Genomic DNA, 72,089 nt, shown 5'->3' with positions numbered 1-72,089 from the left:
TGATTGAATATTTGAAACAAGGCTTTTGGGACTTAGTATTTCCTTTATGGATATTTTGGGTTCTCTTGACTCTTTCATTAAATTACATTTAAAGATTTTTAATTTGAGCTTTGCAAACTGTGTTTTTCTGGTTAAGGGGATTTCCTGTTTTGTGAATTCTATATAGAGTTTTGGTTATTTAGTCTCACTTGTTTTTGTAAGTTTTTTTTTTTTGCTTATTTCCCTGCTCTGTTCTACTTTGTTTGAAATGTTTCAAATTTTTCAGTCTTTTCCTTACAAAGCATTTAATTATGAAATCTTCTTGTTTACTATAATTTTGTGTTTGTTGATCTTAATGTTGATGTTTATTTTTCTATCATTTATTATTCCTTTAACTGAAATTTTTGATAACCTCTTTAAATTAATTAGATTATTATAGTAATTTCTTGTTTAACAATTAAGACATGGCTACATCTGCTGAGCTTTATATCAATACTAGGGGGGCCAAACCCCCTGGCACCTTTGGCGCCCAACCCCCTGTTGCAGCCAGAATATTAGTAAAATCTGTACTAATTATTTATTGGAGTCAAAAATCACAAAATTCTATAAATATGTAAAATAAAAATTAATAAAAATCATGAAATGAGAATAAAATAGTTAGTCTCTTACTGATTGGAGTATTCCCATTAAACTGAGGTCCATTATGCTCGATGAGTATTTATAAGAGACTAAATAAATGATCCATTTGTTTTAACTGACATTCTTACAGTTTTACTCTTGTGGATCGCCAAGGAAAGAGAGGCGGCGGACTAGCAAACATTTACTTAAGCCGGTTAAAATGTAAATATGTCAATTTTGGTAAATTCAAATCCTTTGAGTATCTCGCCATTATTATTCATGGAGATTCTCACGTTCTAGTATTATCCGTGTATAGACCTTCTAAATTTAACGCATCTTTCTTTGAGGAATTCTCTGACTTAATGTCAATTTTAATTACGAACTATGACACACTCTTAATAGTTGTCAACTTTAATTTTCATATAGATAATCAGTGTGACCAAAAAGTAAAAGAATTCATGAACTTACTGGATTCTTTTGATTTAATCAGCCTACACATAAAGCAGGTCATACGTTAGACTTAGTAATTACTAAAGGACTAAAAGTTGATATAAAGCAGGTCATTGATATTGGTCTATCAGACCATTTTCTTCTACTTTTTAATATAGAAATAAAGATAGAAAACACTCATGAGAAGCATATTGTTAAAAAACGTTTCTTTGACTCATCAGCAGCTTTAAAACTTACAAACATTCTAAGCAATCAGTTTGTTTATAGAGCCAACTATAATAGCGAGGATAATGTAAATAGTAAGGTGGAAAGATTTAATACTAAAGTGAGAGCTGCTGTTGACAGAGTTGCACCTGAAAAGACAGTGAAAAAATCTTCTAGCATTGTTATTCCATGGAAGACCCAAAGAGTGTCTGATTTAAAGAGAACATGCCGTAGAGCTGAGCGTAAATGGAGGAAGACTAAGCTAACTATCCATCCATCCATTTTTCAACCTTCTGAATCCAAACACAGGGTCACGGGGGTCTGCTGGAGCCAACCCCAGCCAACACAGGGCGCAAGGCAGGAACCAATCCCGGGCAGGGCGCCAACCCACCCCAGGACACACACAAACCCACCCACACACTAGTGCCAATTTAGATTTGTCAATCCACCTAACCTGCATGTCTTTGGACTGTGGGAGGAAACCGGAGCGCCCGTAGGAAACCCACGCAGACACGGGGAGAACATGCAAACTCCATGCAGGGAGGACCCGGGAAGCAAATCTGGGTCTCCTAACTGCAGGGCAGCAGCGCTACCACTGCGCCACCCCTAAACTAACTATCCACTATGAAATATTAAAAGTTAAAATAACAGAATACAATAACACTGTCCATCTTGAGAGGCGCTGCTATTTCTCTAATATTATAAATAACAATTCTAGTAATCCCAGAGTCTTATTCTCTACAATTGATCGTCTGCTAAACCCAGGTAACTCAAAGGAATGCCTCCTAAGTACTTCCAGTAAAACCTGTGAGGCTATTGCTGTATTTTTCAATCAAAAAATTAATGATATTAGAAATAACATAGTATATCTCCCCAACACTAAGGATCCTCCTAAACCCCAGTACTCCGTTATAAAGAAATTAAACTCTTTCACCAGGATAGATTTACCTGATTTACATAAAATAATTTCTCAACTGAAACCCTCCACCTGTGTCCTTGATCCAATACCAACAAGGTTTTCAAAAGAAGTATCAGGCGTGCTAATTGATAATGTTCTGGACATAGTTAATTCGTCATTAGATACGGGGGTCTTCCCAGACTGTCTTAAGACTGCTGTAGTTTAACCACTTCTTAAGAAACATTATCTTGATCCCTCGGCTCTTGAAAATTTTAGACCCATCTCTAACCTGCCTTTCTTAAGTAAAGTTCTGGAGAAGGCAGCCATTATGCAGTTAAATGACCACCTCAATAAACATGCTATTCTTGATAAATTTCAGTCGGTTTTAGAACAAATCACAGCACAGAAACTGCACTCGTTAAAGTAGTAAATGACTTGCGGGTAAATGCAGACAGAGGCCATTTATCTGTTCTCATCCTCTTAGATCTGAGTGCCACATTTGACACCATTGATCATAATATTCTTAGAAATCGCCTTAGTCAATGGGTGGGCCTCGCTGGCATTTTCTTAAATTGATTTGAATCCTACCTGCCAGGGAGAAAATTTTTTGTTAGTTGTGGTAATTACAACTCAAAGACACATGATATCCGATATGGTGTTCCACAAGGCTCTATCCTGGGTCCGCTGTTATTCTCAATCTACATGCTTCCGTTAGGTCACATTATCTCAGGGCACAACGTGAGCTACCACAGCTATGCTGATGACACACAGTTTTATTTAACAATAGCACCTGATGACCCCGATTCTCTTGATTCACTAACACAATGTCTTACTTGTATTTGTGAATGGATGAATAGTAACTTTCTCAAGCTAAATAAAGAGAAAACTGAAATCTTAGTGATTGGCAATAACGGATACAATGAGGCTATTAGAAATAAACTGGATACATTAGGATTAAAAGTCAAGACAGAGGTAAAAACCTTAGGGGTAATTGTTGACTGTAATCTGAATTTTAAATCGCATATTAATCAGATCACTAGGACAGCATTTTTTCACTTAAGAAACATAGCAAAAGTTAGACCTCTTATATCACTGAAAGATGCTGAGAAATTTGTTCACGTGTTTGTTTTCAGTCGACTAGATTACTGTAATGCACTCCTCTCAGGAATACCCAAAAAAGACATAAATTGTTTGCAACTAGTGCAGAATGCAGCTGCTAGAATCCTAACCAGGAAAAGAAAATCCGAGCACATTTTTCCAGTTTTGATGTCACTACACTGGTTACCTTTGTCATTCAGGTTTGACTTTAAAATTCTGCTTATGGTTTATAAAGCCTTAAATAATCTCGCTTCTTCTTATATATCGGATTGTCTGACATCTTAAATTCCAAATTGTAACCTCAGATCCTCAAATTAGTGTCTCCTTAGAATTCCAGGAGCAAAACTTAAAAGAAGTGGTGAAGCGGCCTTCTGCTGTTATGCACCTAAAATCTGGAATAGCCTGCCAATAGGAATTTGCCAGGCTAATACAGTGGAGCACTTCAGAAAACTGCTGAAAACATTTTATTTTAACATGGCCTTCTCATAACTTCACTGTAATTTAATCCTGATACTCTATATATCCAATTCATTATAATAACTATTCATGGTGGCTCTAAAATCTGTACTAACTCCTACTCTCTCTTCTGTTTCTTTTTCGGTGTCATTTTGGTGGTGGCGCATCTACTCAAAGCACTGTGTTGTTCCAACAGTGATGGATTAAAAGCCAGAAGTCTGCATGACCATCATCATCAAGTCCATCCGTGAGAACCTTAAATACAAAAAATACTATTTCATTTATGTTAGGTAGAATGCCCAGAGGGGACTGGGTGGTCTCGTGGCCCCTGCAGATTTTATTTTTTTCTCCAGTCATCTGGAGTTTTTTTTGTTTTTTCTGTCCTCCCTGGCCATCGGACCTTACATTTTTTCTATGTTAACTAATGTTGTCTTATTTTAATTTCTTATTTTGTCTTTTTTTTTTCTTCATTATGTAAAGCACTTTGAGCTACTTTTTTGTATGAAAATGTGCTATATAAATAAATGTTGTTGTTATTCTTATAGATAAAAAAAAAACTTTTTTTAAAAAATGACTCATTTAAATAACGGGAAAAATCACGTGAAAACTAAAGTGGTATGCAATGGGTTATCATAACTCGACCTTCAGCTAACTAAATCACCTAAATACAAACATTATTGTTATGAATAAATCATTTTTTTTAATAGTTTGTTCCTGTGAAAGAAAGTTTACTCGATCAAAAATGAAAAACACGACTTTCTTGATATTAAAAACCACGACTTTCTTGATATTTTAGTTTATAATTTAAAAACAGAATAAGAATCTGAAAGTCTAACAACATCAGATTAAAGTTTGATAAACTCTGAAAAGAATGATACCAAACATATATATGTGACATAAAAAGTTTAATCTTTGCACAAAACCGTTGCACTTTTAGGCTTAGGATTTTATATATATAGAGTAGATATATGGGGAGGGCTGACTTTGAGTCATTACTCTATGTAAAGCTTTCAGCTTCAAGCCCTTTCATTTGGACAAAGAAAAGTTGCTCAAGGAAGAAACAGAGACCCAAAATGGGTGTCAGAGTATGAGAGTTATGTTCCTAGCACTCTTTTTTTTGGAGTGAGATACAGTGAAAATGACCAAAACAGAAACAACACTAAGAAGAAAGACAATATGATATATTAAACGATGTAAAGTACTATGCATGTAAACAATGCTCACTTTTTGTGTAAATAGCCTAAATTGTACGGTGTGTTTTTGCTTCCTTAGTATCTAATATATAAACATTATAAATGTCTATGCTTAGTCAAGAAACAATGTTATCATACTAAAGGACCTCTAAGGATGGCAAGTGGCATCCCAGTGTCTTCCACATCCCAATGACATGTTCAGGGAGGTGTTGGTGAGTGTGTGCTACAGTGAACTGATGTCCCATCCTGAGATGGTTCCACTCTTCTGTCTGCCCATGACCCTGTAAGGGGAAAGTGAAGGGTGAATGAATTATTGCATTTTCTTGTGATGTAATGGTGCTTAGGCTCTTCCAAACTTCCTATGTACTTGTTATAAATTGAAAATTACTAGAGGAGCCAATTCTTAAGTGAGTTTAAAAAGCACAAGTGGCTCCTAGGCTTTCATTGCAGCCAATGCACCTGCACAATGTTAGCCGATTAAATTAGTCAGGTATCAGTAGAAGGAGGACAACCAGTGAAGACGTCTCTTGTTTCTGTCTGGTTGGTTTTATAGTGCATCAGTGACCATGAACAATTTAGACAATTAATAGGCTTGTTGATGATTGTATCATGGTCCACCACTGAACTCTACCACTGGAATTAAAGCTTTCTGTTGCACAGCTGGAAACCTTCTATGTCTGTATGGTTGGGTTTGCAGGACAGAATTAGAGTTAAGGTTTAGGGACTGAAAGCTTTTAAAAAGGTAAGGCAGAGCAAATAGAGATTGGAGAGTTTCTTGGCTAACTAATGCACTCATTTGGGATTCTATTGCACCAAAGTCTGTTTTGAAATCTTTTCATCCATCATAACTTACCATTTATTCGAGTCTGCGGAAGTTCTTATTTCTTTTTGAGAAAACAACCTTCAGATACTAAAGTGATCATTACAACATCCTGTAGAGGACACCATTTGATGGCTTGCAATAGCATTTATTTCTAGTATATACATGGGATATTCAAAAACTTTCAGCAGCTTTATATTTTCATTGGAAACGGTGAAGGCAGGAAGAGTAGTAATTGGGCATTAAAAAGTTGCTTTGATGCTGGGAAAATTGCATTGCAAATGAAGGTGACTATGTAGAAAAGTGATTTGTTTTTGAAATTCTTAATAAATAGAGTTAAAAAAAGTGCAGAAACTTTTTGAATGTCACTTGTATTTAGTGTTCTTCCATTCATTCTTCACTTTGCAGAAGGAATGATCTTACCTAGTACTGGCTTGTATTTTGACTTTATAGGAAAGTTTTTTTTTTTTAAATCAACAGTAAATTATTTTTAAATACTATTTTGTAACAGTATATATTTATTACTTATAAACGCAATTTGTAGACTTATGCTGTGTAACTAAAAAATGGGCACAAACTTTTCCTGAGAGCCTTGCTGCCAGATTTTCTTCACATTACAAAACAGGTTTGCATTACAGGACAAGGCATCCAGCATATTTCTCTCATCAAGTTCACTTGAGGTTCACTGGACTACATGGACACGAACAAACATTGAAAAACATTTTGTTTTCAGTGGTCTATTCACTATTGAATTTAGCTAACAAAAACTAGCAATCTGAGAATAGGGTATTCCATCACACAAGCTGGCTAGCAGAAACAAAGAGGGATGTTGAATTTTTGGCAGTGTTCTCAGGTCTTCTGTTTCTTGACCAAGAGTAAAAACTGAACTCTCTAAAGAGTTTCAGATTCCTTTTTCAAAATGTGCTTTTTTGCTACTTTGATAATACTAAGTAGGAAAGAGAGAATTTTAAAGTGTTAGAAAACACAAATGATAATACATTAGCTTCATAATTACTTGCTTTCCTAATTTTCAACAACACATCTATATAGAAATGAAATTATTAGTAACCAAGACAAGTGTCAGCAAGTCAGTACTAACATGAAATATAAAGAGTGTTGTCCATCCATCCATCCATCCATTTTCTAACCCGCTGAATCCGAATACAGGCTCACGGGGGTCTGCTGGAGCCAATCCCAGCCAACACAGGGCACAAGGCAGGAACCAATCCTGGGCAGGGTGCCAACCCACCGCAGGACACACACAAACACACCCACACACCAAGCACACACTAGGGCCAATTTAGAATCGCCAATTCACCTAACCTGCCATGTCTTTGGACTGTGGGAGGAAACCCACGCAGACACGGGAGAACATGCAAACTCCACGCAGGGAGGACCCGGGAAGCAAACCCGGGTCTCCTAACTGCAAGGCAGCAGCGCTACCACTGCGCCACCGTGCCGCCCTAAGAGTGTTGTCAGTTGATTTAAAAAGACTTTCATTAGGTAACGCAGGAAAAGTTAATTATCAGAATACAAGAGGCAGGGGTCAAATTTGCAGTGAGATATTGGGTGTAGTGTTTCTTAAAACAGAGAAAAAGGGGCTGCTTATGGTTGAGTTGCTGTTCTTTTGAATTAATTTAAGCTAGCAACAAACTAGGAGGATTAGCATGTACTATAGAGCTGAGTGAACAGCCCTGGTTCTTGAAGAGCACATTGGTGAATGGAGCCCTTTTAAACCTACACAATAGAAAAAGGTACAAGAATTAACATATCTAATAAAATGGAATGGTAAATGAGCCAGAAAAATATTTACTATTTAAGAAATCAAATGCTAAAGCCACTCTAGTTTTCCGGGAGCAGGACTGTCCCCCCTAGCTGTAGAGTTAACAGAATCTCTACAGGTGGAAATTCAAATTTAGCACATTTATGGCAAATTATGTTTCATAAAATAACATTGGAAGGAATACCATAAAAAATCAATAAACATGTTACCTACTACTATATTTGAAAAACACTTTGGACAAGTGGGGACTGATGTTCTCTGATAGGATGAAGAACCTGTTCCTCTTAGTTTCAAAAGTCTAAAGAGAGAAAATACTTTGGTTATTTCACGGGTTAATATAGGATTGGCATTGTACAGTATATTCAAAGCTGATGGTGTTGGCATGTGTTAGATTAATTTAGCAGCAAAGTTTTTATAGAAAATTCCTTATTTTGCATGGAGACATTTGTGAAGTTTGGCAGCTGTAGGCATTTTCCAATTTGTTTTGATTTAGTTATTTATTGTTTACTCCTAGTGCTGCCAATGTTGGCCAGCTGAAGTCCATATTTACTGTTGCAGCAACATAACGGTTATCAGGTTTGTGCCTCATGTCAGACTTGCACATGCACGCTTACAGCACACATAAACAGGTGCTTCGTTATTTTCAACACGTGTCTTTGTAAAAATCAAGAGTTTAAAATCAGCAGATTTGTGGCAGGAGAGTTATCTGCATGTTATTTTCCTTTCTAGAATCAGCCAGTCACCATCTTTTTGATGTACCTTGCTAAGCTTTGCTGGTGGCTAATGTTTTGATTTGTTTCGCCTTCGTGAATTGTATTTATGGCTTACCTGACAGTTTATTTCTCTTACATCCTTTGTTTTTTTTATTTGTATGTGGTCTGCAACGTTCTTGGAGCCAATATACAACGGGCTTCACAGAGCTGAGTGAATGAGGAGGAACCTCATTTTAACCTTTAGCTTTACCCTGGTGAGGTTTACAGTCAGGTCTTTTCAGAGTAAAACCACAGGCTGTTTGACTGCCCAAAGGGGCAGCAGCATAACTTTATTTTTTAAACCAGCTTATTCCAGACAACCATGTTTTACAGATTTACTGTAATCAGTGAATTTGGTTCAAGTCAAGCCTTTATAGATAGCATTTTTAAAACCTGTAGGACTATCAAAGGATTATCAACAATCACATGAAGTATTGCTCATGCAATCATTTTCTAACCAATTTATCCAGTTTACGTTTGTGAAGATGTGATACCTTCATCAGCTGTATTGAGTGTAAGACAGGATCCAGCCCTGCCCTTTGCAGGACAAACTCCACATTGGGTCATATCAAGCCAGTTTAAAGTCACTCAATAACTTAACATGCAAAATCTCTGAAGTAGGGAATGTGACAGTGTGGGTCGGCTCCACGTTACCTGTCCCTTCCAGGAGCCTCTTGAACCTGCCACCGTCGGTATTGTCATTGAGATGAGCCAGGCAGATGAGGACACAAACATACAGCAAGGGTAGGTGAAAAGTGCAACAGTGCTTTTATTAGAATATTCCAAAAACAATGTTCAAAAGTGCAGTGCTTCATCCCTAATAAGTAATCCTAAGAAAAAGTGAAGTGATTGTGGAGGTTAAAGTTCATCAAATAAATATTCCATTAAAAATGAGATTAAAAATTGTAGAGACAGTTAATTTCCTCCAACACACGACTCCCACAATGCTGACTTCTACATGCCAATGTATCTTCAGCTTACCCTGTGTGGGATCCAGCAACCAAGGATACGCCCAAGCAACAGGTGCAGTCATTTGTCAGTACTAAGCTCAACTCCCCATTGCCAGTCCGTTGGCATCCCTGGGGCTCAATGCTGAGCCACATATGTCTCCTACCACCAGTCCCTAGGTGTCTGTGAAGACATCACAAATCGGGTGCTCCTGCTCTCTGGAACAATGCTCAGCTGAAACGTTCCTTCTTCAGCCTCGGGCTTCTGTACCTCTGAGGCTCACTGTCGACCACCTGCCTCCATTCCGTTCAGCACAGCCCCCTCATTGTCTCTCTCTCATTGTTTCTTCTATCCTCTTGTTAACCTCCATACCATATTTTGCTCTTTTCTTTTCTCTACTGGTGATTATCCTTTCACCTCCAGTGCAGGCACCTTATGAACCCTGTAGGGTAGTTGGGCAAGGGTGCGATAAGCCACTTCCTCCACAGCAGCAGGGGGGTGCCAGACTCATCCACACACCTCTGCAACAGTATGTGGCACGGTCAGTCAGCACCTCAATTAACTATGAAACAGAGTGAAATGCACTCACGCACACCTACGCCCAATAGGAGTCTGAACGTTCCTGGGGCATGATTATTTATTTAAAATTAACCAGCAATTTTTAAGTTGCGGACCTGCTATACCACAGGAAAATCAGGAAGAAATACATCCCACACAGATTGAGTTTGTGCTAGCATTCAAATACATATAAGAAGCAACAAAAGCATAAAAAAATACCTCAGATAGAGTATTAGGTCAAACTGTGAAGTAACAGTACATTTGTATTGTAATGAAGTGTTGTCTCCTGTTGGGACATAAGACTCAAAACTGAGTCTCTGTAATAGAAAGGCTAAGGCAAGGTATGTGCAAAATAAAAAAAAAACATGAACAGGGTATTCCCAACCTAAAAAAACTAGAAAATAAGATTAAATACAGCACATTTCAGCTGCACGAGTGCTACAGCTGAAACACTATGTCTCTAAACTTCCCCTCTGTATTTTTAGTGTGGACATATCTTATATTTATTTCTATGTTGACCAACTGCAAGTCTGGATTGAATAACTTGAAAGGATTCAACCTTTATCAAAATGTTTCTGCTGTCTTAAGCTGTGTGTTCAATCCCACAAAAAAGTAGACTCATACACTGTCAAAGGCAGTGGCCTAGTGGAAAAGGGATGAACTATAAATCACAGTTCAGTGCATACAACTAACTCACTGTGCCACCCTGAGTAAGTCCTGATATTTGTTAATAATGTAGATAACAAATTGTTTTTGATGGTGGTGGGTACGAGGCATTTAATTAAGAGTATAAGGCCTCTGTGCTGTGATTAGGCCACATGTAACAAGCATTTAGGGTCAATATATGTAAGTTTATAAGTATTCAGTAACCTCCCTTAAAATAAAAGTGATTAAACCACACAGAAACTCGCTCTGGTTTAATGAGAGCACCCATGCCCTTAAAATAGAATGCTGACAGCTTGATTGAAGGTGGAGAGCAATACAGCTGCAGGTCTTCCAAACCGCATGAACAGAGAGTGTTAAAATGTATTAGAAAACTCTTTTTATCGTCCATACTGGCTATGTTTCTCAGTTACTAGATGACAACCTGCCTTCTATATACAGTAATAAAGTACTTGTATTTTCCTTGGAAATCTGGACTCACCTTTTTGTCTCTCATGCAACTTTGTGACCCAAGCTTGACAATACCTTTATAAAAACAAAAAAGCAGTGCTTCTTAAACTGCAAAAAATATTTTATTTGAAAATGAGACAGTAGTGTCTGCGGTGGGCTGGCGCACTGTGTGGGGTTTGTTTCCTGCTTTGCACCCTGTGTTGGTTGGGATTGGCTCTAGCAGACCCCCGTGACCCTGTATTTGGGATATAGCAAGTTGGATAATGGATGGATGGATGGACATTAGTGTGAACTGATGCCATTTCTCACTTTTTTTTTGTTCATCACAAAGAAAAACTTTGAAAAGCACTATGAAACTTGAACAGTTCAGTGTCCGCACAAGACACAACTACTCATGCAGATACTGACTCAGAATTCAGCAATGAATCACTGAGACTGCCTGAGACCGGACATTTTCCAAAAGACTTTGACTTTCTTTTGGCCTTACAAGAAAATGACAGTCTGTTGCAGGATTCCTGAGACTCGTGTAGGTAAGGAAATTTTTGGGCCCATCCGGGGACATTGGGGTGGGGTTATGTGCTAGACTACAGTCTCTAAACACCACAGAGTACAAAGCGAAAACTTATCACGTGATTTCTCACCAAAGTTGCAGGATGCGGTAAAGCATAACCTCCGTCGAAACACCGCGCACGTGCGTCGAGTTCAAATTATCGTGGTGATGAGATACATTCAAAAAAGTGAACCAGCTGAAACCGGGGACAAAATCTTAAACCGGGGACAAAACAGGGACGTGTTTCTGAGTGGGGACAGTTGTCCGAAAATGGGGACTGTCCCCGGAAAAAATGGGGACGAATGGTCACCTTAGTGTAGGCATGGCATTAAGTATTTTTGGCATTGCATTATTATCTTTAGTGGCCATTTTTAGCTGAATAACATTAGTTATACTGAAATTTACATTTCTTTAAAACAAAATCCGTTAAACATGATGCTGTATGAATATTTGTCCTAGGCAGCAAAAAGTATTCATTATTCTGAAAATTGTGTTACTTTGGTATTTTGTTACTTCTCTACGGTATAATTGGATTATGACTTGTATTACATTGTCAAACCCTGTCACTCCTTGCACACACCACTTTAGTAATTTTCTGTTGGTAAAAGAACAGTCATAACTTTACTCTGCTACCTGCCCCAACAAAAGTAGTGAAAAGCTCAATGGCTGTTCTGGTAGCACTCACTCTTAGCATTATCAATGATTAGTTACTGGCACAGTTCCCAATGTACTAAAAGTGTCAGTTACTAGAATGTTACCAAAAATGACTGAGGCAGGCCCAAATACATTTAACAATTATAGACCTATGTCATATTTACCTTTTCTTTCTAAAATAGTCAACTCGCAGCTCTCACAATTAGTTTGACACAAGACAATTTGTTTGAGAAATTTCAGTCTGGGTTTCACCCTGATCACCGCATGGAAATTGTACTAACTCATACTGTAAATGCTATTCTAATATCTTTTGATGAAAGAATTAAACTGTAAATGTGTTGTTAGATTTCAGAACAGCTGACCACTCTTTTCTATTGTAAAGGCTAGAAAATTACGTTGGGCTCAGAGACACTGTATCCTTGCACGATTTAGTTCATATTTATCAAATTGATTTTAGTATGTACATAAATGTGTTGACAGGACTTTCTCTTTATATTCAGAAATAATTATGATGTCCCACAGGGATCAGTACTCAGACCATAACTGTCTTTACATGCTTCTATTGAGAACTGTCATTAAAAACATAATGTTTATTTTCACTAATATGCAGACTTGTATGAAGTTATATGTTTCATTTAGATCAAATGATGTTTCTACGGTGGTGTCCTTTATTAATTGTGGCAGTGAATAAAAAAGTGGGTGGCACATGACAGTATTTCTGGGCACTGGGCAGGAAGTAGCTTTTAACAGAAGATCTGTATTTTTTTCTTCATTTTTTCTTGGGACAAATAAAGTACTATTTATCTATCGACACATTTCCTATTAGGACAAAGTACTATATATCTATGTATGACACTACAAGTGCCAGGAAACCAGAATGGTCTGAATTTGTTAAAATAATTTATATGATAACATAATACAAATAATTTTTTTGTCAGAATTTTCAACTTGATATTTGTGACTCCATTCATTACGAAACCTGTTTAATCAAATTAAGGGTTACACAGAGCCTATTTGGGCAACATTGCCTTTCTTGGTTCAAGTACCACAGGGCACATTCAAGTAATTTATACTTACCACTTAACCTTTATTCAGGCTTTTTTGCATTTAGGTATAAACAATAGTACTTGGTCAAAAAGTTTGTGCTTTGACATTATCATGCTATTTTTCTAACATTAAAATTTTCCCTTTATAAAAACATATTAGTATTTCTTTTTTAAATATACAATTCAGTAATTTTTTACTATAATATTTAAAACAAATGAGATGAAAAAGAGTGCAAGGGATTTTACACAAAAAAGCATTAAGTGGAAAAACAGACAAGTCATTTTATTCTATGTGGGTGATTCACAAAAAGTCCATACTTTGCATTTCTGCTCATTTTAAAGAAAATCCAAGGAAACTGACAAGTTTAGACAAGAGAACAAGTAGCTCCCATTCTTATATAATAAGTGCCAACAGCATTGCCAGAAGAAGTGATGCTTTTGAAAAATCTCATTTTCAGCAGAGTCTCACCTCTACAATTGGTGTTAATCCCCAGAGATTGTAATTTAACCCCTTCTCCAAATTTCAAATCACTTTCAAAAGCAAAACCTGTATTTTCACATATGATAGAAGCATATGCTGCAACAAAAGTTAGATTTCCATTGACTTACATTACTCTTAAAACAAGAGGTTGTGTCCAAAGGAGGAGATTTAAAGATAATACCCTGCAAATTCAAGGTTATGGCTGTTATTGCAATGTTTGAATCACAACTGCTGAAATGATCTGCTGTTCACATTTCTCAAGATGACAAATTATGAGAAAACATTTTGCAATGCTCTTATGATCGGGGGTACTAAATAGTGCCCAGTCACTATGCTGTTTATACACAAAATATGAATTGTAAATTGTGCAATTATCAAACACCCAGCATGTTTTAACCTGTAACAGTATGAAGAAGGGTACCATTAAGAATGACACCGCTGCAATACTCACGCCTGGTCAGGCTGCACCTGCCTGAATGTGTACTTGCAGGGGCATGCTGAGAAGTGTCTGGCTTAGAAGGGAAAAGAAAAAAAAAACTTTTTTTGCAACATCCACAGTAAATGGAATGAAAAATGCTGGGCGTGATGTATGCTGATTCAGAGAATTAAAGGGGTAGGGTATATATGCTTTGTCATCTGCTTATTAAATTTAGAGTTTTTGATGGTAACTGCAAAGACACGTGGCCTTCTATTTGGGTGGCTTCTCAACACAGTACTCATGTACCATTTTGGACAGGGGTGCGTGTGAGAGAAGATGAAAAAGATGCAGGAAAGGGGCATTTACAGCAGCGGGAGGCTCCTGAAATTATAGTGTAGCTATATAACTTTGTATAATACATAATTCTGCCTTAACAGCAATATCCATTCTTTGTATTTGACATTTAAAAAAAAATCTGTAATGAAAGGTTACATTAGTTACAGTATGTTTAATTTTTCACATATTGTACATGCAAATGCATACAGTATATGCATACATACAGTATATTCTTAAACCTTCTGTACTGGGCACAAGAAAAAAAAATGTAGGAGATACTGCTACGCACACACATGCACAACCCCACAAAGCCAATTGTTCGTCTTCAGGTAAACTAGCACGTTTGTTTAGAGATGTAAGAGGAAAGCCAAAGTACCCATAGAAAAACCCATGCAGACGCAGAGAGAATGTTCAGACTCCACACAGGCAGCAACAGGGTAAGGAATTTAAACCCCTAATGCTTTACGAGTGAAATGCAATGGCATCCTTATTTATAGCAATTTTTGTTTAATTTCTTTGTGGTCATGTATTGAAGACTAAAAGTGCTCAGAAATTAAAAGAAAATTGTGTTAAGTGAATTTGTTTTCTGAAATATTGTTTTGTTAATGTCCTTTTGCTGTTGTGTCACTGTGTTGCTGTATTTGTAACATCTAGCATGTTGTGATAATCTGCGGTGGGTTGGTGCCCTGCCCGGGGTTTGTTTCCTGCCTTGTGCCCTGTATTGGCTGGGATTGCCTTCAGCAGACCCCCGTGACCCTGTAGTTAGGATATAGCGGGTTGGATAATGGATGGATGGATATTGTGATAATTGCCTATAGAATGTCTGTAAAAGGGGGATTTTGAACTGGTTGAATATAAGAAAGAAGCAGCCTTCTCACAATAAACATGCCGTATGTGAAACTGTGAAAAGAGTGGTAGGCTTTGTAAGTCCAGAGTATCTCGGAACGAGCATTTGATAAGACCTGCCCTTATATTTTATGGATTTACAGGCGCACCTCACTATAACCTCCCTTCACAGGAGATTTCAATCGCTGCTCAGGTTATGACATTTGTAACTGGGGGTTGAAGACTGGTGATCTGCTTACAGCTGACTGAAAAGCTTCGCTATGACCTTAAATTCTGCATGCAAAGCTGCCAATTCAAATGTGGTTTATAGCCAATGATGTTAAATGCAAATTTGCCACTTCTGATCTGGTTTAGAAGCAACATTTTTGAGTATGATACTCTCTCTGTGATGTCAGAAGTATGGGTTTAGCTACATGAACTCCCTTTACATACAATAAAAATGGAGATGTTGTGATCTCCTGTCCCAAGGAAAAAGCCTTAAGGAAGGGATAGCTAAGATTTTTGAGTCACAGAGAAGAGAAGGGATTGTTTTTGTGGAGAAAAACATAAGGAAAAATTCTTTATAAAATCAGACAATAAGCTAGGAGCTAACCAGAAAGCTAACCAGAAAAAAGGTAGACTTCAGGTAACTACAAGATAAAGTACCGCCTGAGAGACTGAATATCTGAAACTCTCTGGTTATATGGTTTGGATAGCCACATTTTTATTTTGCTTTTGTTTATGGCACTAGCTAATTAATGATAATATTTAAAGAGTAAGCACCTGCTCACTACTTATATGTTTTATTCTGTTTTACAGCTGGGGGTTGGGAAAATTAGTTGTTTGCTCTGCTAGGTTAACCAAGGGTGAAGAAAGAGTCTACAGTCATAACAGTCATACTGGCTGAAATCTTAAGGTAGTTTATTATAATATACTATAGTCCTGGGTGCATTGCAAGTGCAAAATGTATGTTTCTGAAGGTTGGTAAGAGTAAGAAAAGGAAAACTGAAGTGGCAACAGAGGTGTAACATATAACTATGCATTTGATAAAAGAGTAATTCAATATTAAAGGAAAGCCTTTTCCATGGTAAAACAATTGGCACAGCCGTAGAATGAGCAGAATCCTTTGATTTTATAGAGGGAAAAAATAGACCCGTTGGATATTACACTTTCTCATTTGTCATTTGTTTACTCCTTTCTTATATTTTATGTTATCATTTATTTTGTAGCTACTTTATCCTGCCTTCTGCCAAAGAATATTTGAATGCATTAGAATTCAATTACAGGTTTTACTTTGGTTCATTCATTTTCTTCATTGAGAACTTACCCACCATTTTGGGGTCTCAACCTTTAGCAAGCAAGAAGGTAAACCATTATTCCTGGGGAAAAAACAACAGAGAAACTGAGAAAGTGGTAATTACATGTCCAATCGCGATTCAAACTCAGTTTGCTGGAGCTGTGACACAGCAGTGCCTACCTACACATCACGGTGCCACTGATTTTTCTTTCTGGTTGTAATATTAAATTATTCATGACATAATGGGACTTTTGCAAAGTAATGTTTGCAATACACTTAAGTAATTCTTAGAAAAATGGCAATACTGTTTTTATAGACTTTAAAAATTCTCTAGTATGTTTGGAGGACATATGACCTACCTCAAGTTCCAAAGGAAATGTTTATTTTTTTATAGTGGAATTTAAACTGTCCTGAAGGCACTGCATTGTAAGATTGAGTTTACACACTGCAACATGCACTTGTTACCTAAAGAATGTCAAGAATTGAATATTTTCTTATCTTTATATATATAATAGCAGAATACCCGCGCTTCGCAGTGGAGAAGTAGTGTGTTAAAGAAGTTATGAAAAAGAAAAGGAAAAATTAAAAAAATAACGTAACATGATTGTTAATGTAATTGATATGAGTGTTGTTCTCATATCTATCTATCTATCTATATCTATATATATATATATATATATATATATATATATATATACAGTATATATAGCAAAATACCCGCGCTTGGCAGCGGAGAAGTAAAAAGAAAAGGAAACATTTTAATAACGTAACATGATTGACAATGTAATTGTTTTGTCATTGTCATGAGTGTTGCTGGCATATATATATATATATATATATATATATACACACATACATGTGTACATATATACACACACACACATATACTATGGGGTGCCAAAGAGGCAAATAAATAGATTTTGTGAATATATAAAATCGACGTCAGAATATATAAAGTCAAAACTTGAATATATAAAGTCATTCCCGAATATATAAAGTCAAAACTTGAATATATAAAGTCAGCGTCAAAATACATAAAGTCAAAACTTTTTTCTGAATATATAAAGTCAAAACTTTAATATATAAAGTCATCGCTGGAATATATAAAGTGAAAACTTGAATGTATAAAGTCAGCGTCGGTATATGTAAAGTCAAAAGTTGAATATATAAAGTCATCGCTGGAATATATAAAGTCAAAACCTGAATATATAAAATCAGCGTTGGAATTTATAAAGTCATTCCTGATTATATAAAGTCAACATCGGAGTATATAAACTCATTCCTGAATATATAACGTCAAAGTCAAAATCTATTGATTGAAACGACTCTGAACTGAACTAAGTGAACAAAAACGTATTCAGAAAAATAAATTTTAAAAACACTGTTCGGTTAACGTTTTGAAAATGATGCATGTTCCCTGCCCAGGATTGGTTCCTGCCTTGCGCCCAGTGTTGGCTGGGATTGGCACCAGCAGACCCCCGTGACCCTGTGGTCGGATTCAACGGGTTGGGAAATGGATGGATATTCCAGCGCTTACTTTATATATTCCGACGCTGACTTTATATATTGAAGTTTTGTCTTTATATATTGCAGCGCTTACTTTATATATTCCGACGCTGACTTTATATATTCAAGATTTGACTTTATATATTCCAGCGCTGACTTTATATATTCCAACGCTGACTTTATATATTTAAGTTTTGACATTATATACAGTAATCCCTCCTCGATCGCGGGGGTTGCGTTTCAGAAACCCCCGCGATAGATGAAAATCCGCGAAGTAGAAACTATATGTTTGTATGATTATTTTTATATATTTTAAGCCCTTATAAACTCTCCCACACTGTTATTATTAGAGCCCTCTAGACATGAAATAACACCCTTTAGTCAAAAGTTTAAACTGTGCTCCATGAGATGACAGTTCTTTCTCACAATTAAAAGAATGCAAATATATCTTTTCTTCAAAGGAGTGTCTGCATCAGGAGAAGAGAATTTAAGAGAGAGCGCAAGCGCTCGCAAAGAAAAGCAAACAATCAAAAAATCAATACGTGTCCTTTTAAGTTTGCCGAAGCAGTGCAATAAAGCCGCATTTTTCAGAGGAGCGTCAGTATCTTCTAAGCATACAGCCTCTGTGCAAACAGCACCTCTGCTCACACCCCCTCCGTCAGGCGCAGAGAATGTCAGAGAGGGTGAGAGAGAGGCAGAGACAAGCAAACAATCAAGCAGTCAAAAGAATAATCAAGCATATCTTATAGAATTGAGGAGTTTTAGTTAATATGTAATACATGGTCTGATTGGGTAGCTTCTAAGCCATCTGCCAATAGCGTCCCTTGTATGAAATCAACTGGGCAAACAAACTGAGGAAGCATGTACCATAAATTAAAGACCCATTGTCCAGAAATCCGCGAACCAGCGAAAAATCTGTGATATATATTTAGATATGCTTACATTTAAAATCCACGATAGAGTGAAGCCGCGAAAGTTGAAGCACGATATAGCGAGGGATTACTGTATACCGACGCTGACTTTATATATTCAAGTTTTGACTTTATTTATTCCGACAGTGACTTTATATAATCAAGTTTTGACTTTATATAGTTAAATGTAGTCATCATTGCATAACTTTTTCTTTACCATAGAAATTTAAAGACTAAATTCAACTTCCATTCCTAACAAAGATATTTCTGGCGACTAAATAGAACCTACTTATATCCAAATTCGAGCTATTGAGCTGTCGCCTGCCTGCCTGAATAAGTCACCTCGCGCTCTTACTTTTTTACTGTTCATTTAATCATGGCTAGTGGTGGAAAAATTATAAAATGGAAGGAGGATTACACTGAGTATGGCTTTACCAAAACAATTATAGATGGCGAATCGATTATTCATAAAGCTTCAATTGGTGATCTGTTTTTCTGTGTTAACCTCATATTTTTTCATACTTCTTCTCAAACCATGGGGGTGCGAGGTTAAAATGAATCGGGAAGCTCTGATCAATGTAATCGGTGTACCAGGAAATCATGCTTTGAGAGAAGTTCCCCTTTGCTTGGAATGCAAAGTGTGATTAAATGCATGATTTTTTAACGCATTATGGAGCACATGCATCGAAGCTTCTCAGCTGTGCTTGTGCTAAGAAAAGGAAACATTTTAAAAATAACGTAACACGATTGTCAATGTAACCTTTTGTAAGTAGTGCCTGGAGGATTCAGTGTGGAGAAACTGTATAGAGACAGCGTGTGTATTAACTTGTGGCAGCGTCACAAAGTCGCTCAGAGCGAAATGAGGTGAATGGGAGGGGAGATGATGACGTGACTCCCCCACCAGCCTTAACTGTCAATCCCCCACAAACACAGTCTCTCGGAATTTGCATAAGCACAGCCCTTCACGTGCAATTATAACTTAGTTACAAAGTGATCAAAACTCTCGTTTATATCCTGCGTCCTCTCATTATACTTGTTTCCCGCATGACAAACGCCAGCGGCAGCCTGTCTATGAACTTAATTTAAACTTTAGGTTTACACCGTGCTTTGTTTCCGAAGTAGCAGCACTCATGAATATGGTTGTATATGTCATTCGCTTGCTTCTTATTGTTTTGCTGCCTTCTCAATTGTATAATGCATGTTTTCTTCAGCGCGTTTTGGAGCTCTTCCTGGTTTTCTATGCACTGCGCTGTAAGGAATGAGTCTGCCAAATTTCAGCCTTCTACGTACATGGGAACTTGGAGAATTAGTGATGAGTCAGTGAGTGAGTGAGTGAGTGATTGAGTGAGTGAGTCAGTCAGTCAGTCAGTCAGTGAGTGCTTTGCCTTTTATTAGTATAGATATCCAATGCCTGTCTGTCTGTCTGTATGTTTTCACGAGAGATCTACTTAACGGATTTAGATTGGGTTTTTTTCTATAATTTGCTTGAACATTCCGATTGATTTTGCGACTTCTCTCAAGTATCATAGTTCACTTGCAGGAGTGATTTATTTGCACTAATCTGAGACAGAGGCTGTGGGTCAAGGGAAGGGGGAAGTGTGACATCAGGAGTGGGGCAGGCCCTCATCATTCACATGCCAGCCTCTGTTCGAGTTGGCCTACCTGTTGCCACGTTTTGGAGCGTACTTGCCTCTGCTTAGCTAGAGAAACCTGTTTGTTTATTGTTTTTTTGAAGTTTGTCCTATTACACTACTACGTGAGCGGAGCCGCGGGGGACAGCTAGTTTAGTATAAATTCAGTATAATTCTACTGTCTTAAAATTGAATTGCAAAGTTTTCCATTTTCTAAGTAATAAAATGCCATGTTGCTTTAATGACCATTATTTTGTGTGGTGAATATAAGGAAACGTGGAATTAGTAAATGTTTTAATCAAATTGTCACAGTAATTAAAATGCCAGTCACTATTTAAAGCATACAATGTTCACGCATATTTTAGTATATACATTTTGCCAATTTCACAAAACACTTTAATAATATGAGGAGTAATCCTTTTTAAAATGTATTAGAATGTCATCTCTGAATAGCTTACCCGTGTCAAGACCGCTCTTTACTTAGGCACTGGCACACGCCGGGTTGTTCTCCATGTTGCTAAGTAGGACCGGATGCCAACATTTCAGCTAAAAGCATGCATGCCATCAAGTAGACAAGCAATTTGATCAGCCTACAGGAGACAAAATTGAAACTGACATACAGGTCAACATCATTTTCTGCATGCTAAAGCATTGCATTTATTGTCAAATGCCTTTGGAATTAACCTTTGTGTGTATTGATTTGGTATTGACAATTTTAAATTGAAAAAACTTCTAAGTGCTTGATAAACATTCTGTGCTACACTTCAAGTTAGGATCCACCAGTTACTGCTTTAAAGCTACATATATTGGTTATTGCAAGCACCGGTCAAACCTCATTTCTTTCAGTAAACACATTGTATACATGCAGAATGAGGAGCTGAATGGTTATCTTCTTCTGTTTTTTTGTCTTCATATGCTGTTGTTAGAATAAAAATGTGAAAAAAAGGTGTTACAAGAGGGACAAGGGCATTCATTATTAATAATGATAATGATAATATAGTGCTTTTCTTGTTGCTGAAAGTGCTTCAGTGAGTGGGGAGGCACTTCAACAACCAATAATGTGTAGCATTGATTTGAATGTTGTGACAGCAGCCATTTTTGAGCCAGTATGCTCACCACACATTAGGTGATAGGTGGTGAAGTGGTGAGAGAGATAGCCAATTAGACAGGGGATGATTATTATGAGGGCAGAATGAATAAGCCGTGGTGGGGAATTTCGTCGGGACATCAGGATACATCCTACTGTTTATGAAGGATGGCTAGCTATCTTTCATGACCACAGAGTGTCAGGACCTTGGTCTTAAGTCTCATCCAAGGGACAGCGCCATTTTTACAGCACAGTGTCCCTGTCACTGCAATGGAACATTGGATCCATGTTCAGACCACAGGATAAGCGCTCTCTGCTGGTTTTACCAACACCTCTTCTAGTAGCAACAAAAGCTTTTCCTAGATGGTTTGTGATCCAAGTCCTGGCCGGGTCTGAACACAGGTGGATGACCTGTTCTGAAGTGCATGTGGTATGGCTGCTAGAAAATATATTTAGGTAATTATGTTGGGATAAGTCATTTTATATTACACTCATCTTTCATCAGTGTTCTTTAGTTTTGTTGTCTCCAACATTTGTTTATTTTAGACCAAATCTACTGATCTAACCTAAACCCTAACCCTTGTTTTCATTGCTCTGTTTGTCTCATTCACTTCAGAAATCCAATTCAACATGCTCTCATTCATTTAAAAAATAAAGCTTTATATGAACAAATAATTCAAATTAAACTAAACAGTTGCCTTTTATAAAAAGTTCCACCATTATTCAAGTGAAAAATGTATTGCATTCAGTCTTTCACACAGTGTAAAATATATAAATACTAACAGTAATAGCAGCTTAAAAGTGGTGGAATAGCCTTCAAGTAGTTACTTATCTAATATTTAAGTAAGCTTGTATGGACATTCATTCATGAAATACATTTAAATTTTTTTTGTGCAGTTTTCTTTGCAAAAAAAAAATAATTAAACATATAGATTAAAACAAAAATTAACATGAGTCATTAACTGCCACAATAACCACCACGATTATGTGGTACATTCACAGTGCTTGTTTAGAAATGTGAGTGAGTGGAACACATCAGAATCTTGAAACTTTACTTTCTCACTTTTCATTTTTGGATATTGTACACTTTATAATGATATAACTTCTGAGTGAAATCTAGAGAACACCATTGAAAAGGACAAAAAAACATGATGTTTTAACCAAGATGACGCCTTTTGCAGTTTGACACACTATACCTCTTTTAAAAGCTCAGAGTGCAAAAAGGAGCCAAAGTTTAATGGCATGGCCTGAGAAACTCTGTGAGTATATATTTTAAAGACTACTGTTATATTGTGTTGAAAAGTGCCTGAACAGTAAGGATACATTAAGTTTCATTGTACTCTGTACATTTGATGATAAATCTAAAATTATCTTAGTTTTTTCATAGCAAAATATTAGATTTCTGAAAGAACCAATACCTCTGTTCACCTGCGTACTGTAAATAAATATGCAAGAGCAATCAAATAGTTGGCATTATGCACTTCCTGTGGAGTGTCATGTGCACAAATATTAAGGATATTAAAAAACACATTACATGATAGAGTAAAGCTACAATGAAACAGAATGAAGTACCACAAGCCGTTTACTGATTTATTTTAATAGAATATGCCAAGTCACATTTGATAATAATATAATATGGTTGAAACTGTTTCCTGAGCAAGTAAAAGTAATTCTTAACTATTATTGCCCACAATATGATGACGTAGCTCTGATTTTAGGCCTTGAATTAATACATAGCTGTGATTCATTGTATATATTTGAATGATTTTTAATAATCTTTATAACATTATTAACTAGTGCTGTCTGGTAATATGAAGTCAAGCAGCAATCGGTAATTCCTTCACTGCTGCTGCAGATGCTGTTCACTGTTGAGGAGCTATAGCATCGTTACTGTTAGTCGTTTTCATATATAGTTTTTCTTCACTTTTTTCATATGTTGGTGTGTGCTCTCAAATAGATTATTTACTTGTAGTCAGATATGAATGCTGAACCAAATGTCACTTACTGTGAAAAACAAGTACCGTTATATTTTCTGAAATTTGGTATCGTATTGGTACTGAAGTATCAGGGGTTGGTCCTTAAGGATGCATTTACATGGGGTAGTGTCATCCTGTTCCCTGTCTATGTTTGCTGTTTCCTGTAGCCTGTGACATCACAAAACAGCAGTGGGCAGGTGTGGTCCCATGCCTGTTAAAAAATGTCTGTCTTGTTCCTCTATTGCACATCTTTGGAGGGCTTTATCCTCAGAGATTATTAACACACAAATAACTTGTATTAATCGCAGAGTTATGCAACACTGACAATTCTGTTATTTAATTTCTAGCGCATCATATTTCCATTTTGAAGTTTTGGTAGTTTATGACTGCATTAGTAGGATATGCTGCACTGCTGCTAGGGGCTGCCTCCCACAATACACTATGCACCACACACAACATTCAATGCAACATTCAAGATTAGACGTTTATCCCTTGAACGATTTTAGTTTTATGTCTTCTGTTTTGTGAATCATAGCTTTCCAGTTCTTGACTTTTGTTATGGTTTTACCATTTTTGTTTTTGCTGACAACATGTTTCCTAGTTAATGACTCCTGTCAGTTGTTGTTTTGACATATCTTATGGTTTAGCTCTTCAGTTTTTGACAGCAACTTCTCTGAATTTTAGACTCTCATTACAGTTTCTCCAATGTACACACATCTGGTCCATTTAACACCACTTTTGTGGTTACTCACATTCCATTTTGCCAGTAGACAATTCAGAGTGATTGGCTGGGACTAATAAGGCAGGTAAACTGTGTCTATGCTGTGGTCCAGTAGATCGCTTTTGGATATTTCTGTACTGACCCCTACTCTCTCTTCTATTTTTTTTTTCCGCCTGCGCCACCACCACCTACTCCAAGCATCATGATGCTCCAACAATGATGGAAGGATTAAAAGGCAGAAGTCTACGTGACCATCATCTTCAAGTCCTTCTGTGAGAACCCTAAATCCAAAGAGGACTGTTTCATTTATGTTAGGTAGAATGCCCAGAGGGGACTGGGCGGTCTCATGGTCTGGAATCCCTACAGATTTTATTTTTTTCTCCAGCCGTCTGGAGGTTTTTTTTTTGTTTTTTCTGTCCCCCCTGGCCATTGGACCTTACTCTTATTCTATGTTAATTAATGTTGACTTACTGTATTTTATTTTCTTACTGTGTCTTTTATTTTTCTATTCTTCATTATGTAAAGCACTTTGAGATACTGTTTGTATGAAAATGTGCTATATAAATAAATGTTGTTGTTTTTGTATTTGCAGACAGCACAGCAATGTCTGCTTTGGGCTTAACTAAATTTTTTCTGTGTTTGTGTGTGTGTGTGTGTTTTACTGCTTCAGTTTTGCAATCTAAGTGTTCATTATAACAATAAAAGCATAATGAGTTGGAAACACCTAATCATAGATGTTTAATAAGTAGATTGGAAGATTACAATACCTCTCCCCAAATAAACTACATTTGCACTGGGTTGCAGTAGGGCAGTGAAGAGATCCACCTCTCACTTCAATATTTTTTATAGTGTCTAAAAGAAAATGATGCTGGTCAGACATGATGAAATTTAAATGATACCACTAAAGCAAGACTGACATAGATTTTTCATCTCCTTCTATTCCACTCCACTCCACTCCAAGAAGAAAGAAATGCTCTCAGGTGACCATTTGAGGCTAGCATTGAACAAGGTTCAGCTCCCAGTAGTGCATTTTTACTGAGGCTTATTCCCTCCCCTTAAAATAATTGATTGTGGTATTTCACAAAATAATTTTGTAATAATTATTGCATTCTATTATCAAATTATTGCATTATTTTGTAATAATTATTGCATTATTTAACAAAGATATTACCTACTTCTGCCAGTAATATCATGCACATATGTGCTTCTCTTATCTAGTGACAGTTATTTGAGGGAGATGTTTAGCATGTGTGTAGCTTGCAATCAAGTGACAAGAACTGAACAAAAATTGTAGATATACATTTAGTTTTAATCAGATTAAAGTTTGATATATTTAGTGCAGATGTTTAAACTTAAGCAGAGTGGTAGCACAGAGTTTGCGCTTATGGATTGATTGGTATTAGTTAATGTGTTTACCTGCAGATGATTGCTTGTTTTAATATTGATTACTAAAATTATGTCAGTCAGACATTGTCCAATCCGCTAAAACCTAACACAGGGTCACGCTGGAGCCAATCCCAGCCAACATAGGGTGCAAGGCAGGAACAAACCCCGGGCAGGGTGCCAGCCCACTGCAGGGCACACCCACACACCAGGGACAATTTAGGATCACCAAGGCACCTAACCTGCATGTCTTTGGATTGTGGGAGGAAACCCACACAGATATGGGGAGAACATGCAAACTCCACACAGGGAGGACCCGGGAAGCAAACCCAGGTCTTCTTACTGCAAGGCAGCAGCACTACCACCGTGCCACCGTACTGCCCCTAAAATTCTGTATCAGTAACAATTCTCTATTAACTGAGTATGTTTAGTCTTTCATGGGCTGTAAAGTAAACAACATTCATCCTCTTTCTCCATCTACAATCTAAGGCCCCAATGATTCAAAGTATGAAGACTGGCCGCTGTGCCACCAGATCACACAGTTTTAAAATATCTATAGAAAACAAATGGATTAAAACTAAACAGATACTTTCTTTATTGGGGTCTGTTGCTGAATTGCACGCTGTTTTCTGATTGGATGTGTGATTGTACTCAAAGCACCTGCCTTCCGCCCACCATGTTTGCTTCTTGCCTTATATTCAGTGCTGCTGCAATAATCACTGCCTCTCTGTGACCCGAAACTGAACAGTTTAAATTTATCCCTCAGCATATGTAGGATTAAATGTACAGTGAATGCCTGTTTAATTGTTGTCACATGATCAGGAATTACACACATGCTTAACCTCTTCCTCAATAGCTGTCACTAAACATCCACAGCACACACGTTCATGATGATAACAACCACAGCAGGATATATCTTTGTGATATAACACAAGAAGTATTATGAAATTCTAGTATGAAATATTTCAATTTTTGTTTTGAGTGCTATGAAAAGTCTTTCATACATTTTGGTGCAAAGGTAAACGTAAAAATATATTTTAAGCTTGTTTTGTTTATAAATGAAAGCTCTGCCCCAAACAAAGTTGAGGGACAAGACTGTAGGACTGCTATGCACATAGTCATAATGTTAATTTGTTATTCTCCATATTTTCTAAATTGCTTTTCCTTTTTGTTTCTACCTTATTGTTTTTATGCATGAGTCATATCAATTTCTAATTTCTGCCTAGAATCAGCATTAATGGTACACATAAACATTCTGTTTGTAACCATATTTATTCTACTTCTGTTATTTTCTTTTAATCGCTTCATAATTTTACTGTGTTTATAACACAGAGCAGCACTACCATCCAGAGAAAAAGCATATTGAAAATGAGAGATGAGAATAATAAAACAGGAAGATTTTTGAATAGTGTTAGGTCAGCAGTACACAGTACACAGAGTGTTTTCCAACTGGAATTTCTCAGTTTTACCAATACAATGCATTAGCTAAATCATTAGACTGAAAAAGGTGTAGACCACACTATTAAATGATTTGCTTTGATTTATCTGATTTTTTTTAGCAAGGCAATGCCCTGTCATTAGGTTAGACTACAAATACTATATTTGAAATGACACGCTGGTGTACTTTACAACCACATAAAAACAGGTACAATACTAAAGAATGTTAATTATAGACCTGGATGTACAAATTGTACTGTAGGTTAAGCTTTAAGCATGTTCTACACATAGATGGAGGGAAACATTCCATAATGAGTAGATCACGCTACTCTGGCTGGCATTACCTCTAAACAGAAAACTATCAAAGCAAATATTTACTACCGCCGTTCTTAAAATGTTTCACAAATAAGGAAGGTATTGGATCCTGAAATATTAGACTAAAATTTGCAGTAACTACATTTGAAAAGGCCAGTTAGATTTACTTTAAAAAAAAAAAATAACAATGCCAAATAACTAGTATAAAGTATTTACTAACATTACAGTTTTTCTGTACTTGGGGGTGAAGTAAACTGAAATCTTGTTTATTTTAAATGTCGTAAAATCTATTGACATAGAGAGATTAATTAGAATTAATTTTATCTGGGTAAATAAAAGCACTCATGTCTTATTTTTGCGGCAAAGTTTACATAAAACATTGCAACAAGTAACCTTTGTCATTTTCAGCTTTGGAATGAACCCTACACTAGTGCTGCATAAGCACATAAACAAAATATTCTTACTTTTTATCAATTAATCCTAGCTTTGGCTCTCCATAGTCATCCAGGTCTGTCCAAAGTCTTTCTTTACAGCATGGGTGTCGAACTCCAGGCCTGGGGGGTCACAGTGGCTGCAGGTTTTCATTCTTTCCCTTTTCTTAATCAGTGAAAGGTTTTCACTGCTAATTAACTTCTTTTCCCTTCAAGTTATTATTTCAAGCCTTATTTTTAAAGATTCAGTCATCTTTTCTCATTAAATGACAGCCAAACAGAAATGAGATGTGAAACGAGGCAACAGATGACCAGCTAAGTTGGGATTTTACACTCTTCTACTTTCACTCCAAACAGTTTCTTAATTAGAACCTGATTCTTGCTTTTAATTAAACCTGTTATTTAATTCCATGGCTTGTTGCTGCTCTCATTTTGCCACAGCAGAAATTTCCAAAACTGTTGATTTTCTGTTTTTTTCTTAGAATACGTCAAAATGTTTTGGTGACTTGAGAGATCAACCTCACCGAGACCTTCACCTTTCTTTATTTCCAGATATTGTGTGATGGGCACAGGTGAGCTGGTCATGTGGCAGTTTGTTTTCTGTCTCATTATTGTTTGGCTGCTAGTTAAGGAAAGAGAAACAACTAAAGAGCCTGAGACAAGTTAATTAAAACTAAGGTCAAAGAAATTAATTAGCTGCAAAGACTGGTCCCTAATGAAGAAGATGGTTAAAATTCTGCAGTCCTGTGGATCGGCTTTTCCAGCAGCATTGTGCGCTGTGCTGCTTCTGAGGGCGCATCAGGTTAGAAAGTGCCTAATGTTATGAAAGGGTTTCTATTTTTTAATTTTTTGTGTTTTTTTCTGGACATATTTCTAAAATCTCAAACTTGTTTTTGAATGTCGTGGAATAGATTCTGATTTTTATTTCATTCTGTGTATCTTGATTATACCTATTTTAGGACTTCCATCATAAGGCTGCTGCCGGTGTGTCTTTGGAAATCATGTCTTTTGAGTAACGACTTGATGGGTTAAAAGGTCAGCCATAAGTTCACTCACTTACCTAAGCTGTAGATAACAAAACTATTTTAAAGCACTTGCTATGATCTTCAATCGATTTTAAAATAGTCTTCTGGTTTTGACTTTTGCTCCTGTTATTTTGACTCTGACCTTTGTTTCTCATTTTCGCTTTGTGGTCCACATTTTTTATCTCCTGATTTTCAACCTTTTTTTTTTCTTTAACGTCTGTCTCCAGACTGCCTCACAAATCATTGTCATTTCACTGACATTATACCTAGTAAATATTACCAGAACAACAGCCTCTTGCTTAATGTTAGACGCCAAGAAGCTAGAGGCAGACCTTACTTTGATCTACTGTGCTTTGAAAGAGATATTGTGGTGAGAGTCAGAAGATTTAAATTTCTTGGAGTGACCATCACACATGACTGATGTATGAGGAAATCCTTTATGTCTCTATTCATGCTTGCGAACGTCTACACTTCCACTGTGAAGCTGCCTTCTGTTCCAGACGTATAACATATGAAGACAATAAGCCAAATAGTATTAATAGAGACTCATCTGTTGAGGAAAACAGTACAGGATCATTAATATTCATTTTACTAGATTTAAGGATAGTTTTTTTTTTTTTTTACTTGTCATAAATCTACTCAACAATGTACTCTTCTAATACATAATTCTAATACAATACATAACAGGTGGCACATGAAAAAGTAGCCCAGATATCATGAAGACCACACTGATATGACCCTTCATTAAACACCTGTCTTTTTAGATTTCCCTATAAGGAATTCTTTCTTTACATTCTGCCATATCAGTGACAACCTGTGGGGTACGGGCAGTAGGGCTTCTTAGGTTTTGTGCATTGGAACCAGCAGTACGTCACTCTTTCATTAACAGCTGGATGGAGAACTTGCAATGGGGTATTGTTCCATGAATCCTTATGTCCCAGCCTGAAGGAGCCTGCATGAACATACAGCTCCACATATATTCTATTTTTGTTGATGTTACATTGAACATATGGTGTTATATTCATTATTTGTTGTTGGTACTGTACTATTGTCATTAGTCTGCGGGAGACCTGCAGGAAAGAATTACATTGTACCGTCTACACATGACAGTAATTTTGAATTGAATGGTACTTGCTAATTTGGTTAAAGGTAAAGTAGGCTGTGTTATTTCTGTAAGATAATAATAATAATAAAACAATTTTTTAACAATTACATTTATTTTACTCTTACTATTGTGTAAATCATTCACTGGGTCAACAAAATGAAAACAGACAAAGAATGAGAGCAGACAATAAGAAATGTATTTCTAGATATTTAGGTGAAGTTCTTCTTCTAAAGGTTTCAAGCAAGAATATCATTTTTTTAGCTCGTTTTCAGTAATCAGATGTATATTTTTCAAGGAGTGTTTATTTTATTACAGGAATCCATTTGAGTTTTCGCCAAGCTTATAGCAATCTTTCACTGTGCAGTTTTTAACATCACATAAATTGATAATATTTACTGGTATAATTTTATTTTATACTATTTATAAACAGAATGTATTTTAGCACATTTAATAGCATATGTTGATTAAAATGTTTGGTTACTATTTCTTTTATATCTATAAATACAAAGTACATACTTGCATTGTTTCTTATAGAATTGTAGATCTGAGTTTGCAGATAAAAGACACCTTTTTCTGGCAAGCTTCTCACTCACTTTAGCAAAACTATTTTTTAAAAGTTTTTGTGGTCTCCAAAATTTTTACTTCATCCTATAATGCCTAAATTTTTTGGTTCTTATTATGGTTTTTAGTGTTTTGACTATGCCTCTTTTCCAGGTCTTACTCAAAAAATATTTCCGGGTGCTGATGAAACGCACCTTGCTTGACACTACATTCTATTTAATGTTGCCCCTTTATATTTCTTCCCTTTAATATTCAAGTTTCATTTTTTTTTCTTTGATACGCACTTAAAATGCCAAAACCATACTCTTTCATTTCAGTACTAGGGACAAGTAAGCCAGCAATTTATAGGAGATCCCAAGTGACAAGAGAGTTTCTATTACCATTAAACATGACAGAGAATTCTTTTTGTTGTTTGCAATTCAAGCAACAACCTAGCTGTGATTGTGCATGGCCAGATGACCTTTCATCCATGTGCATGAGTGCCTAAAGGCATTTAAAAGAGCCATCTTCTCTGGTAGGTGTAAATAATTTGTAAAATAAGAACAATTATGTAAAAATACATTTGATTCTCTACTAGTGATGAGCAGGATCACAATGAAAGGAAACATGCTATACAGTCAGGTCAAGTCAGGTTGAAAAGCATGCACTGGTACAGCACGCTGCCACATTCACCACATGACCAAACAGTTTGGGATCCTTGTTGGCAACCCACCAGGCAGACATGCAGTCCAGTCCCACCCTCCAAAAATGACCAGCTATCTTCCACAGTCAGGTATTATGTGGGCTTCCCCTTGGCCTGGTCCATCCGCTCAGGTCCTCAACAATGATAATCCTTTGAGCCGTATCACCCTAGGGGAATTGAGCTACATGGCTGTAGGGCTGTAACTGATGCTTCCTCACAATGTAGAAAATGTGCCTCACTCGGGACTCCACAAGCGACCGCTCATTCAACACAAAATTAAACCAGCGGTACCAAAGAATTCTCCAAAGAGACACAGTGGTGAAGAAGTCCTGTATTTGTCTTATGTCACTGGATAGCATCCATGTCTCACAACAATATAGCAAGATAGGAAGCAAAGATCTTTCATCCTTTTGCAAAGATACTGTGAGCGCCACACACCCTTTTCCAGTGACCTCATGACCCCCCCATGCTCTCCCAATCCATCTACTGACTTTACAGGAAGAATCACCAGAGACATGAATGCTGTTGCAGAGATAAGTAAACCTCTTGACAAGGTCAACATTCTCTCTGCAGACCGACACACTTCTAATGGCTGTGCCCAAGAGGTCATTAAAGCCTTGGATCTTGTTTTTTATCCAGGTCACTTGCAAGCCCAGACACTCAGACTCCTCACTCAGTCTTTTGATCAGACCCTACATTGACTCTGCGAGCATCACAGCAAAGTCAAGATCAATGAATCCCTCTTCACCAATAGATGCCCCACCGATGCTGGACCCTTCATCCCTGCCCAGCACCAAGTCCATGCAAACATTGAACAGAGTAGGAGCAAGAACACACTCAAGACAAACCCCAAAATAAACTAGGAAAAACACAGAGGTTCTGCCTCCACTCTGCACAGCACTCACAGTATCAGTGTACAGGCCAGCCATGATATCCAGCAACTTTGAAGGGATCCCGCAAAGTCTCAAGATGTCCCACGGGGCAGTTTCATCAGCTGAGTTGAACACTTTATAAAAATTGACAAAGGCTGCAAAGAAACTCTGCCAATATTCACATTTGTGCTCCATGAGAACCCTCAGCACAAAGATGAGGTTGATGGTAGACTTATTAGGTGTAAAACCAGACTGCTCAAGTCGCTGGTAGGTGAACAAGTGATCACAGTTCCTATTGATGAAGCCCATCTCCCAAATTGAAGCAAAGATTGCTTGCAATGCCGGGAGGACAGCCATACCAGCAGCCTGGAGAAGTTCAGCCCAGATACCATAGATCCTTCCCTACTCTCAACTGGTTCAACATCTGTGCAATCTCGGTGAGATTGGGTGGCTCATAGGTAATTGGAGGATAAGCCTCAAAATCCTTGGACACAGAGATATGCAACATCCTAGCTGGAGGGTCAGCTTTAAACAGCTGCTCAAAGTAGCCAGCCCAACCGGTGTCAACTGCCCTGAATGTGACTTGCCGAAGAACAGATTTGGGTGTGCATAATGCCTTGATTCCTCTGTAAGCAGGATGTGGGTCACTGGACCATAGATGGTGTGTCACTTGCTCACAGATTCCTCTAAGAAACGCCTCCTTGTCTACCCTCACAACCCTCGCAGCCATCCTTCTCAGTTTCTCAATGATGTCCAGAGTGCCCTGAGAAGATAAAAACACCTCCTTCTGGGAACACTGGTAACACCAACACAACCCTATGGAATCTTCAGGGTCTTGTAACAGAAGGTCTTCCACATCACATTAGGATCAGCAGTCACACCCAAGTCTGTACATTCCTCATGCAAACTGTATGCAAACTCATTAGAAACAGCCTGGTCTTTTTGTCTGGCCTGATCATGTCCCATATTCCTAGTAGGTGATAGCCTACTGGACCTAAGCCGGATCTTCAGTGTATCAACAAGTCTGTGGTCAGAATCCAAAAACTGGGCACTTCTGTAGACCGCACAATTTTGTACGAGCCTCCAGCTTCTACCCATGAGGATGTGATTGATCACCTTCACTACACCACCAGTATTGGAGTACCAAGTCCAACAATATAACTCCGGTCGCTGGAACAAGGATCCAGCGATCTGAAACCCCTGAAATTTTGCAAAATCAAGGAACATGAAGCCATTTTCACCATGGTCACCAGACCCATGGGGACCAACACAATCCTCATAGCCAGGCCTGTCAGTGCCAGTGATCACATTAAACTCACCCATGACCAAAGCAGTGTCACTTTGTGGGTATCCATCAACCACCAAGTAAAGTTGTGAATAAAATGTCTCCCTCACAGTCACATCACTCACTGCAGTCGAATCATATTCTGAGACAGCAGAAAAGGTACCCAGAGAGTGCCTTAATCTGAGTCTCGGTAACAGCTACTCCCTGAGTTTTGACAGCATTTGAGCAAACAGACCAATAAAAGTTGGCAAGTCCCAGGTTTGCGCACCTCAGAGAATGCAGCAATTGAAATGCGGAGTTTATGAAGCTCATCTGACAGCAGAGGAAGATGATTATCATGCAAGACGTTCCACGCATCTACCGAGGGGCATCCTCAAATTTGGACCCAAGTGCTGCCATGCAGCAGTTCACGCCTCAGCACCACACCAGTTCTGATCCCCAACAGGCCTGACCCCACTGGCTCTCCGACTGTTTTTCCCCCATCCCCTTCAAAATGCAAGCAGCAGAGCTACTCCAGAGGAGAGCAGAAAAGAGTCCTGTCTGTCCAACGAGTACTACAGTCGTCTGCTAGGGTTGAACAACTGGCTACAGGGTTTCTGCAAGAAGAAGGATGTCGGCTTCATCAACAATTGGAATCTCTTCTTGGAAAGGCCGCGTCTCTTCAAGCGTGATGGCCTGCATCCGAACAGTTTCGGCGCCCGGGTCCTCTCCGAAAACATATCGAAGGTAATTCGTTTTTCTTGACTATCTATCTCTGCTCTTAACCCCTTCCGAAATAATACTGCTGTGCCAGGACATGATGAATGTTTAATAGAGTCTTCCGTTAAAGTTCACACCATTAATACTGTAATAAGCAATCTCAATGCACGTAGAAAACCTAGGAAATACGGCATAAACTCCAATAATCTAATTAAAATCACTATTTTAGAGGAACAATGTATTAAAACTATAAAAACAGATCGCAGATTAAACAAAAATATACACAGAGCGCTAATAATAATAATTTAGTTCCTATTCCAAATAACAATAACGCACATAGTACTCATCTCTGCACCTCCGAAACATTAAATATGGCACTATTAAATGTCAGAGCTTTAACTAACAAAACGTTTTTTATCAACGATCTTATTAGTGATAAAAATAGATCTTATTGCACTAAATGAAACATGGTTGAATTCAGATGCGCGTCAGTTTTAATCGAATCTGCCTCCGGATTACAGTTTTACTCATTCAAACCGCCAGGGAAAAAGGGGGGGCGGATTGGCTAACATTTACTCGAGCCGATTAAAATGTAAAGATGTCAGTTTTGGTAAGTTCAAGTCCTTTGAGTATCTCGCCGTTGTTATTCATGGAGATTCTCAAGTTCTAATACTATCCGTGTATAGACCTCCTAAATATAACGCGTCGTTTTTTGAGGAATTCTCTGACTTAATGTCAATTTTAATTACTAATTATGACACACTCCTAATAGTTGGCGACTTTAATTTTCATATAGATAATCAGTGTGATCTAAAAGTAAAAGAATTTATGAACCTCCTGGATTCTTTTGATTTGAGACAACTCATAAATCAGCCTACACATAAAGCAGGTCATACATTAGACTTAGTGATTACTAAAGGACTGAAAGTTGATATAAAACAGATCATTGATATTGGTCTATCAGACCATTTTCTTCTACTTTTTAATATAGAAATAATGATAAAAACACTCATGAGAAGCATATTGTTAAAAACGCTTCTTTGATTCGCAGCAGCTTTAAAACTTACAAACATTTTAAGCAATCAGTCCGTTTATAGTGCCAGCTATAATAGCGAGGACAATGTAAATAGTAAGGTGGAAAGATTTAATTCTAAAGTGAGAGCTGCTGTTGACATAGTTGCACCTGAAAAGACAGTGAAAAAATCTTCTAGCATTGGTATACCATGGAAGACCCAAAGAGTGTCTGATTTAAAGAGAACATGCCGTAGAGCTGAGCGTCAATGGAGGAAGAGTAAACTTACTATCCACCACGAAATATTAAAAGTCAAAATAACAGAATACAATAACACTGTCCGTCTTGAGAGACGCTGCTATTTCTCTAATATTATAAATAACAATGCTAGTAATCCTAGAGTCTTATTTTCAACAATTGATCGCCTACTAAACCCAGGTAGCTCAAAGGAATGCCTCCTAAGTGCTTCCAGTGAAACCTGTGAGGCTGTCGCTGTATTCTTCAATCAAAAATTAATGATATTAGAAATAACATAGTATATCTCCCCAACACTAAGGATCCCCTAAACCCCAACATCCTGTTATAAACAAATTAAACTCTTTCACTAGGATAGATTTACCTGATTTACAAAAATAATATCTCAATTAAAACCCTCCACCTCGTCCTTGACCCGATACCAACAAGGTTTTTCAAAGAAGTATCAGGCGTGCTAATTGATAATGTTCTTGACATAGTAAATTCGTCACTAGATACTGGGGTCTTCCCAGACTGTCTTAAGACTGCTGTAGTTAAACCCCTACTTAAGAAACATAATCTTGACCCTCGCTCTTGAAAATTTTAGACCCATCTCTAACTGCCCTTCTTAAGTAAAGTTCTAGAGAAGGCAGTCATTATGCAGTTAAATGACCACCTAAATAAACATGCTATTCTTGATAAATTTCAGTCAGGTTTTAGAACAAATCACAGCACAGAAACTGCACTCGTTAAAGTAGTAAATGACTTTGGGTAAATGCAGACAGAGGCCATTTATCTGTTCTCATCCTCTTAGATCTGAGTGCTGCATTTGACACCATTGATCACAACATTCTTAGAAATCGCCTTAGTCAATGGGTGGGCCTCTCTGGCAGTGTCTTAAATTGGTTTGAATCCTACCTGACAGGGAGAAAATATTTTGTTAGTTGTGGGAATTACAACTCAAGACACATGATATCCAATATGGTGTTCCACAAGGCTCTATCCTGGGTCCGCTGTTATTCTCAATCTACATGCTTCCGTTAGGTCAGATTATCTCAGGGCACAACGTGAGCTACCACAGCTATGCTGATGACACACAGCTGTACTTATCAATAGCACCTGATGACCCGATTCTATTGATTCACTAACACAATGTCTGACTAGTATCTCAGAATGGATGAATAGTAATTTTCTCAAGTTAAATAAAGAGAAAACTGAAATTTTAGTGATCAGCAATAATGGATACAATGAGGCTATTAGAAATAAACTGGATACATTAGGATTAAAAGTCAAGACGGAGGTAAAAAGCTTAGGGGTGATTGTTGACTGTAATCTGAATTTTAAATCACATATTAATCAGATCATTAGGACAGCATTTTTCACTTAAGAAACATAAGTAAAGTTAGACCTCTTTATCACTGAAAGATGCTGAGAAATTAGTTCACGCGTTTGTTTTCAGTCGACTAGATTACTGTAACGCACTCCTCTCAGGACTACCCAAAAAGATATAAATCGTTTGCAACTAGTGCAGAATGCAGCTGCTAGAATCCTAACTAGGAAAAGAAAATCAGAACACATCACTCCAGTTTTGATGTCACTACACTGGTTACCTGTGTCATTCAGAATTGACTTTAAAATTCTGCTTATGGTTTATAAAGCCTTAAATAATCTCGCCCCATCTTATATATCGGAATGTCTGACACCTTATATTCCAAATCGTAACCTCAGATCCTCAAATGAGTGTCTCCTTAGAATTCCAAGAACAAAACTTAAAAGAAGTGGTGAGGCGGCCTTCTGCTGTTATGCACCTAAAATCTGGAATAGCCTGCCAATAGGAATTCGCCAGGCTGATACAGTAGAGCACTTTAAAACACTGCTGAAAACACATTACTTTAACATGGCCTTTTTATAACTTCATTTTAATCGTAATTTAACTTAATCCTGATACTCTGTATGTTCAATTCATCATAACAACTATTCATGGTGGCTCTAAAATCGGTACTGACCCCTACTCTCTTTTCTGTTTCTTTTTCCGGTTTCTTTGTGGTGGTGGCCTGCGCCACCTCCACCTACTCAAAGCTTCATGATGCTCCAACAATGATGGACGGATTAAAAGGAAGAAGTCTACGTGACCATCATCATCATCAAGCCCTTCCGTGAGAACCCTAAATCCAAAGAGGACTGTTTCATTTATGTTAGGTAGAATGCCCAGAGGGGACTGGGCGGTATCATGGTCTGGAATCCCTACAGATTTTATTTTTTCTCCAGCCGCCTGGAGTTTTTGTTTTTCTGTCCCCTGGCCATTGAACCTTACTCTTATTCGATGTTAATGTTGATTTATTTTTTATAATTATGTCTTTCATTTTTCTATTCTTTAATATGTAAAGCACTTTGAGCTACTGTTTGTATGAAAATGTGCTATATAAATAAATGTTGTTGTTGTTGTTGTTGTTGTCTTCTTAGAACTACATGAAGTGTTTTTACAGTGGCTGGAGTGCCAATTCTGTCACCAACTCCCAGCATTTCCTTGCAAGTTGGAGGACCGCTTGCAGAGTATGCTACATGGAAAGAACACAAATTTAAAACAGAGAAAAGAAAAACAAAATACAAGTAGTATATTTCATAACTAATGAAAAGGTACAATGGATATTGTAAGATATGCAGAATATATTGACAAACAAGTTCCAAATCTAACTGCATTACTAATTCTTAATAATATTTTAGTGGACTGTATAGTGGATATTGGCTGCAGGCCATCTGTTATAAACCACAAAAATATACAAAGTGGTGTTGCAGAAGTGCCTGAACTTCAGACATGCATGGATAAAATCAAAACGTGGATTCTTTATGCTGTGCTAAACTCCAGTCTATACTGTTTATAGCTTATTGGTTAAAGGTTATAGCTGGCTTACATTACCTTTTAATTACAGAATTTCACAGGTAAACGGATCAATCTTACTTCTAAATAATCTGCTTGTTTAATTAGTCATTCTCTATTCTTATTTTATTCATTTAGAAACATGTACTAGTATATTGACACATAAATAAAATTCAGAAAGTCACACGTTTTGCCATATGTTTAAATGTTAACTTTCTTTTACCATATTGCTTTTATTTACCTTTTCCTATGACGATTCTGGATTAGCAGTACAGACATGAATGCAAGTGACACAAAAGGGAAGCTACATCAAAAATCAAATCAAATCATATACATTAATATTAATTAACAGGGAAAGGCTTAAATAACAAGAACACAGAAAAGACCAAAATTTTAAAAAGCAGTAATTAAGGCCACAAACAAATTCTTGCTACATTTCCCTAAAAATGTAGCAAAAACATTTTGTAATTTCTGGATAGACATTAAAACTCAGAAACAGGGTAATAATTGCTTGTTTCATAAAGGCAGCAATCCATTTAAAAGCAGAAAGTGATTAGGATGAACACTTGCAGTTAATGTGGTCCACAGGACTGAACTTGAGGATCTCTTTGTTAAGCCTTGTGTTACTAAGTAGCACACAAATTAAAGTAACATTGAAGTAGCCTCTCTGCTTTAACATTCAATGCGATTTGTCCATACTGATCATTACTAATTATTAGTATTTAGATATAATTTAATTCTATCTAAACTGCAACTCACTGTCACTTCCCACCAACCTCCAATGACTACTCTTCATTCTCCATGGAGGGATCGGCATCTTATTTTCCCTGGTCACTTGAGCCAATGGTTGGGATTCCTAAAGTAATTTCCAGGCAATCCTTTCCTTTAAAGAGATAAGACAGGTCCATATGTTCCGGGTTGCCACAGTGTCTTATCTAGAGCCCGGTGTGATAACTAACCATTTTTTTAATTCTTAGTATCATTTTATTCGATTGTGGAATATTTACACATGCATTTCTTGTTGTTAATTTATTTTTTCATTAGTATGGCAATGTAATTTTGTGTTTCTGCCACTGTCATTTTGTTACTGCTTTTGAATGGTTAAGAGGTGTTAATCCCACATTGTGTCATTGCTCTCCCGCTATTTAAGATGACACTGGGAATGACACATTCTTTAGTTATCTGAGTGTTGATAAAAGACAAATACTTTCTAGAGCCAGTTAGACGCAAGCAAAACAAGTTTTAAGAGGCAGTTTGCAATGTTTTGTTTGTGTTCAGCCTTTAGCTAGTTTTTGGTTTAGGTGAATGATTTAACCTATCTTCCTGGTTCAGACCTTTGCTATTTCCATTTCCATGGCTTCTGCTACTTCCTCCCATGGTTTTTATTTTAATAACATTCTTAATAATTTAATGAAAGCCAAAATCAACTATGGCGTTCATAGGTGGCCGTCTTGCCTCCTGCCAGACCCCAATGGCATCTGCCCTTTCATTATGAAGGCGACTTAAACTGTAACTTTGCAATTGAGAGTAACCTCTCACATCACACAGCCAGTAAATCATATAACCTATTACTATCCCTCTTTGACCCCTGTTTCTCTGGAGATGGATGGAAATCTCTGGTGCTTGGGGAAAAATGCATGTTTCCTTTGTAGCGGACAGCCAGGGCCCTTATCCATTTCAGATATTTGTGAATGGGAAGGACTGGGGCAGAGACAGCATGCACAGGGCATTATCATCTCCCCTGGATAGGTAGGTGGCAGCCCCCCAGGGTTGCTACAGTGCCACGGATTCTCACAGGGCCCTGTTGTGTACCATGGGTGCCATCAGGGGGTGCTCTAGGGACAAGTATTTTAATTCTTATATATTTTATCTTTTTTTTCCTCTCTCTTCATCATGTTAAGCACTTTGAGCTACATTATTTGTATGGTAATGTGCTATATAAATAAATGTTGTTGTTGTTGTAGTAAGCCCACTTTCATCAGATTCACCTGAAAATGATTCTGGACCATGCTAATCTATACTAATAAAAGGCAAAGCCCTCACTCACTCACTCACTAACTGACTGACTGACTCACTGACTCATCACTAATTCTCCAACTTCCGGTGTAGGTAGAAGGCTGAAATTTGGCAGGCTCATTCCTTACAGGTTCCTTACAAAAGTTGGGCAGGTTTCATTTCAAAATTCTACGCATAATGGTCATAACTAGAAGCTATTTTTCTCCATTTACTATAATGGAGTTGAGCTCAAAAGCCGTGGGGGGGCGGAGTTTCTTGTGACATCATCACGTCTCCCACGTAATCACGTAGTACGTAGAAAACCAGGAAGAGCTCCAAAAACCGCTGAAGAAAACATACATTATATAATTAAGAAGGCAGCGAAACAATTAGAAGCGAGCGAGTGACATATAAAACCATATTCAGCGGCTCACGTGAACTGACGCAGTGCGCAGACAAAAAGCAACAGTTCCAAAGAGTGCTGAACAAAAACCGAATTACACTGCTACGCTCAAATAGACAAACCACACGCGTGGCTAATAGTAGAGGCTTAGCCTCTAGTGCCGGTGTCTGAGGTTCGATTCCGAGAGGGGATGCACTGAGTATGTACGCGTGCTTCCCAATTCATTTTAGCCTCGCATCCCCTTGGTTTGAGACGTATGAAAAAATATGCGGTTAACGCAGAAATACAGATCACCAATTGAAGCTTTTTGAATAATGGATACTTTATTCACGATCAATGATCGTTTTGGTAAAGCCATACTTAGTGTATTCATTAGATGAACGGTAAAAAAGTAAGAGCGAGGGGAGGGTAACTTATTGAGGCACGCGGGCTCGATGTACTGTAGTGCGCGTCAACTCTATCTGAATTGCGCGATCACATTTGAAAAAATATATCTTTTCAAGTTCTATTTAGTCCATATGTGTCAAACTCAAGGCCCACAGGCCACATCCGGCCCGGAGTGTAATTATATCCGGCCCGCGAGATCATTTTATATATTATTGTTATTAATAGCCCGGGGATATGAAGCGCTGGTAACACAATAAACTACAGATCCCAAAATGCAGCGCTTCAGCTGCCTTGCCGAACACTTACCGCATTAATCAAGTCTAGCTTATGATGCTGCAAGTTATTGCAAAGCTAGCCCACACGATGCCGAAGAGAAAAGGTGATTCTGAACATAGAGTCTTTAAAAACTGATAGGAGGCTGAGTATATGTTTACTGACATTGCCGATAAACCCGTGTGTCTCATTTGTGGAGCTAATGTGGCTGTAATTGCAGAATTTAATCTAAGACGGCACTATGAGACAAAGCATCAAGATAACCTGAAAGACCTGAATGCAATGCACAAGATATATAAAGCAGAAGAGTTAAAGAAGAATCTGACACTTCAGCAGCCATTTTTACCTGTGCAAAATCACAAAGTGATTTCAAGTGAAGCTACTTTTATGGGAGACACAAATGCACCAGTGCAACTTGCCCCACTTTCCCCGTTGCCAAGTAATGTTGAACCAGGTCGGCATTACGGTGTTCCCAAAATCGCTCTTTGCTGAATAAACTGAGCACACTGCGCACTGAGTTCGCACGGCGCTTTGGTGACTTTGAAGAACAAAAAAAGAATTTTGAGTTGTTTCGCAACCCATTTGCCGTCGATGTGGAAACTGCACCTGTGCAGATTCAGATGGAGGTGATTGAGCTGCAGTGTAATGGCACACTGAAGGCAAAGTACGATACTGCACGGCCCGCACAGTTTATTCACTTCATTCCCGCACAAATGCTCCAGCTCCGTCTACATGCGGCTCGAACCTTGTGCATGTTTGGTAGCACATATCTGTGTAAGAAGCTCTTCTCAGTGATGAAGACTAACAAAACAGCACACAAGAGTCGCCTCACTGATGAGCACCTGCTGTCCCTCCTGAGAATCTCCACAACACAGAACCTCACACCAAACATAAACGAACTTGTTGCCAAAAAAAGATGCCAGGCGTCCAGCTCTGATAAAATGACATATGAGCAAAGACAACTGAATGATTTGATTTGTTATTGCTGAAAAGAACACATTTTATTTATATTTCCAGGGTTTGTTATGCCTATGTTCATATTGGAATTTGTATAATTTTGACAGGATATATTTTTATGGAAAGCAAAATCTTTTGGGATATTTAAAATTTAAGTTTATTTTTTATATAAAATTACATAAGAGTAAAGAAATTTGAATGTTTGTTCTTTTAATATTTACTTTATTTCTAACTTGTATAATTTAGACAGGATATATTTTTATGGAGAGCAAAATATTATTATTATTATTATAAGTTATTTATGGTTTGAGTTGATTTATTCCGGAATAATATTCTGTCGACTAAATAAAAATTCCTTCTATTTAAAATTTAAATAGAACTTGAACAGATACGATAGTTCATAATATCCACGCAGACTTGCATGTAAGAGCGGGAGTCATCCGTTTTAACAAACAGCGTATTGCACTGATACGAAATAGCCTGCCCATTTAACTATTTAGGAATGGATAAATAAATTAAGATTTTGTACAAATAATGTTTTTCATTTTTCTTCCTTTATGGATTCTGGCACCCCCAGCAACAGTTGCTCGCACCCCAAAGACTCTATATATGTATATATATGTATATATATATGTGTGCGTGTGCGTGTGTGTGTATGTATACAGTATATGTATGTATATATATGTTTATATATGTGTGTGTGTGTATGTATATACAAAGTATGTAGATATGTATGTATATATATGTTTATATATGTGTGTGTATGTATATATATATATGTATTTGTGTGTATATATGTGTGTGTTTATATGTGTGTGTGTATTGCCCGAGAGGGGGCGTCCGTCCTGGTTATGTTGGGGGCCTCGGGTAAAGGGCTTGGAAGCCCAGCCCTGTAGGGACCCATGGCCACCGCCAGGCGGCGCCCCAGTGCCTGATTATCCCAGGAGCCCGGCACTTCCGCCACACCACGGGGGTGTGTCCGCGGGAGATTGCCGGGAAGCAGCTGGAGCCCATCCGGGTTCCTATAAAAGGGGCCACCTCCCTTTAGTGAGCAGTGGATGTCGGGTGGAAGTGGACAGAGCTGGAGAGAGGACTGGAGGAAGAGGGATGAAGCTTGCTGGATGAAGAAGGAGAGGACGAGAAGAGAGAAGAGAAGAAAAAGAAAGAGTTGCTTTGGGCTTATCTGTGTGCTTTTTGTACTTGGGGAAGCATTTCCCTGTGTCAGATTTGGGGAGCTGGAGTACACCCTTACAGGCATCACCATTAAGACCAGGGGTTCTCACCGTCAGTCCTGGGGACCCCCTGTGGCTGGAGATGTTTGTTCCAACCAGCTTCTGTTTTTAATTAGACACTAATTAAGTGAACTGTTATTTCCCAAGTTCTGTGTTTTGGGAACAATATAGAAAGTGGAAAACTAGGTTTGGCAAAAAAACAAAAGTATTAAAATGTACTAAGTAGTTATATGGAGATCATTTTTTTTTTCTTTTTAACAATATTTTCATCTTGATGTTCATTCTATTATTCTGGGTTTTATAATTGTTTAATTAATCCATTATTTACTAGTTAGTAGGTCTGATGCTAAAGTAGTTGCAGTCTTTCACGATTCAGTGTTGATCGCCTGGGTGTCTGCTCTGCTCGTTTTTAATTGTCATTATTAAGATGCAAACTGCACAGAGAAAGGGCAAAATATAATGAAGGCAACAAAGGAGAGTTAAGCATTTAAATATATAGCAAAAGCAGAAATATTTCTAAATGCCTTATACATGTAAAAATCATGCTGCTGTGCCCTCTTAATGTAGAATATGAGAACCCCTGATCTAGGCTAACACTATTTGTTTTTCTGGTACCCTCGATAATTATCCTTCTAAGTCACAATATCTGACAAAGTCCTGGGGGGTATTTTTCGTACATGGATTACTCGTTTAGCCGGATGTAATTGTTGACGATTTGGCCTGATCCTGGATCTGTCGGTTTTTCGAAACTCTTACTGGATGTGTTGTTATAGCAGCACATCCAAATCCTCAAACCTGGTCGGAGCAGGTTTGTTTTGTGTAAACAAGGATTAGCTCACACACTTAATCAGTTTCCGTGCTTGGATTTCATTCAGTCATGGCTTCGCCGTTCATGAATGAGCGAACAATTGATATCGGTGTGCAAATTATAAGAAGAGAATTTCATATAGAGAGGGTTTTGCGCAATCGGCAAGATCCTTTATTGCTCCCGGAGGAAATTCTTTTCGAAAGATACCGCTTTAGTTGAGGGGGGATATTGTACCTCAAAGATTTATTAGCACCTTATATTCGAAGTCTGTATGGTTTGCTTTGAGTTTTTTTGCAAGCGGCACTTTTTTTATATACTGTAGGCAATGCGGAAAATCTCTCTAAAAGTGCAATTAGCCAGGCAATTCGTGAAGTCTGTTTGGCTCTGAAATATTTCCTTTGGGTTTTCGTAGTGTTTCCTGGACACCTGCGTGTGCAGACAATAAAAAAGGCGTTTCATGCCATTGCAGGTACACAGGCAAAAACACCCACAGTTCCATAAAGAATCTCACAATCAGCCTAACATTCTCATTAACCAGGATTTCCAAAAGTGATTGGGGCACAAGGGACTGATCAGAGTGGAGTTTGATCAACCATTATTTGGAAAATGTACCTCTCCTCCTGATGAATAATCAGACACAGTGTCTTCATCAAATATTTGACCTTCGTCAATATCTCGTTGGTCAGACACAAGTTCTAGGGATATGACATTCCCTGCAACTGACCCAACAAAAAAAATGCCCTCAGAAACAGGGCGATGGGCATTTTGCTGGAGAGCCAACTGTTCTGCAGGGGTTAGGTCTGGACAGCGTTGACCTCCACCTGGTTTTTGCTTGTCTGCCTTCTTATTAGCTTTAAAATATTAAATTATTTAAATGTTTTTTTTATATTATATATGATTCTTTATGTCAACAATTCTTTAAATACAGTAGTTATATACCAGTGTTTACCAGTTTAAAGTATATTCTTGTACTTCACTTTAACCTGTTCCCGTGTTCTCCTTGTGCTCACGTTTGATCTAGAATTATGACATATTAAATAATGATTAATCTGACACATAGGAAATGAAGCGCTGCATTTAGTAACTACAATGCACACTACATAGTTTAATTTGTCAGCCACTTTTTGCCAGCCGTCTTTTCTGGTTTGGGCTGCTTTTGCAGTGTTACCCCTTGTGCATATTAAATCTTGAAATTCTTCATATCCTTCTAATAAAATTTGCTGCTCCGCTTGCAAGAAGAAGAAGAAATGAACCTGTTCTTTTGCCATTTTGTTGCAGTCTATCAAAGACTTGCTGATCATGTTTTCTAGACTCAATATATATGGGCTTTTCAATCCGCACACATTCATCTCGGATAATTAGATCCAGCTAAACTAATCTACTACACGGCTGCGTTTGAAAAACTGACTTATCCCTATTGAGCTTCACCGGAATTGACTCATCCAAGATGAGGCATCTGATCTCGGATGATCAAAACAAGAAAAACACGCCCTGGTAGCCAAGCCAGTATCACAATAATATAAACAGGGCCTTTTTGGTAAGCCAGTATGGTATTCTTTCTCTCCTGGATCTCTGTTGCAGGACTGTTTCTTCTATTTACAACTATAGTAGTCGCCATGCTTTTGGAAATCTCTGCTTAGCCTTTACTGCAAATAGATGTTATATAGTTTTAGCTCGGCAAATAATAAATCATTTCTTTTTTGTTGCAAACTTTTGACACTGAATGTTTTCATATCTTCAACCAAAATCTAATTTTAAATAAAGGGCAAATATATATATATATATATATAAAAGTATACAAGTTGCTAGCATGAAGATTCACTAAGTCTATAATACTGAAACCAAAGGAAATTCGTACTGATAACAAAAAAACTTGACATCTATCAGACTGGAAAGGACTACTCTGGGAGTCCACCAAACCACACCAAAAGCCCTCATTTCCAGACATAAAATACTTGAAATAAAATGAAATCAAGAGCACAGTGTCAAATCAATCATCCTGGATGTCACAAAAACAATCAGAAAAAAAAAAATCAGAAGAAACACAGGCTTATGTTGCTTTAGCAAAGGTCATTGTTCCTGCCTGCACAATCAGAAAGATACTGGGCTTCAATAAAATGTAGCAGAGTGGAAATCACTACAAACCAAGTAAACCATAACTGCTCATCTTTCAATTGCCAAGAAACATCTAGATCAGTGGTTCCCAACTTAGTCCAAAGGAATCCCCGCAGCTGCAGTTTTTCGTTTCAAAAGACTTTTGTTTCCATTTGGCCTCTGGGTAATTAAGCAAGCTGTTATATTACAAGTTTTATGGTTTGGAGTCAATGTATAAATTACAAAACAAGGTTTTTTTTAAATGTTTATTAGAATGTATCAAACATTTATATATGTCATGTGGGGTTGTTTATTTAGTTAGTTATTTTTTAAAGATTACTATCATCATCATGATTTTCATTCTGCCTTTCCAGATATGCTAGTTATTTACTTGATTATTTACTACATGTACAGTAAGTGAGTCTGATGATGAAATAGTTGTAACTTTTCAGTATTCAGTATTGTCTGCCTGGTGTCTGTTCTGCTCATTTGTAACCATCATTATTAGAATACAAGTATGGAAGAAATCTACACAGAAAAAGGCAGATTAATAGGAATACAACACAAGAAAGTTAAACATTCAAAGCTGTATTAAAAATACAAATACTGTATTTCTAAATGTCTTATAAATGCAAAAAAAATACTGCTGTTCTTTTCTGAATGCAATATAAGGACAGAGAGAAAAAGACCACAGCTAATTAATTGAGATGACTCACAGATTGTAAAACAGGTTGTAATAAAAATCAGTAGGAAAAAAAGATCCTGAGGACTATGCACCACATCACAATGTGCCAGTCCACGGTGTAAAATATTGTGGAATTAACTTTGCGCAGTCTCAGTCTTGTGCCAGCAGTGTTTAAAGCTTTCTGGTTAAAGACTCATAGTATTCCATTTCTCAACTCGGTTTACAATCTTAGCATCTTAGTTCTGGTAACAAATCGTTCTTTGGTTAATGGCTTTAGACAATACTCATTTAGACTTTGCTCACAGTTTTGCTCCATGATTTCGGACTATGGCATTTTAGAGTTTTAGATATCTCCTTGTAACAGTTTCTTGAATATGCAAGCATCTCCAGGGCCATTTAACACTATCTTCATAGTTGCTTACTAAATCTATTGCCAGCAGGAAATTCCGAGAAGTTGGCTGGAAAAAAGCAGGTGGACATGGTCTATGTTGTGACCCACTTTGGATACTCACTACTGGAATGACACAAACATGGAGTTAGATATTTGATTTATTGCAGAAGCTTTGCTACCTCTGGATCTGGATGGGTGGCCATAATTGTAGCTGTGAATTCTCTTTTGTATCAGAAAATTCTTAAGGAGACGATCCACTCATCCAGGTGAGGTGAAGCTGGGTCATGCAGGAAGTCAATGGTCCAAAAGACACAAGCAAGCCTAAATAAAACAAAATCGATATGGCTAAAAAGAAGGAACATACAGTAAGCTAGAGTCTGGATGAGTGAAAGTTCAGACTTAAAACCAAGAGCGATACTCTGGCAGGACATGAAAAGAGCAGTTAATTCTTGGACATGTACCAAAGTTTCTGAACTAAGCAAACCTGCAAGAAAGATTGAGCAACAATTCATCCACAATGATGTGAAAGACTGATATTTGATTATATAGTGTTAGGGTGCAGTTTATAAGTGAAGGGGGCAATTACTTTTTCACACATTACCAGTTGAACAACTTTGCTCATTCAGGAATTGATACAAGTAATAAAGGTGCTATTTATTTTTCTTGGGTGGTCCTTATTTAATATTAGATTTTAATTGGAGCCATAAAAACATTCAGTGTCCAAAATTTGAGGTTACTCAGGAAAGCAGGAAATAGTTTAGGGACATGCTTTGTTTAAGTACATCTGCTCCCAGTTTGCCATCTTTCAAAATATTTAAGATGTTACCTGCCAGTTAAATTAGCAAAAAAAAGTAAATCAATTCCCAGATATATTACTGCAGGATTAGGCATTAATGCAACCCTTTAAATTTGAATATACTAGTGCTAGTTGCATTAAATTCTAATAAAACATATGAACAATTGCGTGTCAAGCATGACCCTCTCCATATGGATATTAGCAGACACTTTAAAAATGTGTAGGTTTAATCATACAATTGGAATGGCTCTCTTCTGATCAGCAGGGAGAGGCCCTATTAGAGATATGCACCGAGCATATTTCAGGCAATAATATTTTAAAGTTAACTAACAAACTGAATGTGTAACTGAGGTCTGATTAATCTGTGAATAAGCTTTTATTTTATATGACACATTTCAATTTGAACACCAGGAAAAATACAATTCTTCAACATATTTCCACGGTTGAAAGGCATAACCTCAGTGGTTCAGTGGCACTCAATAGGCATTTGAATCAGCACATTTACAGGTAAAATATCATGCCCACTGATGGCATGTTTCAACACTGTACACAGATGCTTATTTTTTTATGTATATGTTAATAAAAAAATTCAGGCAATAGTTCAAGGAATTAAGCAACCACTATGGGTTCCTGAAATCTCTTTCAATGTGACTGGACTCAAGTGGGCTGCTTCAGACTATGCATGATGCTTATGCCACATTAAGGAATATCTATCTATCTATCTATCTATCTATCTATCTATCTATCATAGTGCACTTTCCATTTACCACCTCTGAGTGATGTACATATATTTATATTCCTAAGCTTCCTATTACTGATGCTTTTTAATCTGACCTTTCTGAGTAAAGCACAAGGCTTGTGGTAATGTCCAAAAGCTTTAAACTGTTTCTGGTTTTAATAACTTTATAAATATTAATGTGCAGCATCTACATGCAGCACATCATATCTTCTCTTATAGTCCTATATATGAAATTCGTAAATGACAGAAGTAAAGTAATTTGAACATTTCTTAGTTCTAAATTCAAGTTTAATGTCACCTGTATATAGAAAAATGACATTTTTGTTTGAATATCTTATCAAACTTGTGACAGTAACATAATATCAACAAAAGACACAACAGCATACATAGAATGCAAAATATATACGGTATACAATAAAATACCACTGATATACAAGAACACATACTGTAGTTGTTATTATGAATGACCTTATGACCTGTAGATAGATACTACATCTGAATCTATTGGTACGAGTGTGTGAAAGAAAAATTAAGTGCTTGCAAGCTACTTAGGATTAATAGCTGACAAAGCCGTTTTGCTATTACGGCAGGTTATTCCTACAGGCGTCTGTCAGACAGGGTGCAGTAAGCTGACCCAGGAAAATTTCCAGTTTCTTTAGGAACGCATCTATTTAACCCTTCTTTAGAGTCTATCTGACAAGTAAAAAAAAATAAGAACAGATGGCCCATTAGTGTAATAAAATAAAATGCTTAAGTAAGCAATACAGTAATCCCTCCTCGATCGCAGGGGTTGCGTTCCAGAACCCCCCGCGATAGATGAAAATCCGCGAAGTAAAAACCATATGTTTATATGGTTATTTTTATATATTTTAAGCCCTTATAAACTCTCCCACACTGTTAACATTATTAGAGCCCTCTAAACATGAAATAACACCCTTTAGTCAAAGGTTTAAACTGTGCTCCATGACAAGACAGAGATGACAGTTCTTTCTCACAATTAAAAGAATGCAAATATATTTTCTCTTCAAAGGAATGCGTGTCAGGAACAGAGAATGTCAGAGAGAGAGAGAGCGAGAGAGCGTGAGAGAAAAGCAAACAATCAAAAAATCAATACGTGCTTTTGGGCTTTTAAGTATGCCGAAGTACCGCAATAAAGCGGCATTTTTTAGAGGAGCGTCCATATCCTCTAGACAAACAGCCTCTGTGCAAACAGCCCCTCTGCTCACACCCCCTCCGTCAGGTGCAGAGAATATCAGAGAGAGAGAGAGACAGAGAAAACCAAACAATCAAAAAATCAATACGTGCTTTTGGGCTTTTAAGTATGCCGAAGTACCGCAATAAAGTGGCATTTTTTAGAGGAGCGTCCGTATCCTCTAGGCAAACAGCCTCTGTGCAAAAAGCCCATCTGCTCACACCCCCTCCGTCAGGCGCAGAGAATATCAGAGAGAGAGAGAGACAGAGAAAAGCAAACAATCAAGCACCGCTCGGGAAGCATATCGTATATCATTGAGGAGTTTATACGTAATACATGCTCTGATTGGGTAGGTTCTAAGCCATGCGCCAATAGTGTCCCTTGTATGAACAAACTGGGCAAACAAACTGAGGAAGCATGTACCATAAATTAAAAGACCCAATGTCCGCAGAAATCCACGAACCAGCGAAAAATCCGTGATATATATTTAGATATGCTTACATTTAAAATCCGTGATGGAGTGAAGCCGCGAAAGTCAAACCGCGATATAGCGAGGGATCACTGTATAATGTTTTTGGTTATAAATAAGGGGAAGTGGGAGGAAGAAGAAATTATAAAAAGCCAATAGAAAAAATTGTAACTTTGCTTTTCTGCCTTGCAACGTAGATTCCAGGTACTCATCTGTGACTGACTAAAAATATAATTGATTGAACTTGTCCTGTCTTTCTCTGGGTTTTTTTTTTCGACAAGTGCAAATTGTCCTCTAACATTTGTCTAAAGAGAGGAGTGTTAAAGCGGCTATGCAGAATGGCTAAGGACTTTTTTTAATCTTGTTTGCCTCCTACGGCACAGTGTTCAGGTACAGCATTAGTAACCTGTTTATTATCACAGGTAGAGTGTGCTATAGGAATTTTCCAACAGTGAAGGTAAGAGAAAGGACATGTCACTTCCTTGGATTTGTATGTTTGTGTTGGCAATTTTGCTTTTAAGAGAAATTACACAAATTCATCTCAGCATCACAGTACAAACTGCATACTAGCTTAGCAGACCCTGTCTCACATTGCATTTAACATTTTGGTAATTTTAATACTGTAACTGAGCAGGAAGTCTAAACTTTAATTTCTAAAATGAAGCCCACTACTTGTTACCTAGATCCAGTGCCAACACAACTAGTAAAGAGTGCAATGGATGTTCTTGCAGCGCCTATTCTAAACATTATCAATAGTTCATTATTGCATGGCACAGTACCCGATGCACTAAAAGTGTCAGTCATTAAACCATTACTTAGACCTAGACTCACACATACTAAATAATTCTAGACCTATTTCAAATTTACCCTTTCTCTATACTAAAAAAAGTATTTGCCAATCAGCTTCAGCATTACAATTTATTTGAGAGATTAAAGTCTGGTTTCCGCACTGGTCATAGTACAGAAACGGCACTAACATGGGTTTGTAAACGACATTCTGATATCCTCTGATGAAGGAAACTCCACTGTAATTATGTTGTTAGACTTAAGTGCAGCATTTGACACCACTGACCATTCTATTTTACTGCACAGGCTAATGATGTTGGGCTTACAGGCACTGTGATCGCTTGGTTTAGTTCTTATTTATCAAATCGATTCCAATATGTACAGAAATGTGCTGACAGTACTCCATCATTATACACAGAAGTGAGATATGGTGTCCCGCAGGGCTCAATACTGGGACCTTAACTGTTTTCTATTTACATGCTTCCACTGGGATCTATCATTAGGAAACATAATGTTAATTTTCACTAGTATGCAGATGACACCCAGTTATACCTTTCATTTAGATCAAATGAAGTGTTAGTGAATTAAAGGAGTGGATGGATGAGAACTACTTGTCTTTAAACACAGATGTTGATTGTTGAAGGGAATGACACTGATCACAACAATATTTTGTCATTATTTAACTCAGTTGGAATCACCATTAATTTTACTGAATCAGCCCGCAATCTAGGAGTTATCTTTGACTCTAGCATGACATTTAAAGCGTATATTACAAAGTTGTCCAAATCATGTTTCTTACAACTTAAAAATGTTGGGAAATTAAGGCACTTTCTAAATAAACAGGATTCTAAGAAATTAATTCATGCATTTATTTCTAGTAGGATTGACTACTGCAATGTGGTGTTCACTAGATGTTCAATCTACTCTTTATACAGCCTCCAGTTAATCCAAAATGTTGCTGCAAGGATTATTACAAGAACAAGAAAATATGAACACATAACTCCAGTTCTCAAATCCTTACACTGGCTCCCGGTTAAGTTTAGAGCAGATTTCAAAATCCTCCTTTTAACATATAAAGCAGTAAATGGCCAAGGTCCAGCTTTCTTGTCTGAACTTATCATGACTTACAAACCAGAGCAGACATTAAGATCTCAAGATGCCGGTCTGCTTATGATTCCAAGGATTAATAAAATAACAGTGGGAGGTTGACTTTTTAGTTACAGGGCCCCTAAACTGTGGAATGGTCTGCCTGCTACTATAAGAGATGCCCCTTCAGTCTCAGCTTTTAAATCCCGATGAAGACTCACTACTTCAGTTTTGCATATCCTGACTAGAGCTTCTGATTAACTGTACAGACTGCATCTCTGTTGTTAGTCATTAGCACTAAAACATAAGTAACACAATAGTTATAATTTGTTACTAACCCTCACCTATTCTGTTTCTCTTCTTGGTAATCACATGTGGCACTTGGTGCCACGGCCCACCTGCCAAGTCGTTTTGCCTGCCTAAGGTAAAATCATTCCTGATGGAGGATCGCAGGAATCGTGGGGTAGAGGGGTCCTTTCATTGGATTGGCTGGCCCAGCGCTGTTTCAGCTGTGGAATCGCCAAATGGGGGAAGCAGCTTGATGGCTGAGGTTTCCAGAACTCTAAACAAATCCAAATCATATTATGTGATATCATCTACTGTTAAATTCTGCTCCGTACTTGTAAACTTTTTTTTTTATACTGCATTGAGGATTTCTTCTGTTCTGTGAATTGCATTGTATTGACCCCCTACTTTTGACACCCACTGCACACCCAACCTACCTGGTAAGGGGTCTCTCTTTAAACTACCTTTCCCAAGGATTATTCCATTTTTTCACTACAAGAAGTTTTTTGGGAGTTTTTCCTTGTCTTCTCAGAGAGTCAAGGCAGGGGGGCTGTCAAGAGGCAGGGCCTGCTAAAGCCCATCACGGCACTTCTTGTGTGATTTTGGGCTATACAAAAATAAATTGTATTGTATTGTATTGTATCTTTCTTATTGGAGCTCACCACCTTAAAACACCTTTATGCTGTACCATTAATACAAAATAGTATTTCCGTAAAAGTAAAAACACAAAAATTATTTTAAAGGATTATGGATGGTTTCAGAACATAGTTACAACATATAGTGGCTAAAAGATGAGTGCCACTCCTTGCTATGTGGTGATGCCCTGCAACTCCCAGAAAGTGGGTTCAAATGTGCCTGTACAGAGGGTTACACGTTCTTCCTGTATCTGCATAAGTTTTTTCTCTTACTCTTTCAGTTTTTCTTCTCCTCCCAGACAACATGCAGGTTAGCGTGATTGCTGACTTCAAATTGGCCTGTATACGTGACTATTGTGTGTGTCCTTCAATGGACTGCCATCTGTACAGACATGGTGCTTATCTTGTGCCTAATTCAGCACCCTATGACTATAAATTTGGCCAATCATGGTTAAAAAGTGAATGAGTTTATAAAAAATATCAGAATATCAACAGAGGTTTTGATTAAAATAAGCAATTCTGAACACAAATAACTCATCAGTCATTCTGTTCAGATAGGACCCAATTTATGAGCTAATCAAGTATACACATCTTTGCATAAACTGATTGTACATTCTTTTTCAGCAGTTCTAATAAATATGAACAAGATTATATGGTACAAATATATCCCAGATGGTTGAAACTCTGTGCGGGTACTAGTAGCACCAGACTGCTGCAGCCAGTACTCCTGCAAAAGTAGGCTTAACTCCACTGTAGTCACTCCGATAAAGACATTGCATCAGACAAGTATAAAATACAGGAAAACATCCTAATAACTAAAAAAATACTATGGAAAGTTTTTCTTACACTGAAAAGTTTGCATTACATTTCAAGTTAAAACCAGTAGTTTATATTATACTAAAATAACCTCATTCCTGGTCGACAATGAGATAACTGAGAAAACCATAAATGCCCAGTTCTAGTAAAAAAAAAAAAAGACAAACATTAGTTTGGCTCAGAAAATGTTGTTTATACTTTGCATAATTGCATGCGTTTTTTATTTAATTTATGGTACTGTTAATTGGCATGCACTATGACAGTTTAATTGATGGCTATAAAAACTTCGACTCTAAGTGTATGTGTATATGCTTAAATGGATTTGTTTGTAATCCAGTGCTGGCAGTACTAAGTCAAGAACATCATGGAAGGATAAAAATGTATTAACATTTTGGCATGGTGGAAATGCAGAAACTTTTTCTTTCCCTTTTTCTAAGTGCTTAGAACCAAATTTGCTATTTTCAGGGCTTTCTGCAAAGAGTTTATACATTCTATGCATTTTTATATATATTTTTTGTTGTTGTTGTCTTTTTGTATGCTGCCAATTTCAGTTTTTATGTTACTAGTATAAGTAAGAGTACACAGAGAATTGCTATCCTGCTAATGCTTGCCACCTGCCTTGTGCCCTAAACTGCCAAGATGCTCCCTGGGTCCTCGTAAACCTCTCTTGGAATGCTGAATTATCAAATAATATAATATTATTTTTGCAAATATGCTGTAATCGCATTACAGTGAAGGAGACAGTGTCCTTATATCAAATGCCAATTCATTAGCAGATGTTGCCTCCATTTCTCTGCCATTTTTCCGCTACCACCAGAAACTAATAGGAGCCAGAAGGAGCTGGTGGCCTGGTTGCAGGTGTTTTCATATTAAAACCAAGAAACTGTTATTTGTACAGTTATTTTTATTTGTGTAGTTAACTATAAGAAAGATATAGAGGAAGTCACTTTAATGGCAATTCTTGCTACTGTTTTTAGTCTTAGTTTCTCAGCACTGTTTTATGCAACACAGGACAGTCATTTCCTTCTTTCTTTGTTTTTTGGATTTCAAGCTATAGTCTGCACCTTTATAAAGACCAAAGTTACCAAGTTACATGAAACATCATTTCAAGGTGCAACAAGTGCAACTTCATCTGCACTTCAGTAAACTTTTAATCCAATTTAGCACCAAATGCAAGTATTACACAGACAGAAAAGCAATTCAATATCCATGTCTGCTTTGACTGCAGTCTTGTCACGTCCATGTGATTGGAATGCAGTCAGCATGGCAAGCTGAACGAACTAATACAGATATCTCAAAATGTATTTTTAGAAATTTGGAAATATCTCAAAATACATCAGTTTCAAGATACATTAAGATATCTTGAAATGATTCTCTGTCCATTTTAAGATATCTCAAATGCATTTCAAGATATCCATCCATCCATTATTTAACCCGTTATACCCTAACTACAGGGTCACGAGGGTCTACTGGAGCCAATCACAACACAGGGCCTACCAACACAGGGCACAAGGCAGGAAATAAATCCCGGGCAGGGTGCCAGCCCACCACACTGCACACACTAGGGACAATTTAGGATCGCCAATGCACCTAACCTGCATGTTAGGAGGAAATCGGAGTACCTGGAGGAAACCCATGATATCTAAAAATGATTTTCAAGATATCTTGAATTTTTACATTTTAAGATACCTTTAAAAAGACAAGACATTTCAAGATATCTAAATGTCATTTGCAGATATCTAAAATCCAATGTTTGATATCTCAAATCGATTTCCAGATATCTCAAAATAGTTTTCTGTCCATTTTCAAATCTGATGCCCTTTCAACATATCTCAACATAATCTATTTCAAATGTATTTCAGATATTATAAAATACATGCTAGATCAATTTGGAATATCTGAAAATGTGTTTAAGATGTCTTTAAATGTTTTGCAGATATCTTAAAATATAATGGAACATATTTTAGACATCCGAAAATGAGTTTCAGATTTCCAAAAAAGAAAACTGCATTTTAAGATATTATTTTTGAGATATCTCTGAAGGTAATTCAGCATGACGTAAAAGGCAGAGGCTGCAATGTTACAAGGCAAGTTATAAATTGTAACTGGTTCCTGCCTAAAAGTAATTTCTGAATAGTTATAGTGTACTGTACACTCTGAAAATGGCATGAAAGGAGACTTCAGTACAGAGAGGCTGAAACAAGAGGATCGTGGTCAGACATAGTATTGGTCATATTACATGTGTCCAGGCATTTGTATCTGTCTTTGTTCATGCTGGAATGAATGATATAGATAAAAATATGGTTGCCAGTTATACAGGACAAATTAAAAAATGTAATGGGATAAATCTTAAGTGAAGAACTGCAAGATGATCTTCTTGCTCTGCCTCAACCATAAACTAGACCAAGTGAGGTTCAGAGGATCAGATAGTTTAATGTGTGGCTCTGATTTCTCTGTAGGATGCTGAACAAAGGAAGAGGTAGAAATAATTATACATCAATGCCTTGTGGCAATTTGGGTTTCAAGTTATATATTTAAATTACATATACTGTACTCTCTTATATATAGCCATTTGTATATACATGCTGTACACACACACACACACATATATATGTATATATATATATATATAATGGAATATTGGGGAATACAGCCCCCTAAGCCTGGACACAGACAGGCTCCGAGACACAAGTCCAAAAGCACACGCTTTATTTTCCTTTCCCTTGCACAACACAACACTGTATAGCTCACAACTAATGCTCAGTCCCTTCTCTTCTTCTCTCTTTTCTTTTCCTCTCTCTTTCTTTCTTCCTTCCTTCTCCTCTGCCTCCTCCACTCCTCTCCCAGTAAGCATCCTCCACCTCCTTACTCCAGGTGTTCTCCGGCAATCATACGGCAGCATTTTCTGGCATGACGGAAGTGCTGCACGGGCACCCGTAAGTACCCAAGGTGCATCCAGATTCTCTTCTTTCCGCACTTCCAAGTGTGGTGGAAGTGCTGCATCCAGGACTCCGAAACTGTCCAGGCGCCCTCTGGCACTAATGCAATCCAGGGGAGCTACCCTCTTGCGTTCAGGGAGAAGTATTGTGTCTCTCCCAGTCCTTCCAAAGTAAAGGGATTCTGGCCAGGCATGGGCCCCAGCTGTCCATCACAACATATATATCCAGCCATCCATCATCCAACCCGCTACATCCTAACTACAGGGTCAAGGGGTCTGCTGGAGCCAATCCCAGCCAACACAGGGCACAATTCAGGAAACAAACCCTGGGCAGGGTGCCAGCCCACCGCAGACAATATATATATATATATATATATATATATATATATATATATATATATATATATATATATATATATATATATATATATATTTAAATCACCAAGTAATAATAAAAAGGGAGCCCTGTCTAAAATAGTTTTCAATATCCAAGAAAGAATCATGGAAATAAAAATGATCAAACATTGAGTAGTTAAAATATAGTGATCGTAATCTAGCACATTGGCATTTCACAAAAATTACTGAAGTATAACATTTTGTTTCACAAATGCAAAAGCATGCCACAAAGATTTTAAAAAATTAAATTAAGATGAGCGTCCTAAAACATGGGACAACTGAGCACCAAAACTTGTAATTATAACAAAACCTAATGGATCTTCTTACTGAACTATCTGAAGATCAAGAATGACATTACTGAAAATGCATATGTCATAGAAACACAAACATTAAAACTGTATGGCTTGTGAGAAACAGTTAAAAAGGAACTTAAAACAGAATAGGGCAATTTTACTGGAATATTGTTAATAGTGCAAAATGCAACTGTTCTTATTTTTTTCAATATTTAGCAGTATCCTATCAACATGTGCTCAGGCGATGTAGGCTGCTTATACCTAAAGCACTTTTGTTGTTGTACATGACAAGACTAACAGCAAAATGAAATGAAATGCCAAAAACATATACCTTCTCCTTTTTTAAATGAGATCAGACACCTTGTAGTGAGATTGTATTTTATAATCCTACCATCAGCACAACGTGTTTAGGATAATTAGATACAGAAAATAGAGAATCGTATTACCAGAACTTAGCCCTGAAAAAATGAAATAGTAATTTATCTGAAAAAAAGGAATTTTTTTGTCTGCAGAATATATGTCAGCATTTTATAATAATTGCAGCCATTTACTCCATTTTTCCACCATTTTATCTTTCTTATTTATCATTCCAAAAAAGATATTACTCAGATTTAGTGATAAATAACAAGATTTAATGAAAAAAATATTCCCCAGAAGTAGTTATTTTAGGAATTTAGAACAGCTAGTACATCAGTGGTCCGTGTTCACTGCTTCACTTAAAACTCTGCTAAGCCCATATCTTCTTTCGAAGGAGTGGGATAAGTACTGTAATCACTAGCCCTTCACATCTGGTATCTCTGTATTTAAACTAGCTAAGAAGTTAAAAGTAAAATTAGTACTTTAAGTCCTTCATTCTCATGGACTTAATATTTATGCTCCGGATATTGCTTTTAAGGATTTTTTTAGCTACTGATTTATGAATTTATGCTTATGAAAATGTATTTGTAAAGAGATTTCTAGCTTTACATAATTAACTATTTAATGTTTTTATTTCATACAAACTCTGCCATTGATGAATGTTGTTTATTTAAATAGCATACAGTAATGTCTACACGTTGGTAGTCATTAATTCCTGGAATTAACTTTGATAAATTGCAAAAAAATCTTTAAGGGCAACCTTGTTTGTATTTCATAGTGAAATTCGGCAGTGATTACTTAACCTTGGGCCCTCTTATTAGCATGTGCTGCATCTCCTGTGAATAATACATACATTCATTTTAAAATCTCCATAATACAATTTATGAGCCTGCCAGACCTCTAACTGTCCCAGCAGGACCAAAGCAGGAATCAGCCCTGGATTGGTTACAAGCCCAGGGTACACGCCCATGTGGCATTTTGGAATCTTTAAACATGTGGGAGAAAATCTGGGGGAACATACAAATTTCACACAGACAGCAAGTTGTTGTGGGGTTCAAACCCATGATGCTTGATCAGTGAGGGTACAACTATGTCACCAACCAATAATATAAAATCATTTTACATGATTTCATATTTTTATTTTTTGTCATATAAATTATTATTGACATGAATGAGGCAGAAGTGATATCACTGTAGCTGGAGACTGTTAGTAAAGAAGTGGAGCTGTTCCAATATTTAAGTTTCCTTGTTTTGACATCTGATTATGTATTCTACATTACTTTTTATTTTGCTCTTTGATTTCACTACCCACTGGATTTTGTCATATCTTTTGTTGGATAGATTTTTTTCTTTGAATCAATATAGCCATATTTTGTCCCCAAATGTTATTCTGGTGAAAGAGACACAAGACCAGCCACAGAATGTAAATGTTTCTAAACTTTTCGAGATGACTTTAAGCACATATGTTCATTATGTATGAAAGCAAAATAAAAAAAGATGTAGTATTGTATACTGTGAATTTCTCAAACCTCTAAAATAACTGTATTTCATAATATTTATTTAAAATGTACATATTGTGATGGACGGCCGGCAGCTCATCCCGGCCGACACATCCAGGTTGCGAAATGGCGTCTTCCCTACAGCATAGAGGTTCCCCGGATTCCCGCAGGGCATCATGGAAGATGGAGTTTGCATTCACAACTTTGCTGGGTACCGTGGGTGCCACCGTGTAACACTCCAGGGAGACGTGGGGATTTTTATTTTCCCTATAGCCCGGAAGTACTCCCAAGTCACGGGGACGGAAGAACAGAAGTACTTCCGGGATGAAGAAAAATACAAGTCTTCATCTGACCTGGAAGTGCTATTGAATCACATCGACAGAAGGGCAGGAGTACTTCCGGGTCAAGGACTATTTAAAGGACTGGTGAAGACCAAGCAAGAGAACCGGAGTTGGGAGGTAGAGTGACAGAGCTGCTGGGAGGAGAAGAGGAAAAGAATAGTATCATTGATTATTGATTGTGTATTGTGGTGGTGGAGGTGCTTTGAAGGCACAATTTATTAAGAAGAAAAGAAATTAAAATATTTCTGGTGCTTTTACTTGGTGTCTTGGACGTTTGTCTGTGGGGTTTGAGGAGTGACAGTGCCTTCTAGTGTCACAATATATATATTATGTATATGGAATGTATGTTATTTTGAAAACAAGCAAACAGAGTATGGAAGGCCATCTTGAGACTATATACTTGCAGTTACTTACTTGTTTGTTTTTGCATTTCTTTTTTATCCGAGTGCTTTTGTTTATTGTTGTGTATTCTTGTCTGTTGATGTGTATTCATGTTTATTGCTGGAGGACTCGCAGACGAAGATTTGCATTGTACTGAGTACATAGACAATAAAGTTGAAGTTGAAGCACAAAACGTATCTAACCATTTTATTAAAGGAATAAATATTACCTTCTCTGATGCCACAGGATTGAAGTCTTTAAAATATCATGAGAATCTGGCAATAAAAATGTTGTGTTGCACCATTTACTTAACATAGTGACTTTAATCTTTACAAATAAAGACAATGAAATTAAGTAAAGCACTAATTAGCAAACCCAAAAACATCTCACTGAGTGCATTTAATTTAAGATAAAGAAGAACACTCAGAGACAGAAGTGTTGTGGATGTGGATACCAGGCAGTCATAAACGCTGGGGTCTTTTTGAATTTGTGAGCACAGTCAGAAAAAAAAAGAAAAACATGAGCCAGATTATAACATTCCTTAGTGACTTTTGATGAAATTTAGACAGACTGGTACACAACTCACCATAGGAACTGCTAACCAAAAAGAAGGATGGGGATGGTGGTCGGTGGAGGTCTTATTTTAACTGTATGCTTTAATAATCTCAGACAACTGATGGCACTATCTTAAAATTCTCATAAACCTTCCAACTTGCTGAAAAACTTACCAATGCATAGTTTGCATGATGGTCAGACAGACTGTAAGATCCTCATTGCACTTTTTTATATGCGAAAACAAATTGGAACATGAGGAATCATTACAATTTGTTACATAAATATGAAAAACAGAGAGAAGAAAGGACTAAGACACATGGCAATATCATAATTCTGTTTTGAACAAAGCTCTCTAAAAATCACTATAATGCCCTTTGTACTATATAATGCACTAGTGAGACTGAATCTGGAATATTGTGTGACGTTTTCATCACCACAAAGCAAGAAAGACATAACAACACGTGAAGCTGTGCAAAGAAGAGCAACCAAGTGCATCCCATAACTTAAGGACATGTTGTACTCTGAACAGACTCAGAGAATTAAATTTGTTTAGTCTCAAGCAGGCTTGGGGTCCTATAAAGTTGAAAATTCTTTCGACTTAACAGTGAATCTCGAGGACACCACTGGAAATTAAGGGGAAGTGCATTTAAGACAAGCCATCAAGAGCTTCTTTACACAAAGAGTTGTGAAAATGTGGAACAAACTATCGAGACAAGTAGTTGAAGCAGAAGCCTCGAAATCCTTTAAGAAGTATCAGGATGAGATATTGAGACAGCTTAGCTATTAGCTAAACAAACAAGCTTGATGTGCTGAATGGTCTGCTTTTGTTGATGTTCTTATACAGTAGTACTGTTGACTTTATACCTTTCCCTATGTGCTCATACTGTATGCACTTCTGCTGACTTGAGCAAACTAAGCCTTCCCTAAGAGATAGTTGCATGTGAAACATTAAACGTGGAACACTTTTAGTATTTTTTTCGAACAAACCAATTAAATGAAAAACATTTTAAAAATATGTTCAATATTAGGGTGGTCATGTCTTTCTAATGTGCATAAGGAATCATGACTAATTATAGTGACAGAAAACTAATTCTGTCATTGTAGATTGCAAGAATTGGAATTGGACATTATTTTCTCTAAAACAAGACAACAGAGAGTGTTGCCTATAATGATAACGTATATCCTGTCGGAAATTCGACAATGAGCCACAAAAAGGTTTGGGGCAGCCACCCTTATATTATTTCCCAGCTGCTAATTTAGAAAATAATTGTACTGAAGTGTACAGGTTGGAATCCAGAACAGAACTGATTTGCTTGTAAAAAGATGGTGGCTTTACAGGAGAGCGGAGGAAGTGATGTCATCAGTAGTGCCGGAACCGGAAGTAGTGTCATTGGGGCCAGGGCCAGAAGTAACATCATCGATAAGGACGGAACTGGAAGAGATGTCATCGGGGCTAGGTGGAATTTCCCTTAACAGGTCTGCAGAGAAATGACAGAAAGAGTTAGCGCACTCCGCCACCCCCTGGTCTGAAATGGAATTTCTCTCATTCAGGCTCTTTAGCAGCTTCTCATGCTCATGTGTGTGACAACCCTTACATTTATAAAATAGTAGCACATATATTTATTGGAATAAAATAGAGTGCTCTATATATGTGTTCTCACAATAATGCAACCGTCACCCAGACACCTTCTAAGTGTACATACATGCATCAGTACATGGATTCAATTTTAATTCAAACAGATTTAAAGTTTAAAATTCACACTTTAAATTGCACTTAATAGTATTTAGTATTTTTGCAAAACCTTAAAAAAGTATGTTTGCAGTTTTCTATCTAGATATATTCTACATGGCATAATAATCTAAATTATGAAGCATAATGATAACTGACTGAGATGTTTACAAATTAGAATTATTGCATTTTTGTTTAAACTATATCTAGCTTTGTTTCTTCTAAAGTTAAGTAGGCCCTACAGATTAGATACAAATCTATTAATTATTTGAAAGTAAAGACAATTCATAAATCTAAAGAGGTATTTAGCAACATCAAACTGAGATTACTTTCAAAATAATCAGGGTTCTACTTTGGCTATGCTTTATTTGAGAATGGCTCCCACATACACACAGCACTGAACAATCTAATTCTCTTTTGTTCCTAGATAGCCACCTTCCACACTCACTCTGGCCTCCCAAATATTTAGTATTGTCTGGCCTTATTTCTGAAATGGTTACTGAATATAATACTTTACAATGTATAGTTGCTTTTTTGCACTTTCTGTCCTGTGTTACCACTGAAGAAAGTAAATTTCCCGCAGTAATCAAAGTAAAATGTAGAGTATCTATCTATCTATCTATCTATCTACTTATCTCAACTGTGTGTCTGTTTCTTGAATACTATTAACATGATATATGATATAGAATTTCTTATATTGTAACTAAGCTGTTAGAATTTGTTTTTGCAGTTACCTCAATTATAATCCTTTAATTATACTGTCAGTAGATCAAAAGATCCTTGCTCTTAAATATTCTATTAAAAGCAGGAAGTTTTCTACAGTTGATTGTTTGTAGGAAGACCTTAAATATAATGTTGCAACATCAAATTTGCTGTGGTGTGGTTTTCTGCATCCAGGTGTCCCATGAATATAGTAATTTATCACTATATTTAAGTATTTGAGGTGTGAGCTGTAATGATGACAGTTTAAAAAAAACATCACCCAAGCAAACAGCTATATTTCTCACAGTCTATACTTAATGAAAGTAATTGCACTGAGAAGGTAATTTGCGATATAAGGCTACAAATTCTAAATTGCAGTGTGATCAGTCTTTATCTATGCCTTTCTAAACCTCACCAAATTTCAGGAAGGCAATAAAATTTGCTGTGAATTTCAAATCTTTACAAGGAAAAATAGGGTGTGATTAGTAGCTGGTGGCCTTTGCAAGTTAAGACCTTGCCAAACAAATTATGAGCGATTACGACGTGTCACTTTTCAGAATTGCCTTTAGCTGTATTAAAGGGGATCAATTTAAGCAGGAATTTATGTTAACATGTTTCCCCTCTCTCGTAGTTCACTCTCCTTAATTAGGTCCCCTATATGTCAACTATAACCATAACTAGCATAACTGTTGTAACTTTGTCACTGCGTTTGACACCTGATTTCTGTTCATTGCTTACTTGTGCTAACTCATATCTATATTTTAATTACATTTTGACCTGTTAATTTGCTGTATAATACTTCCAGAATTTTTTAATGAATGTCTTTATATCCATATTGCACATTTTTGAATATATGTTATGCCTTTTGAGTAAAAGGAATACATTACATAAATAGGAGATTTTATTATAAATTATGTATTCTTTTTTACTTCCCATACAGAAGAACTTCAGATTTATTCCACAAATTAGAGACTTATAGATGGTATTCTTTAGTTAGTTTTGCTTGCTACGCATCACATAGATATCAGAATTCTGACTCAATAAAAGCAAGCAGCATTAAAAAGAGACATAAAAAGTCCAGTATGGACAAATACCATATATCCTGTGTCATATACTGCATGTTTCAAAACAACACCACACCTAAAACAATTGCATACAGTAATGGATGAAGTGTACATGATTCAGTATCTATTTGGGTGTTTGTAGCATCTCAGTTTATTGCAGTTTTCACAAAACCATATAGGTGTATAGAATTCCTTTAACTTTAGTGCAGTGCAGCTTTTGTGTGAAGAAAAGACCCTACAAGCAACCCCAGAGTTAAAATGGGGCTAATGCTTCAGATTAGAAATCCTTTGTGTGAGTGACATTAGATGCAACTCCAGCCTGCACCTCATGAAATCCAGGTATGATTGTGCTGCAGTAACATGCAGCAGCTGCTGATAAATCCCATGTAATGATTACTCACTTTGTGATATTTAAACTGCACATGTATTTTTCTGTTAATGCATCTGAAAAACTGCAAGTTTAAGTTGCCAAAATGCCCCTGTCATTTCAATGCGCTCACATTTTAAATGTGAACAGTTTAAGATGCGTTCTGTGGGCAGGCGTATACACATCACTGGAGACTTTGCATGCTACTTGTCAAAAAAACAATATACATAGAGAATAATACAAAACAGCTAAGAAAAAAATACATATCTTAAATGGACCAAAACCACTGTAACTTCACTTTTATTCAGACGAAATGAGAAAAGCCACATCAGATAAAAATATTGCACTGTGGAAACTTGCCCTCAAACGTTAGTCGTGGTATATGGACAAAATCGGTGTGTTGTGTGTTTCAGAAGTCTGAATTAGAAATAAGCAGACTCATTGGAGTGTCGTGTTGACAGCTTGACGCTAAGGCTCTTGAGTTTAAAGTACAAGTTTGCTGGTTCAGTTCAGTAATGTTGTGTAATGCCAGGTCCATTAAAGCCTTGTAAGTCAGCAAATGATTCTGAAGTCTCAGAGAGTCAGGAGAAGGTTAACCACAACAGCCCTAATAGGAGGCCAAGAACAAATATAGATTCTGCCATGCTGCATGCTATTTATACATTTATTTATCAAATTTGTACTAGCAGAAATTAAATAAAGTTCGTGAAGAATATATAAAGATCACTGACAAAAGGGACTTCTTTCAGGGGCTGGTAACTTGTGGAATTTGCTACTTGTAAAGGTTCTTAGAGTCTAATTATTTTAAATGATTCAGGGTTTTCTGTACCTGTACAACATATAGGAATGATTAATTTTTACATTAACTTTGCACATTTTTTCCTCCTGTACTCTTGATGAAGCTGTACCACAATTATATAAATGGGGCCTAAGCTTATTAGTGACCTGAAGGTGTCACTGACATTTCTCATATTTACTTTTTATAGAGTACTGCCAATTAAAACTTTTAGAACACCTCAGTTTTTCCAGTTTTTACAGAAATGCATGTAACTTAATATTTCATGAAATCAAGGCATAGAACAAATAATGACAAATAAAAAAAGTAAATCAAGGAATCATTAAGTGCACACAATTTTATTAAAATTTTTTGTGGTAACAAAACAGAATGTCATTCACTCTGCACAAGTCACCAACTCTGCTTCCAGCAAAGGAACCCCAGAACATCACATTTCCTCATCCATGTTTAATAGTTGGTGTCACACACTGAAGAACCATCCTTTCACAAACTCAACGGCGTACAAACAATTTCTATAAAAGAATTGCCTATGCTTCTAAGGGTAATAATGCTCTGTCTCATTTTATTTATTAATTACCATTTTCTTGTCATTATCACTGGAATTTACAGCTTTCTCCAGTATAATATTGTCCAAGTAGTTCTTCAGTCTGTTCTAACTCTGCTATATGACAGACAGACAGAGGGTTTTTAAGTAATCAACCGAAGCTGGGAGACCTGCACAAATTGTTTACTTCAACTTGCAAGGGGCGGCACAGTGGTGCAGTGGGTAGCGCTGCTGCCTTGCAGTAAGGAGACCCAGGTTCGCTTTCCGTGTCCTCCCTGCGTGGAGTTTGCATGTTCTCCCCGTGTCTGCGTGGGTTTCCTCTGGGTGCTCCAGTTTCTTCCCACAGTCCAAAGACATGCAGGTTAGGTGAATTGGCAATCCTAAATTGTGCTTGGTGTGTGTGTGCATCTTGCGGTGGGCTGGCGCCCTGCCCGGGGTTTGTTTCCTGCCTTGCACCCTGTGTTGGCTGGGATTGGCTCCAGCAGACCCCTGTGACCCTGTAGTTAGGATATAGCGGGTTGGATAATGGATGGATGGATGGAACTTGCAAGGTTTAATTTGCTTTAATTGCTGCAGAACATCTGTAGGTTGTAACCTATTAGTTGTTTCCTAAAGAAGGCCCATTTTTAATATTTTGAAATTTTTTTCAGTTTTCGTTAACTTAAACTTTAATTTTAATCCTCTGGCAATTTACTGCTTACCTTTTCACCATTTTAGGTCATTCATTGCATTTAAACTGATTACATTTGAAGAAAAACGGGAAAAACCAAGGTATTCTAAAATTTTTGACAAGTAGTATATACACAAAAAGAATAAATCACATTAATAACTACTGCTCCATTTGCTATATGTGAGTTCTTTAAGAAATAATCCATAGACCTATTGCTCAAGAAAAGTAAGATAACACACCTGACTGCTTCCAGTTTCATTAATAGTTTTGACTTGGACAAGGCTGGCAATGGCTTCCGTTGATGGCAGAAGCTGTTAGTAATATGCTTGCCACAAAAAATATCGTTTGCTTGTTTGTTTCGTTGTTAAAGCTAGTATTGGATTGGTATTAAAACTTTGATTACAGTATCAATAACAGCTTTTGGACATCAGTATCAGTACCAAAATAGTTCCAAAGCAAACAACCCTCCTCTTCTTACTCCAGTAATTTCAGTTTTTGATTTTTAATAAATTTGCAAACCTTTCTAAAAGAAAGTTTTCATTTTATCATTATGGGTTACTGAGTGTAGACTGATGGGTGAAAATGGCAAATTTACAAATTTAGAATGAAACAGACAATACAATAAAGTATGCAGAAAGTGAAGGGGTTTGAATACTTTCTGAATCCACCATATATGTAAAGAAAATACCCAGACATTAAATAACACATTAAAACTTTAAATTGAAAAAATTATCAAGTTGTAATTTACTCTTTAAGTCTTATGTACTAGAAAACGACAAAATAAATATAGAAATGCTTTTAGTTTTCCATTGAAACTGTTTAATGAAAGGTAGATACTTACTGTAGATATTTGGCAACTTTATTATTTGAAAAAATTTTATTAATTTAACAATTAGATGTCCTGAGTGTTTGACTCATTTGTTCTTCTCTGTCACCCTCCAGCAGGGTACAGAGTTTGCTGCTACAGTGGGTATTCATTTCTCCATTGCATAGGAGTTAGGAGAGTTTGCACAGCACTTGACATCATAAAACTAGTCATGTGTGTTTACAAATGAGAAAATCTCATGAAAGCAGAGTAAATAATAAACAGTCTTAGTGCACTCAGGCTAAGTGAAGGTTGACATAGTGTGAAATGCATGACGCTGCCTCCCAAACCATCAAATAGTCTTTGAACTATACATCCATGTTTACACAATACCAGCCAATTTAATGGTAAAAATCATATCCTTTTGAAATTGAATGGCTCAACTCCATATTTAAACAAAAACACCTCTTCAAAAAATGTCACTTCCAACTGCTTTCTGGTTTAAAGCCAAATTTTAACTAATGTAAATTCATATTCCCTTTTTTTGGGTATAACAATGTATAAAAACTACTGGCTTCCAAAAACAATAACGTGAACATATACATGCACGCATTTTTATGGTTGAATTTCATTGCATTTAATTGAAAAAAGCGCAAAAATAAGCCATCATCTATACAATAAAAATTCATGGTAAATGAAGCTTTGTCGGGGAAATAACTGGAAGTATTCCATCTTGACCTGGATTTTCAGAACTACTTTATCCTTATTAGAATATGTACAAAAATAGAGCCAATAAAGGCAGTGGATGAAGTGCTGAGGTCAGAATCACACAAACATCCACACGTACTGTTCTCACGTCAAGCCAACTGAAGGTTCCTAATCCATTTAACCTACATTTCTTTAGGTTATGAGAGGATACCAGGGAATATGTTAAAACTGCAAACAGAGAGGGGCTAGCCTATGATTCAAATCAATGAAAACTAGATGTTTTAGGAAACAATACATTCCTTTTAAAATATTCATGAAATGATTGGCTGCGGTGGGCTGGTGCCCCGCCCGGGGTTTGTTGCCTGCCTTGTGTCCTGTGTTGGCAGGGATTGGCTCCAGCAGACCCCGTAACCCTGTAGTTAAGATATAGCGGGTTGGATAATGGATGGATGGATGGATGGATGAATTGATTGGTCGCTTATGCAGAAGCAGCACGATGGAATGTTTATAGACCTATCATAGCTGAATCAGGTATAGAGCAGCAACCAACTTTTGATGGCTAAAGATTATGTCACATTAGATGATGTTTCTAGTGGTTTTCAGTTGTAGAATTTCTTTACATAATCGTAGCCAGTTGGAGGCCGTTGGTGGTGCGTTTCCGTAAATGCAATAATCTAATACGACATACCTAAAGACTGAGACTAACTAGCCTGTGATAAGTTACAATAAAATAAAACAGGTTTGATTTTCTCTTTTATCGGAAGAGCAATCTCTTTACATGCAACAGCTGAGAACCAAAGAACATTCAGCTGGAAATTCAACGTATAAAATGTATCAACAATAAATAAGGAACATACATGTTTTGAACCTCACAAATAGAAGAAAAACTTGTCTGTCTGATGTTGCAAGACAAAATGGTAAAAAGATAACAAGTTCAAGACTGCATCTAAATGGACCACAGCGATTAACCCTTCGCATAGCGCCAGTAAAGCACTGCTGGTGTCAGGCAACACAGGGTCTGTGGTACTTATTAACAGAACAAAAGCTTGATGTCTCATATATTAAATACCATAACAGAATGGAAAAAAATAAATGAAGGGCAGAGATTGTTGCTGAATTCTCTGCAGCTATTAACTTTTCTTGAAGAACCATCTCTGTCAGGTAACATGCTATGGTATTGACTGTCAGAAAAATGGGCAAGCATGACTTAAGCAGGAATGTTGGTACTCGGCTGGTAAATGTGTCTTGGGCTCTGATTTTCATTTGGGTAATTTGGCATGGTGCAAAGATGAGATTAGTGACTGCAATCAACAAATCTATGATATCTCTTGACAAAATGTCACGTGAAGTGACATTAACTTAACAATTTTGCTTTAGTGCAGCTTACTCTATAATAAATACAATATAATTTCTTTAAATTTAGTTGTGTCTTCTGTACTTTAGGCAGACCTGTTATTTAAAGGTTAACTTGGTTTTGAAGATGACATATGTTATAGATACACTATGTCTTAATATCAAAAGCTCAGAAACTGTTAGTTTTTTATCTTTCCATGCAGTCACCCCTTTCTTGGCAAGGTGAGTAGAACAAGCTTCAGATGAAGGCTGCTTATTTGCCTTTAAAGGGGAAAATGTTAAAATTAACAAGCAATTAAACCCAACCCGAGCAATCAGAACTCTAGAAGGATGACGGAGATACATTTTTAAGCACTCCAAAACTCTTTGGAATATAACCATTTGAAGTAAGACCATCATTTTTCATGATCCTATGGTCTATCGAAAGATTTAATGCAGGCTCATTGAAAATATATTTGAGGTAAATTCAGGCCAACTTTTTATGGTATGTTCAAGCAATCTTACATTAACAGAGAAGACATATTCATTTATTTATTCTTTATATCATATTTGCAGCTTTTAAAAAAGTGATTTCTTTCGATCATAAATTCAAGAATTACAGCCCTGCTGTAAGTGTCGGGCTTAGTGACCTTTATTTACTCTGCTGACATTTAAATGAAGAGGCTTTAAATTTAAATTGTAATGGGCGGCACTAACATAATTCTTGCTAACATAAACCATATGTCAGTCTAATAAAAAAAAGATGATAGTCAGAATAGCAGTAAACATAAATAAGAAAGTCTGAAACATAAGCTGTGGCTAATTGTATGAAAAATGTAAGGAAAAAGAAGGATTTGTATTTTGTATTTGAATGCTTACATGTATATTTTAGAACTGCTAATTTTAGGACTATTTTAGAGGCCAATTTCTTACTCAATGCATTGCTTAATAGTACAAAATAAAATAAACATGAAGATTAGTTGTCTCTATTAAGAGAATTTTAAATTATAATATGTTTTTTAGACCAATACAGCTGCAAATCAGTTATAGTTTGGTTGGCCTTTTCTTTAAGAAAATTGAATTCATAATTCACTTCCAAAGTTAGCCATTTTTTCCACTCAACTATTTTCAGTTTGCATACCCTAATCAGTATAAGGTTACATTACGTAGATGAACATAAAGTAACCAAACCACACTGTAAATGAGCTTCACATTTTAGGTAAAGTATTACATTTGTTATGTTCTGGCATGCATTAAGGACTGCTATTCAGTAAACTTAATTAGTTACAAAACCTCCACATTGGAAGAGCCCATTAGTAATAAAGGCTAATAAATGCCAGATGTGACACAAGGGACCCTACCCTTTATAAGGGGCACCAAAGAAAGTGCAAGAGTGCAATGGTGGCCCAGATGAGACCTGAGTGAAGTTTTTATGTCCGTACTAGACACATTTAAAAGACAGTGAGACCTCATTTTAGAGTCTTCCTATTGAAAGCGAGCTAGATAGAAGAGTTTTTAGCTCTTGGCTAGATGTTCTGTTATGTATCTTATTTCTCCAGTTTATCTGCAATTTATTAGTACCTCCACAGATACTGCCCATTGTGGCAGACGGTCGGGGTCCATCCCTGGTCAGGACGCCCCTTCGGTATATGTTCAGGGGGAGCAGCCATGGACTTTGCAATACCTCCCCCTGGACACTAGATGGCAATCCCCCTGGGTTGGAGCAGTGCCTCGGTTTCCCGGAGGGATCCATGGGAATGGCAGTTTGGTGCAACCCTGTTGGGTCCCGCAGGTGCCGCCAGGGGGTGCTGCAGCTGGGTTTCCAGAGCCCTTATGGGCAGTGTTTTCGCCACACCTGGAAGTGCAGCTGGAACTCAGCAACCAAGCACCTGGAGCACTTCTGGGTGGACTATAAAAGGTGCCAGCAGTCATCACTCAAGGAGCCAGAGTCGGGAGGAGGAGGACCACGCTTGCCGGGAAGAGTGGTAGTGCAAAGTATACTGTGTGTGTTTTGTTGGGTTTGCTTTGGGACTGTGTTGTGCCTGTGGGACACAGGGAAGATGTGCTCCACAGGTGAAGAAAAATAAAAGGTTATTTAGTTTTATATGTGCCTCCAGTGTCAGTCTGTGGCTGACATTAAAACTAGATTATGCACTGGCTTTGGATGCCACTTTATGTAAGAAATGGGGGAATCATTGCAAGGATTATTTATGCTTGTACGCCACCGAAAATGTTAAAGTTCCATATTGACAATGACATTTTCAATCAAGAAATATACAGCATTTTGAGAAAAAGTTAATCAAATAAATAAATAAAAGTCAACTTACATTCTTTATAATTTTGGAAAGCTTTTCA

Source organism: Polypterus senegalus, chromosome 2, assembly GCF_016835505.1.
Source record: "Polypterus senegalus isolate Bchr_013 chromosome 2, ASM1683550v1, whole genome shotgun sequence".
Classification (NCBI taxonomy): domain Eukaryota; kingdom Metazoa; phylum Chordata; class Cladistia; order Polypteriformes; family Polypteridae; genus Polypterus; species Polypterus senegalus.
The sequence above is the reverse complement of the archived record's forward strand: the minus strand, read 5'-3'. Positions refer to the sequence as shown.